Source organism: Theropithecus gelada, chromosome 12 (assembly GCF_003255815.1).
Source record: "Theropithecus gelada isolate Dixy chromosome 12, Tgel_1.0, whole genome shotgun sequence".
NCBI lineage: Eukaryota > Metazoa > Chordata > Mammalia > Primates > Cercopithecidae > Theropithecus > Theropithecus gelada.
In genome coordinates, this window is record NC_037680.1 from 34,463,224 (window position 1) to 34,535,312 (window position 72,089).

Below are 72,089 nucleotides of genomic sequence, written 5' to 3' on the forward strand. Positions count from 1 at the left end.
GTTGTTACTGACATTCTTCCTGCTTTTTTCATTATTTTTCCTTGTCCTTCAGATTTCTATTCTGAGTTGAATGTGTTTATTTTGAACTTAGACAAAAGCTTTTACATTTTATTCCCTACTGGTATTGATTTAAGATATGCTTTATTTCCAATGAAATAGCTTTTCTTGAATTTTTGTTAGACACGTGGTGCCTCATATTTTCTCAAACATCATTAAGAACAGAAACATCCTAAAAATTGAAGTCAAGTACATGCAGAAGTTAAGGGTCTTCAGTCTTAAGGCCCTCTGTTGACCAAGCCACTAGAGGCACTGATGACCTTTGCTGGCTTTTCAGTTTTCTGTTGACTCTGAGGCTCTGGTGTTGGCTTAAGGTCAGCTGTTAGAAAACAGTGCATTTATGCTTTGGTCACACTGTGGGAGTCAGGCTCCTGCTAAGAAAGACCTCCAGAAAAGCCAGGAAGTTGTAAGTAAAGTTCTTTTCATTTGGATGTTGCCAGAAAAAACAGGCTGAGAACAAAGACCATTATTATAAAATACTAAAATAAGTCATTGCTCATCTTCAAGCATTAACAAACTTAGCACATAGTAGGTGCTTAATAATCACTTACTGCATGATAAGTATGACACTTCTTATGTGGAGTCTCCATTTACCTGGAGACGGGCCCTTTCTGGAATGGTTGACGATAGTCAGTCCTCCCTACCAAAACCCCTACAAAAGCCTATAAATAAATGTTCACACAATTTGAAACTTGTCATTTTATTGACTTTAATCGTTGTCCAAAGAGAAATTCCTGGAGATATATATATGTGTGTATATCTACATATATTTATATATATATACACACACACACACACACTCTCTCTATATATATATACATACAGCATCTCTCTATATATGAGTTAAATCAACAACTCTCTATCTATATATACATAGAGAGAGAGAGAGAGTGTGTGTGTGTGCATGTGTGTGTGTGTATATATATATATATATATACACTCTAAATATTAGGAAGCATAATTCTGGTAAAAAATAAATTTTGTCAATCAAGAAATTTTCCTCAGGCAAATTTCAGCTTTATAAAGATTCCAGTCCTTTGCAAGGATTGGGGGATGCTGCAGTCCTCCCTAGCGCCTCAGCATGGGTCAGCCTCCGCTACACTAACCCTCGGAGGAAGGTATCTGTGCAAACATTCAGCTGCCACCCCTCTGCCTGACCCTGCCTAGAAGAGCAGTGCATTTTGACAGAATTGTGGAGGGAAACACCCTCCAAAAAAGAGCAAAACAAACACGGTAGGGTCATAGCATTTGTCCTCGGGATACAATTCTTTATTGTTTATAATTATAATCAATAGAGTACTGTGAAACCTAATACTAATCTCTTTTTTCTTTTCTGTATACATGGCCTTTTTCATAGTGCACACTCTCATCTATCTGCTGGGGGAATGGGAGGTAGAGTAGGAAATTAGGATTCTTTCTATAGCAATTTTGAGTCCCTAATAAAGCAATGTGAGGAAAGATAAAGATTTTAGATATGTTTATGCTGCCATTAACACAACAAAACCTAGGTCTGGACTTGAACATGGAGATTGCTAGAAACCAAAGAGAACTCAGGATAGAATATAAGGGGAATTCACATAAAACAGAGAGAAAAAGTACAAAGAGGATCTCCTCTTCTAGTTATGAGAGTGAGAGGGCAGGAGACATGGGGCAAGAGACAGGCCAAGGTCTGCAGTGACCGTCCACCCTTGGGGGTGAAAATAAAGGAGGAGGGCACTATTCCTATCCAACTAGGCATGGACCAGCCTGAGAACACTGGAGCCAGAGGCCTGTGTCCTTCGATGCAGCCTAAAAAGGGTTGCGATTCTCCAGGAGAATCTCCATAGTCAGCTCAGGCCCGCATCCAAGATGGTGATGGGGAGGGCCAGCATAATGCTCCCTTAGGGCCAGATGGGGCCAGCTGCATCTCAGTGAGCCCATTCAAGGACCCATAGACTATACCTAAGTAGCCACAGGTTCCTCATGAGGACACAGCGGACAATGCCTGAGCTACAACATCACATAGAGCCGAGCGATAATACAAGGCACTGAGCGCATGGATCCAAGAACCCTTCTTTTCCTCCTTGCTCCTCTCCACTATTCCATTTAGTATGTGTCACCTCAGATGGGAGCAGTGGGTACAAGGAAGAAATTGGATGAATACATATCTAAAAGAAAATAAATCACTTAAATGAGACTATTTAAACCAAAGATGCAATTAACAGAGATGCTAACTGGCAAGTTTAAAAACACTATCCTCTGCTCTGTCTCCCAGGAGGGTGGGTATAGTGAGAAAGACTGGATAGCTGATAGAAAATACTGGACGTTTTCTTTGCACATATGTGTAATAATGTTAAACTATAACATGTCTATACTACAAAACAATTGTATATTTTTAACAGCTCCCCTTTTATACAAAGGTTTTGAGGCAGCTATAATCTTTGTATTGGAAAATAAACACTCAAGGAAAGATCAAAAGACCTTTAATTAGTTTTAGTTATTTGTCATGAAGGAGCGAATGCTGAATTTACACTTAGTATATGTGTTTTAACATATAGAAGGTTAGTATGAGAAGTGTGGTAACTTGCATTTTCTTTATTCACGGAATGTCAATATTTTTGTGGAAGAAAAGAAGCAAGAACTGTCTTATTAATGCCTTTATTTTCAGCACTTCCTAGACTTCCTAGAGCATGGTGTATGCTCAGTTAATATTTATTGAATGAATAAATGAAAATACAAATTGCTTAGCCTCAGAATGGATAGCTTAGGACATTTTTGGAGCTCTCTCAAGCCATTACTGGTGCTATGGGCTGAATGGAAGAGCCAGGGGAATCTGATGTGGCAGGAGGAAAGGGCTCTTGGTTACCCCATCCCCACTCTGACAAAACCCGCCAAAGAAGATGTGAGGACTTTGCTGTGCCTGGACACCCCTGCTCCCATAGGCTGTAAGGCTAGTGTGAGTGTGTGTGTGTGCGTGCGTGCGTGTGCGTGTGCGTGTGTGTGTGTGCGTGCGTGTGCGTGTGTGCGTGCGTGTGCGTGTGCGTGTGTGTGTGCGTGTGCGTGCATGTGCAAGGGGCAGTGTTTTCTGGGTATGGGTGCTTACTGCAGCCCCAGGTGAACGAGTACAACCTTTGCTGATACCCCATGGAGAGGCATCTAAGAACTGAGACTCTGGTCCCAGGGCCAGTCTAGGAGGCAGGGAAAGAGCACAAAAACTTAGTCTCAGGGAGGCCTAAATGCTATCGAGTGGTACATCAAGACCATGCTTTTTTTTCCCCCCTCTAATATTAGAGGTTCAGGGACAAAATTAAGCCAGATAGAAAATTGTAATGGAATTGAGAATGTGATAGTGCCGGCATCATAAAGGAAGACGGTAGGAAGTGAAATGTTTTGTCTCAGGCCAGACACTGTGGAGCATGGATTTGGCAGATCTGATGCAAGACCCTCCTGATCACAAGGCTGGACTGAGTCATGGGCTGTGCCTGGCACATAGCCTTTGTTTGCAAATCACCCAGTGGCCGAGCCTGAGTTTGCCTTGGGCACTCTTGTGTGCATAATTTTTAAAAACCAAACCTTTTCCCATGCTCTTCAGGAGACTGGCCTTTTGCAATACAGTCAATCAAAAAACATTGCTGAGAAACAACCTACCATAAGAGCAGGACTGAGTCTTGAGAAGATTGAAAAGTGGGGAGAATAATTTAAGACTGCCCAGAAGGCATTAACTAGTATTCTACTTTCATAGATCAACTTTTATAGATTCCATAAGATTATTCTGTACTTCATCCAAAAGACAATCACTTGCCTTAATGTCTGGCCAAGTTGTTTCATGGGGTCCATAAATCTCAGATGGCATTACCTGGCACTGTTAGTGATCAAGATCACTGGTTGACTGAATCTGCACTGGAAACAGACGTGTTAATCCACCTAGTTAATTCACTGTGGTAATTAATTACTGAACACTTATCTAATTAGCTAACGCTTTTACCTCTCAAACCCAGAGGTAAATGCCAGATTGAAATTGGTGGTTCTCCTTATTATATCTTAAAAATAAAATTGAGAGGTATGGCATAGAATATCAAATAAAAGTGTGCTGGTGCCCGTGGTAGTGAGTGAGTATGGTGAGTCTCAAAATTGCCAGTGGTTCCTGGGAAGGAGCAGCAGGTAGACCAGCCTGAGATGAGTCAGGGGTAAGAGACAGATGTATTATTACAAGCTATCAACAATAACTACTGTCCTAAGTTTGACAGATGTATTATTACAAGCTATCAACAATAACTACTGTCCTAAGTTACAAAGGCAACACACATGTTAAAGACTATTTTGCCTCACAGTCATCATTACCTTTTCCAGGATAAGTGTCCTCAGGAATTTTTTGATATCTGGGCACAGTTGCAAATGTCTAGTTGGTGGTAACAATGGCAAGATTTAGGCTACATGGATTCCTCAATATAGAGTCCCCTATTCTTTTTCCTTCCTATTCTGTAAACTTTGCTGTCTGACCAAGATGGGCCAAAGGAGGCCAGTGTGACATTCAAAGAGTTTGCCAAGAATGACTGTCACCAGGAAGAGGAGCGTCTTCTAACATGGAGAACTCAGTTAGGATATGAGCACTTGATTCTTGACTGTGATGCACATTCTTAGAAATCCAAGCATTTTAGGAGGTGTCTTGTATTTGCTGCTGTTTGGCATTTGTAGACATTTTAGGTTCTGATTCGCCTGAAAGCCATGAGACTATGTTCTTGAAGCTCTCACCAGCATAGAACTTCAGTCGATTGCTCTGGGAGTGAAGGGAAAAAAGATCAGGATGAAGTTATCTAGTTTTCTAGATTTTTCCATCCCCAAAGTGAAAAGTGAGAAGCATTAGCAAAAGTAGTGAATTCATGCCTTTCTTGGCAGAGACTGCGTTTTCTGAAAATACTATGCTATATTATTCCATGTGGATTAACCCCTGATTCAATAAATTTTACCAACAGCCTACAGTTTAAAGAAAGAGGCCCTGGGAAATAAGTTTTTTTAAAAAAAAATTATCAGTCCTTCTGTGTGAACTGGAATGAGCAAAGTTCAGATAAAGGGACATTCTGAGGTCCTGACTTTGGATGCTTTCCTAACTTGTGATGACAAAGAATGAAAACAAGTTGGTGAGGGGTTGGATGGAGAGGGGAAACTGAAATGTTTGAGAACTGGACGTTCTCGTATGTATTGGACACAGTTTTGAGAAGACCTGGTAGGCCTGTTATAGAAACCAAAAGAGGACTTGTATCCGTATACAGTTTTCTCAACGCAAATAAGCCTGTTTACAACATCAAACCTGTGTTGGGATCAAGGACAAATGTAAGGGAAAGGTTCTCACCGATAGTTAACAAGCTAACCAACCTGGTCAAAGAGCTAGGATGGCACACCATCAAAGGGGACCTATCTTCTTGAGAAAGTTCTGCTCTGAGAGCTGGGCTGTGGTATAAAAGGCATGTCAGGGAGGGCATTTTTTATTTGATAGGAAAATTTAAAACGCTAAAGGAAAGTTTTTCTTAGCAATTTCACAGGAAAACCTAAGTTTTAAGAGAGGGTATCATTCTAACTTGGAATTGAACTATTATGACTAGATCTATAATAGCAAGTCACAATATTTCTCTTTCTTGACATCAATTTAAGAGTGACTATTCACATAGTAGAGAGAATGGCTTCGGTTATACCTGCCTCCAGTAGTTCCATGAGATCTGATAGGAATATATATGTTGGGTGAGTAATTTTGATTTTCTAAATTTGTTTTGATCAGATGGATGCTCCTTAGATTTTGTATTAAATGATTAGATAATGGGCCTCTACAGTTATCACTGGATACAGCTCATAAAACAATAAAAACAATGCAAAATGTCTTTTCAATGACATTTTTACTCCTTAATTTTGGGGGTTAGGGGTTGGCTCATCTAAGAAAATGGGGCAAAATAAGTCAAAAAAAAAGCAAAAATTTAGCCAACCTTCAGTAGTAAACAAATTCAAGGTTCAGCCTGGGACTCACTATAGCATTCAGCCCTTAATTCCAAGACCATGCGCTGCAATTGAGAAATAATTAAAAGGGTCTCTCAGTGCCTGAGGGAGGTTTAATTGTGTTGCAGGATATTGTGGAGTGATTTAATATGCTTCGTGATGGACCTTACAGAGAATTTACTTCTGAAATACCATTTATGTGATTAATCTCATGGGTAGATATAAAATTGCTGAGGCTGTCTACAAATTTAGCTCCAGTTCCTGCCCCAGGTTAACAGAACACAACAGAGCATTAATCATCATGAGGCATAAGGAGATTTTGATGGTTCCCTCTGATTTCCTGAGAGTTGTGTGAAATGTCTTGCTCAGAGCCTCCATTATATCAGCATTTCAGAAAACACTCCATTTGCCCACCCCAAACAGAGGTAGCCTCCTGCATGTTCCCTTCCTCAGGGAAGCCCAGGAGAAAGAGAAAAAGAAAAATTATGAAGACGAAGGTAATGGCAAATGGAAAGACTTCTTCCCAGCCAGCAATTTCTTTTGTTTGGCAATATTTAATACTCATCATGTAGTGTAATTTGTCATGATTTACTAAAAAGACTATTATCTGTATTAGGAAAGGAAAAAGAGTTTGAAGAGAAAACAACACGTACAAACTTATTTAGTAAAAAGTATATATTTTGGAGAAATCAAAGTATTGCAAAAACTACATTCATATTGGGTAGAAATTTGGTGTGAAATCCCAAACAAACTTTTTCTTTGGTACTGACAGAGTGATCATCTTAGAAGTGCTGCTTGATGAACCCAGTGAAACAAGACACTTCTATAGGCAGTCCCCCAAATTTTCTGACTGAGAAATCATTAGACAGTGGGCCAGGGCATCAAGGAAAAGTAATCCTAATGAATTAATTTGTTATAATACAAGTGAAAATAATTAATGGCTCTGGTGGTTGGAGAATTTCTCCCCGGAGATAGGAAGAGTGGTATAGATGAGTGATTTTAAAAACACCAAAGCCCAGGTCTCCTTGAGTAAGTCAATCCGAATTTCTAGAGATAGGGTCTAGGAATTAAAGTGCCCCTGGTGGTTCTGATATGTAGCTAGAGTTTGGAATCACTAGGGTAGAGGAATAAGACTCTTTTATAGAATAATGATTCATAGATTCAGCTGGGAATCCAAAGGAATATTTCCAGGTCGTGAAAGTAGTCTTGGCAGAGTGAAACAGAAAGAGTAATAGAATTTGGAAGAAAAAGTGGATGGCAGTGTTTGTCAAACTTTAATGTGTATGTGAATCACACAGAGTTTGTTAAAATGCAGATTTTGATTCAGCAGATGTGGGGTGGAATCTAAGATTTTGCATTCCTAAGGAGCTCCCCAGGTGTTGCTGATGCTGCTGGTTCACTGACCACACACTGTATAACAAGGGACTAGGGCTAAATTCTTGCCTCACAAGAGAAGAAAGGAAATGTCCCTTTGCTTTGAGATTTTGAAGCTTGTTCTGTAGTAGTAAAGTGCACTAACACCATGGAATACTTTATTTTGGAAACTAGGTATGTATGACCCAGTAACTAATTAAAAATCTATTACTCTAGATGTTTTTGAGAAGGAAATTAATAGTATTTTGTTCTACTTTCTGAACAGTTCAATTTAATTCAACAATAGAATTTGTTAAAACTTAGGGATTCAAGAAAGATATTTGAGATAGCTTGCCTCAGGGGATTCGCAGTCTTTCTAGGGGGATGGAAACTTAACTACATTACAATGTGAAATGCTATCTACCAGCACTAGCATGAAACAAATGCTTTGGGAACACAGTAAGAAAAAAAGTAATACTGACCAAGGAGAGAAGATGCTTGGAAAAGCCTTTATGGAAGACGTAATATTTGAATTGGACCATGAAGGAAAATTGGAATTTTGGTAGGTGAAAAGTAGAAGAAAGGAGGAAGGATGTTTGAAGGACAAAGGCCTGAAGCAGGGGTTCTCAACTTTGGCTGTACCAAAGATCATTTGAGAAGATTTTTAAAATACTTAAATTTTTTAGATTTAAAATACAGAGTGTCTAAATTAATTAGTGCCTGGTCAACGGTGTTTTTTTTTTTTTTTTTTTTTTTAAAGCTCCCTGGTAATTTTAATGCACAATCAAAGTGAGAATCAATAAAGATATAGAAAGACACAAGGCTTGGTAAAATGTTTTGAAGTGTATGGAATGAAAAGCATGTGGAAAGGCCAGGCATGGTGGCTCACACCTGTAATCCCAGCACTTTGGGAGACTAAGGTGGGTGGATCGCTTGAGGTCGGAAGTCTGAGACCATCCTGGCCAACATAGTGAAACCTCATCTCTACTAAAAATACAAAAAATAGCTGGGTATGGTGGTGGGCACCTGTAATTCCGGGTACTCAGGAGGCTGAGGCAGGAGAATCGCTTGAACTGGGAGGCTGAGGTTGTAGTGAGCTGAGATTGGGCCACTGCACTCCAGCCTGGGTGACAGAGCAAAATTCTGAAAGAGAACAGAAGAGAAAAGAGAAGAGGAGAGGAGAGGAGAGGAGAGAAAAGAGAGAACAGAGAAGAGAAGGCATGTGGAGAGAAATGGGAGGAACAAAGAACAAAGAAGTCCCAGACAGTTCTTGGCAAAGACGTCTTGACCCACTGTGGTGTGGGGGTAGATACCTTTTATCACTGATAACTCTAGTGGCATATGATTACTACCCAAATAACCAAAAGCTACAAATGATATCCTTCATAAATATGAACTGGATTGAATTAAGGTCATTCTTATAGCCGTCATCAGCTCACTGTCTTGCATTTCGTGGTATTTTACAAAGAAAAGAGAGGAAGGATTGGTGTTCTAGCTGTACTGCTGTGATGGGGGTTTGAGCCAGGGCCGTGGCCACTGGGTTGGAAAGAAAGTGGTGTATTCAGCTTGGTTGGTGGAGTCCTCAATGGCAGTGCTATTCAAAGTGTTGTCCACAGACCATCAGCGTCAGGACCAATGAGGAGTTTGCTACAAATGCAAATTCGGACACACATCAACAACCCGCTGAATCAGAATTTCCAGAAGAGGAGTCCACGAAGTGTCTGGCTGATTCTTATGCATGCTACACTTTGAGAAGATAAAATAAAATACAAATAATTTACTCAAGTTTGCACAATTAGGACATATATGGTTGAACTTGTACTGGAACCCAGGCAATCTGAGTCCACAGCCCAGTAGCTTATATTCCACAGCCTCCCATGCAAAGAAATCAGATGACCATTACAATCAGAACTGAATAGAAATGGCTGTTTTGTAATTTACTGGTTGTTAATCTTGCACAAGTTTCTCAACTTCTGTAAGCCTTGGCTTCTTTGTTTGTAAACTAAATTATTAATCTTACCCAGCTAATACAGCAGTTATGGCACAAATGATTTAATGAATTTGTTATATGCAGTTTTCATGCCATTTTCATGCTTAGTGCTATGCTTGGCACATAGTGAGAGCAAATATTCGCCATAATTATTGTTATACTGCATTGCTTCTCAATGAATAATTTAACCCTAAAGGAAGGTTTATGTTCAGACTTTCTTTCTTGTGAGCTTTCTCTCAAAATTCTTTTATATCTTCTTTGTGTAATTTTTTTTTCCAGAAAAAGGTTTGTTCATGTTAAAAATGCTTACTTGGATTCAATGGATGAAGACATTCTCTATCACTTGGATTTGGGAACAAAAACACACAATCTACCAGCAATGTTTGGAGATGTAAAGGTAAAAACATTTCTAATTTCAGGAAAAATGATTGAGTTTTTTCTACTAATTTTTCTTCTTACCTTGCCAAAATAATCTATACACCATTGGCTAGTGAAGTCCCAATAGGAACTAAAGTCACACTCATTCTCTGAAACAATTTGGAATGTGTATATCATGAACAATCATTTCCACCCCAACAAGACATAAAGGTTCCCAAACTAAATCTAATGCAAACATGTTATTTGACTACTCTGGTCCCTGGAGATAAATACAATTTTATTGACAATAATGCTGGGTGTTGAGAATTCATTATGTTTTAACAGATTCAGCTCACTATTTAAAATCTACATTTATAGCTTAATCTCACTAGTTCTCATTTTATTAAATCATAAAAATAACTCAACAAAACTAACAATATTATTTCACTTCTGGAAAATAATCATTATCTAATATTTCATATTAAGATTTTGTTTCATAAGAAATATTTCATAAAAATTATTTATTAACTACATAAAATTGTACTTCTGCATTATTTGTTTTATCTGACATGTATTTTAATTATATAAGCAATTTGTGTTCCTTATTTAAAACAGGGAATACAAAAAAGAATATGATTTTTAAAAAACACCCAGTAGTCCTACCACCTAAACATAGACACGATCAACTCATTTATTTCTTTCAATCATTTTTAATGAATAGACTTTAAAATAGTTGTAACTATATAGCTGCATTCTACACTTTATCATTTAGCATTACATCATTAACATTTCTCCATATTATTACATTCTTTTGAAACATATCATTTATGGGTGTCAAGTGGTGTACCACACATTACAGAGATTATTATTAACTTTTATGCTAAAATATTTTCCATTATAAACAGGACTCAAATGAATATTTTTGTACCTGAAGATTTTCTACATTTAGGTCAGTTTGCTTAGGGTGATTCACAGAAATGCTCAAAGAGACTGGATTTTTAAAGAACTTTGTTTTCCAAAAGACTATATATATTTACAGTTGCACTAATGGAGAATCGTGCAGTTTTCATCTGACTTTTTCATTTCTTTGGCAATTACAATAACAAAAATAAAAGCGTCACATGTACTATCTCACTAACATCTGCAGATTTAGCTCTTTTAGGTGGGTTTAGCAGATATTAACTCTCCATAAAACAAGAAAATTAAGTTCAGAGAGGTGGAAGAAGGTTACAGTTACACCACAGAGTGGTGGCGCTGAGACCTGGACCAAGTTCTTCCAAGTCCAATCTCTAGGGTCCTTGCTCATTGCACTAGGAGGACCCTTTGGGTCACAGTAACTCAGGATTGTCCATAATTATTTAATCCTAGCTCTTTCACTTACCCATTGGGTCAAGAGGCAGGTGAGAAAAGGGGAGGAAGAAGAGGGGGAGGTTAAGAAGAAGGAGGAGGAAGAGGTTGGAGGCAGAGGAAAAGGAAGGGAACAAGAAAGTAAGGAGGGAGAGAAAGAAAAAAAGTTGGAAAATGAGAAGAAATCGATCTACGATGGCTGTGGTCAGTAGGTGCTGAGTGGCCTTCTCCCACTCCCTCTCTCCTAGGCAGGAAAGTGTGAGGGTTTGGGTGGGTGTCCTCCCAGCGAGGTGACCCACCGTTTCTTCACTCCTCTCCAGGCTGCGCTGCTTGCCTTTGTGTCACCTCCCTCTATCTTGTGCTTCATCTTCTCAATGTAACCTCTTCCCCTGCTGCTGTTTTGGTTTACTTATGCTCCAGGAGTCATTGATCAAAGCGGTTTTTAATACTCAATAATCAGATTGTACCAGAATTCAAATGTTAGATTTGAGGTTCATGCCTCACAATAATATCCCAGGACCCTTGTCTAGAGATGACTCTGATTAATTGAAAGACTTTTCATAATTAATGAACTAAGACACATAGCTGGTTAATACATTTAAAAGACTTGAGACATGTATTTGAGGCAGAAAGTGATTTGCTATCTACATATCTGGGTTTCTGTCTCTCTTCTACCATTTATGGAGTGCTTTCTATATATCAGACTCTGTGTGGCACGTGCGAATGGTACAGTCAGTCCCCACAGCAACTAAAGTAGTTATTATCTCCACTTTACAGATGAGAAAACCCAGGCTCAAATATATACATAGTGTTATAACATATATATAATATATGTTTATCTGTAATAGGCACAACACAGCTGGCACGTGAAACAACTGAGATTAAAACTTAGATTTCTCTGATTAAAAAAAAGTAATGGCTCTTTCTCTGTTCAAACAAAACAAAACAACACAAAAACAAAAATAAAAGCACTATGTTTTAGTACTTTTTAGTACTCCAAGTATTAGTTTCTGGGAAATCATTGGGTTGGAAAGCTTTGTTTTAGAGATAAAAATAAAGGGACTCACATGTATGTGTCTCTCTCTCTCTCACACACGCGCGCGCACACACACACACATAGTTGTCCCATCTCGGTTATAATCCCAGGAACCAGACCTTCACATCTCTTCAGATTTTGTTCAGCACTTACTCTCACACACTGTTTATCATAACCACTATCCAACCTTATACATTCACCACCCACCTGGTTGTGAACCTTCAGTAAATTATCTTTTGGATACAAAGATATGCTCTGTTTCAAACCTGTTTATCCCATCAGAGAGCAACTCTACTGATTGAGCCACTTTGATGAATAGGAGGCAAAAGAGAGAGAGAGAGAGTGTGTGTGTGTGTGTGTATGTGTGTGTGTGTATAAATTGAGGAGCAGGTAACCTAGTTCCAAATGATCAGAACTGGCCATTTAACCTGAACTAGAATTTTTTCAAGGCAGCAGGTAAAGTCTGATTTATTTTCATAGATGGTTTCCTCAGAAACTTGCCTTCCTCCAGCCATGTTCTCCTCTTTGAACGAGAACATTCTACATTCAATTTCTTGAGTCCCTTAAATCTCAGGGCAGCCGTCCTGGCTCAGAAAAGAGGACATAATCCATCAGTACCTGAAAACTCAGCCTTGTCTTCACAGAGATGATAATAATTATTAATAGCATTATCTTCAAAGAAAGGAGAACTCTGGGTATATAAACTTGAAACTTCAGACTCCAGCAATCGCTCCCATTTCCTTCATATTCTTACCATATTTAAAAATTTTTGCTATGTGCTACTGCAAAATCTCAGTAGCTTAATACAAGTTAAGTTTACTTCTCACTCATATTAGGTACAAAGTGGGAGTTCTTGGTTGATGGATGGTTTCCCTACAACTGATGATTCAAGGACCCAGGCTCCTTCCATTATTGTGACTCTGTTTCCTTCAAGGCATAAATTGCTGTTTCCCAGTGTGTCAACATCTGTCCAGCAGATGAGAGTGACAATATGTAGGGTCACCAATACATCCTCCTTGTAGGATAGGAGATTTCTATGGGCTAGGACTGGAAATGGTACCCATTACTTCTGCTCAAATTCTAGTCACTGGAACTCAGACATATGACCTTGTCTAACTGGAAAGGAGGCTGAGATGTTAAGTTTAGCTGGGTGCCCAGAAAGAACGGCAAACTGTTTAGGTGAACAGCTAATCAATCTCTGCCACACTCACTAGAAAGATTCAGACAATTAATACATACGGTGGAGGATCCTTAGGAGTTATCTATTCGATATCAACATCCAAATATGTCTTTTATAAAATCACTAACTGATATCCTCTAATCTCTCACTAGAAATTTCTAGTAATATGTAAAATTATTACTTTATAGTACCATATAATATGCATTTTGAATGTATTTATATTCCCTTGTTAATGTAGAAAATGCATAAGATGCAATAGACCAGATTCATACAACATGGCATAGTTAAGACTTTTAAGATACTAGGGATATCTAAAGCTGAGCTTTCTTCTGGCAGTCATTAGCCAAAGTCCTTAACATATTTTTGTAATGCCTCTGACTCCTTCCCATTGTGTTTCTAACTTCTTTGATAAAACCAGGACAATTGATCGTTTTGTTTGAGACAAAAACACCGTAAATGTCACTTAAGGTCAATGTTGGTTGGTGGTCTTCAGCCATATTTTACTTCTCATTAAAGCAGCCAGACTGAAAACTGTGTCCAGAGATGATGTTTAGTGAGTCTGGTTTAGGAGTAAGGAAGGCTTTAAAAACCAAGCTGCTTCTGTCTGTGCATATGATCTTTATGTCTCCAGAAATATTCAGAAATTCCTGTTGATTATAGCAACATCTACAGTTCAAAGGAGAATTTAAACCACAAGCTATTCTAACATCTGTTTTGGTTTTATGGTCAATCTGAATAGTTGTAATTTACATTCGCTGGCACCACACAATGAGGTTATTTTCAAACTACTGTACTGTGTTTTAAAAATTTCCTCGGACTTAGATCGTGAGCCAAGTCTTAACTATCCACACCAACAAAGAAGAAAATTCCATGAATTATTAATAACAAGTTTAAAACTCACCCGAAACCATGGTCTTAACCTCTTTGTTACCAGTCTTTATGGCTGACTTCTATTGCAGTTCATTACTAGCTTAAGGCTTCATCAGAGAAACTCATAAGAAGGCAGAGAAACGACAATGTTAAGGGTAGAAGAGAAGCAGAGGGCCTGGATACAGGGCTAATAACACTGCTAATTGCGAAAGAGTGTAGCTCAGGAACTATTGCTAAATGGAAACAGGATGCATCATGTTATCAGACCACCCAATAGTTAGAGTAAATCATTTGTGAATGGGGCCACCTATTCTATAACCTCAGTTAGGTATTTCATTAGACAGATATTCTTTATCCCTGTGATGGACCTCGTCAGCCCTCCCAATCCTCTGTCCAATGCTGCCCACATCAGCTAGATACCACCAACTGCCTTTTCCTTACTAGAGGACTCAGACCAGCTTCATTTGTACTAAATTCTGCAATATAGGAATAGTAAGCAAGTTCAGAAGCAGGAATAGAAAATTGCTACATGATATATAAATTAATGGTTACCATTTGTCCATCACTGAGAACGTGTCTGGACTTGTGCAATGTCCTTTGCCATATGCAATCTCACGTTCTTCTTTCAAAACTCTCTGAGGGGTACTGTGTTTTTCCTGTATTGGAGATGGTCTGAAGCACATAGCTTATTTGTGTGACACTGAGCAAGCTTCTTACTCACTGATGGGGTTGGAGTTCAAAGCCAGCTTTACCTAACCTCAAAGGGTAGACCCTCGGCTATGTTGTCTTCCCTCTCTTTGCATTTTCCTCGCCACTTACTTCAGAATCCTAGAGGATTTGGCTCTTGCCACCTTGCTGTGGCCTGTGCTTCCTCCTGGGTGTGAGAGTCTGCCAGTGCTCACTCTCTTGTTGCCGACCCCTAGTGCTTCTCTGCTTCTCTCCCTGGCATCTACCTCTCCCATTCCTGGTCCCTGGGGCTAGTGTACCCCTAAACAGACTGTTGTATGAGTAACTGCCAGACAATTGTATTGCCATCTTCTATTAGACATCCCTGACTGCAACACCTATCCTAATTTCAGAGAAGGGAAAATGTGAATAAAGCAAAAACAAAAATAAATCACTGGAATTGATGAAATGCCACAGGGAGATCCCACATTTACAATAATAAGGTTTGTTCCATGAGAATTTCTTCTGAATAAGAAATTTAAAAGTCTTGAGGCCGGGCGCGGTGGCTCAAGCCTGTAATCCCAGCACTTTGGGAGGCCGAGACGGGCGGATCACGAGGTCAGGAGATCGAGACCATCCTGGCTAACACGGTGAAACCCCGTCTCTATTAAGAAATACAAAAAACTAGCCGGGTGAGGTGGCGGGCGCCTGTAGTCCCAGCTACCCGGGAGGCTGAGGCCGGAGAATGGCGTGAACCCGGGAGGCGGAGCTTGCAGTGAGCTGAGATCCGGCCACTGCAGTCCAGCCTGGGTGACAGAGCGAGACTCCGTCTCAAAAAAAAAATAAAATAAAATAAAAAAAATAAAAGTCTTGAAATGATTCCTTTAAAAGTTTAAGTTCACATAATCCATTTCACAATACAAATTTATGATGGGGGATGCGGAATCAGAAAACATACCTAAAACTGGTAGTTCTCCTTTTGCTCTTGTATCACTTACATGCTGTGGCCTCAGAACTTACATCCTAAGCATATGTCATGGTAATGCTCAACAATAGCTGTCTATGTCAATTTAAGATGCTGGTTGGTGTTCACTATAAACAAAAACACCAGGAAACACCTCCTTGAATAATATGAACATTTATTTTGATTTGTGATTTTTTTTTTTTTTTTTTTACTAATTTAGTGCATAAAACTTTCCATCTGTTGCCTTATTTACAGGTTGATGCAAAATAGCTAATTCATGGAACATAAACCATGACATCTACACACACTCTTAAGTAAATTAACTAAAAAGTAAAATAAAAAATTAGAGTTGAAACTGACCCGTGGTTCTTATCCCAGTTACTATGACAGGCCCTTGTTTATTTTTATTAACAGTTTGTCTGTGTTGGGAGCCTAACAGAATGAAAGCATTTGCACTGTTTATGCACAAGGAGCTTGGGTTGGAGGAAGCTGAAGAAGACATAAAAGACATCTGTGCTGGGACAGACAGATATTGTATGTACAAAACCGGGCCTGTGCTCACCATCAGTGTGAGTATCCATGGTTGCATTTCAGCTAGTCATTGCAGGCTAGACAAAAAAGTGGGAACTTTTACATGCAGGAGTTCTTTTTCCCTCCTGCTTTGCATTCTTACACAATTAAGCTAGGTGTCCAGGTATGAGTTTCTTATTGGAAAAAGCCTCCAGGGCAGAACATAGCATGCAGCATCATTTTTGTTTATTCGTTACCACTTAGATATTCAAATTAGGGGGAAAATACTCAAAGCACCCCTCCTTTCTCTTTACTTTGTAACTGGTTAACACCCCTCACTCCCCCCACCCAACGGCAATTTTCATTCCTCTATCCCTTACCCAGCTTTGGGAATGTTGAGCTTTTAGTACACATAGGCTAATTTTCAGGACTGCTAAAGTGCTGCTGTTTAACACCATAATACGCTCGCTGAAAAGCTGCTAATGCATTTCTACTGAGCTCTTGTGAATTACTGTCCTGCATTTAGAACATGTGAACAGTTACGGAAGCACACAGTGTCCTAAGACAAAATGAAAGGGGAATGATTTGCAGTTTTAGGGAACATGCAGACCATTTCCCCCTTGGACTCAGCTGGGCACACACTGATGAGGGCGTAGGTGCATAGGTGTCCAATTTGCCTTCCCATGTTTATCCCTCTGCACAGGGCTGTATTCCGAAGCAATAACTCTGAAGCCATCACATTTCTGGGCAGTGCAATCCTCATAAGAGGTACAGGCAGGCATGCCAGGGGACAGGGGAAGAATCTCCTGCACAGGGTGGCAATTCTAAGGAACTGAGCTATAAGTGGCTCCTACCAGAGGGAATAGGCATCATCCATGGATTGCCCTACAGTGTGGACGAGCATTGATGAAAACCTGGGGTAAAGAAGAGAAAATTATGCAACAACAATGAGGCAGCTAAATTGATCTCCTCTCTGGGCCAAGAGAGCCTGAAACCTGTTCAAATGGGAGAATCCATTCAATTATTCGCTTGTGCATTCAATAAACGATTACAGAATATCTACATTAGAAGGAAGCTGAATATCCACTGATCTTGGCAAATTTTTTCTTACCAACATTTGCTGGACTTTTAGACGATAACTGTTTTTTTGTACAGTAAATGGAGAAACACAAAAATGTTAAGTTTCTTAAAAATGTGGCACTGCCATAAATAAGCAGTAAAACTTCAGAGGAAGAAATGAAAACAGCAATAGACTGATCCTGCTGTCCTGTCGGGAAAAAGACCTGAAATATGTGTCATGCCAAGGTTACCAATTAGAAATGGGCCTTACTAGGCAGGCAGGGGACTGACAAGTGTGATTCCTTCTTTGAAAACTCTTTCTCTCCAGTAGCGGTTGAATGGGGTGCATGTGTGTGAAAGAGAGCACAAGTCCATTTGTCCTTTCATCAACGCGTCACATAATAAGTGACAATCATTAACTTACTAAATGTCTGAACTGAAAGGACTCTGAGAGATCATATAATAATTCATCTTAATTATAGTAAGAAAATTAGGTAAGAAAAAATAATACTGAGAGAGTTTATTCATTAGTCACAGAGGCAGTTCCAAAGTCCCAGACTTGTTAATTTTGGATATACAAATCAATACAAGTTTGATTCCTGGCTCCAGGATGCTTACTAAGCATTTGAAAGTCAGGGCATATTCAGTGGGAACCAGAAAGGGGGAACGCAGAGGTTCGAAATTTCCATAGCTCAACATTCTTGATAGAAGGAGGAAGTTCAGGTGAAAACATCATGGTCACGGCCAGTGGTTTTCCAAAATCTTTGTATCCAAGAGTAGGACACATTGAGGAGCACATTTGACTCTCTGCTGTCATGTCAGGAATGAAGTTACTACCAGTTTTAAATTCAGTTCCAGTTTCTACAAAATTACAGAATGCAAGATCTTTCTGGAGGGTTATTAGGACATCATGTGGCCACGAGGAGTTGCTAAATCCTCCAGCCTGTGTTGATCCCTTTCCTGTTGACATTGATTCCACTGTCCTGAATACTGAATAAAACAGGGTTATGGTCATGATCTATAGTAATTTAAACTCACTTCCATGTTCAGTATAAGTTTAAAATTGTGAAGTGGGGAATCTAGCCCACGTTTCTACCCTAGTACCTTTCAAAGCACACAAAATTAAAAGCAAATGAAATGGATTCACTATTTCATTTAGTATGGTTGAAAAGGACTCTTGATTTGGCGGCCGAAATTATATTTCCTCAAAATCAAGTCAATCGTGCAAAAAGCTCTTTTTCAAAGGCTCATCATGAAGAGCCCAGTGGGAAGATGGGAAATGGCTCTGCCCTGACACACCTGTATACCATACCATCCCCACGTTCTGCTCTTGCTGATGAGGGCCAAAGTCAACAGAACTGGCAGCAAGACGCCTCCCTCTGATCTTCACAGATGGACACATCTGTCAGCATGTCATGTAGGCGCCAGTTAGGGAGGACTTACGTTTTCCTCAGCATTGGCAAAGTCTTAATGATTATGTAAATTTATCTGAGGCCTGTTAACTTGTAATGAAGGAAGAAGATATGTCCTGTTCATGTATCACTTTGCAAGATGTATGAAGACTTTCTCTTTCTTTCAACAGCACGTCATGGTCATCCCCTCCATTTCTATTATGCTTCATGAACTCATCACATTACTCCACCATGCACGGTGCTGCGATGTCACCATTATTAGAATTGGCACATCAGGGGGAATAGGTGAGACGGATTGATTTCTATTAGAATTGAGTGATCCTTACACACGTGGTAGCTGCCAAAATATACCATCCTATTCAGAGCCCAGCAGAAGCCCAGATGGGCTAAAATGTGTCAGAAGGCTGGACTTGAGGAAATTCAAGGAAATCTGCCCACATTGCGTTTTTCTTTTCTTCCTTTTTTCTTTATTGAAACCCACAGGGAGAGATCTCACTGCCTATTGCAGGATGGTCTTAGGTGTTTATAAAGGGAAGAGTAGAAAAGTTGCTAGAAGATGTGTTTTGAGGGTAGGGGTAAATTTCAAGTCTTAGGAATTTTTTTGTTGTTGTTTTTGTTTTTGAGACAGAGTCTTGCTCTGCCGCCCAGGCTAGAGTGCAGTGGTGCAATCTCGGCTCACTGCAAGCTCCGCCTCCTGGGTTCAGGCCATTCTCCTGCCTCAGCCTCCTGAGTAGCTGGGACTACAGGCACCCGCCACCATGCCCGGCTAATTTTTTGTATTTTTAGTAGAGACAGGGTTTCACTGTGTTAGCCAGGATGGTCTCGATCTCCTGACCTCGTGATCTGCCCCCCTTGGCCTCCCAAAGTGCTGGGATTACTGGCGTGAGCCACCGCGCCCAGCCAGGAATTTTTTAAAGTAACAGAAATAAGTGTGTTCAAGTAAAAAAAAAAAATCACAAAAATTTCCCAGTTTCATCAGCTAAGTGAGCAAACTGCAAAGCTCTTAGAAAAACATTGCTTTTTGCCCACATCAGTTACTACATCACCTCTACTGGCTGTATCTTTTCCTCATCAGTACACCAGAAAGAACCCAGGCCAGGCTTTCAGGGAAGGCTTAAGTGATGCTTCCTAAAGTTTTCACAGAGCCTCCTGACCTTCCTTCTTCTTTGGCTTCTCAGGCAGCTGTAAAGAGGCCTTGTTTTTGCTTCCAGAATGTGTTGTGATGAAGTTTTGAGGAAACGTCTTCTTCTTCAGCTTTTTCTTAAGGAGCACATCTTGTCAGGGTATGATTTTACCATGTCACCAAAATGCAAATACAGACTGCACATGGTAAATGGAGAAGTTTGGTTGACAGGGCGATAGAACTGAATGGGCATTATAAAAAGGGCTGAGATTTGGGAATAGAAATGGTTGTAGAATTAGACATTTAAGGAGCAAAAAGGGATGTGAGAAATCCTCACACAAATAGCTGGAGAAGTGTTGTGTTCAACATCACAAAGCCACCATGGCTGAGCCATGCGTCACTAGAAACCATACACACTGGAAAAGATGGTGGCCTTTCCACAGCCGTGGTCCAGGAATCAAGTCCAGCCAAGGCCCTTACATCTGGGAGAAAGTAAGACCTTTGTGGATATCCATCCAGAGAGAGAAGTAGAGTGTTAGCAATAAGTGTTAGATCAGGCATCCTTCTAGATTGTAGTTTATCCAATACCCCAAATAATCAGTAGTAGGGAACTACTCATTTGGGCATGAATTTCAGATAACATAGCTATTAAAGTTGCTCATAATTCTTGGGTTGTGGGTTACAAGGATCTGCCTTCAGAGCCCACATTCATGCATTGTAAAGTCCTGACTGCTACGATTACCACTTGATATTAATGAACACCAGCATGGGCAAGGTGCTCCGATGACCATCCAGCTCTTGATAATGGTCTTTTATTTCATGGCAACATGATACATACAGCACACAATGAAGGCCCATGGATGGTGGCAAATTAACCCACTGTGCTGGTATAGACACCTTCATTTTGAAGTTTTATCCTTATTAAGAACTCTTAGCTTATCAAAAAGTTGTATTTGCTTATTTTGTTTTAAGCAGTTTTGCATTTGGAGATGAAAGATGTACACAGTATTATGTTGCTCACATGATCCCTTCCTACATGAGCCAACACACCTTGATAAGCATAAAGTACTCAGTTAAATAGTACGTTGACCTTTGAGAAACCTTAACCATGACACAATACACAAACATTTAAATATCAGGATGGCATATAAATAACATTATTTTTATGTATATGCTTTCAACTTCCCTCTCAATCACTTTCTTAGGACATTGTAAACAATTCAAGGAGCCACTTACTTGGATTGTTTAAAAAGTATCTGGCAGGGCACGATGACTCACACCTATAATCCCAGCACTTTGGGAGGCCGAGGCAGTGGATCACTTGAGGCCAGGAGTTTGACAGCAGCCTGGCCAACATGGTGAAATCTCTACTAAAAATATAAAAAATTAGTTAGGTGTGGTGGTGTGTGCCTGTAGTCCTAGCTACTCTGGAGGCTGAGGCAAGAGGATTGCTTGAACCCGAGAGGCGGAGACTGTAGTGAGCTGAGATCACCCCACTACATTACAGCCTGGGTGACAGAGCAAGACCCCATCTCAAAAAAATAAAAATAAAAATAAAATAAAAAAATAAAAAGTATTTCACCCAACAAGGACCTATTATCAGTGGCCACCTTGGGTCTGTAGTTGGATCCTCTAAAACATTTTGTAATTAAGTCTACTTTGATCAATACCAAAATTTATGCCACCCTGAAGGATAAGGCTATACTCTATAGCACGGATTGTCAAGCTTTTTCTGTAAAGGACAAGATAGTAAATATTTTAGGATTTGCTGACTGTGTGATTTCTATTGCAACTTCTCAACTCTGCCACTAGAGCTTGAAAGCAGCTATAGACAATATGTAAATAAATGGGTGTGGCTGTGTGATAATAAAACTTTATTTACAAAGACAGGATTTGGTTTATGAACCATAGGCTTGCAGAGCTATAATCTATGGCATCTTTGTGAAAACATTCACTCATTCGACAAATTGTTATTGAGTACCTATAATGTGGCAGGCACAGAGCTAGACCAGGAGAGAGCAGTGAACAGACACAGTTCTTGTCTTTATAGAGTTTACGTTCTATCAGAGAAAAAGATAAACAAATGGGTAATTATAAAAACTGTTAGGACAGAGAGAGTCTAGGGCATCTATGAAGATAGATCTTCTTATTCAGGCTCTAAATAGAAATGAGACTGGGTCAGAAGCTGGGTCAAAACTGGGCCTGGGGAAATTTAGTGTAACCTGTCTGTGTTGCCTTTTAATTTTTTCATTTGTTTGCTTCCCTTCTGTGGATTCAGACCTTTTTCAGGAAGTAAATTAAGCTGACACCTGAAGAGTGACTTGGTGTGTGATGAAAAGGTGGGGGGAGGATGAGAGGGCATGCCAGGCAGGGAGACTAACAGTTGGCAGAAAACAGTTTCTTAAGTAAGCCCAAGTCCCTTGAGCACCCCAGACTTTGTAGCCATGGAAGGTCAGCCAAGAGGCCTGATTTACATGGAGTCGGGGAGGGAACAAATGTGACAAGAATCAGAAGAAAAAGAGGATAGAGATGCAAAGAAATTACAGTAATCAAGAAGTCACGAGAAGATTAAATATTAAGAAGTCACATCACTTTATGAAAGCTACTTGCTGGCAGGCTTATTTATTTTTTTCCTGACCTAATTTATTCAGATTTGAGCCCAAAGGCTGGCACTAGTTTGCATGTCCAAGAGTCATGTTTGTCTTGAAATCTAAACCCCATCACATTGTAAATGTGCATTTGGAAAGACAACAAATGTAAATGCCTCTTCTGAATGTTACTTAATTGCATTGGGAAAAGAAAAAAATTTTAAAGTTGAAAACAGGGAGACTCATTAGCAGCTAGCATTAATGTTCGCAGAATTGGTTACATATGCTATGTGTCAAAAGTAAACTCTAAATGATATTCTTCTGTAATCATTTATTATCACATTGCAGGGATTGCACCAGGGACTGTTGTAATAACGGATATAGCTGTAGACTCCTTCTTTAAGCCCCGGTTTGAACAGGTCATTTTGGACAACATCGTCACCCGAAGTACTGAACTTGACAAGGAACTATCTGAAGAACTGCTCAACTGTAGCAAAGAAATCCCCAACTTCCCAACCCTCATTGGACATACAATGTGTACCTATGATTTTTATGAAGGTGAGAACAGTTTATAAACTGGGAAGGCAACAGAAAAATGCCAGCAACTCTTTGTTATTCAAACCCATAATTTATATTAAAAGCTCTCCTTTAGAAAATTAATATTTGTGGATTAAAAAGGAACTGAAACAGCCTTTTTTTACTTACTAAAGCATAAAGACACAAGGACATAACGAGCAGCAGAGAAACACCCAGAATGAATTTATATTGAGGGTGAATTTAATCCTCCAAGAACAAATTGAACACTAAAATGTAATTAGTGATGTTCACAAAATCTTATCTCTGTTGATGCCTTTAACTTAGATTAGCAGCTCTAAGAGAAGGGAAGTATACTGATTCTGTGTTTCTGCCATTCGTCTGTACCTTAAAAGGGATTCTGTCCCCAGGAAAGAGTGGGCCAGAAAATGGGGAGAAATGCTTGGGGAGGAGGTATAAATCCCACTGGATGGTGGGATCTGAGTGGGGTTTTGTCTCTCAGCCATGAGTAAGGGGTCCCCAGACCAAGTTTAGAGACAAATGGAAGGTGACTGCTATGTAGCGGGCTTGCTACTAGAGATGAAAGGCCCAGGGGAAGAAACCTTCAAAGACAGACCCCCGACTTTTCTCGTCCCAGAAGAAAGAATCTACATAGAGTTGGTACCGTGCCTTGAAGGGCATTCTGAAAATCTGGCAGTATAGTTATATTCTTTTCAAAAGCCATACTATTTCATTATAAATTATTTTTATTTTCCCTTTGGATCAAACTTAAAATACGATATTGAATTTTGAGAAATTATGTTTGGAGACAGGCCATATTATCTATACATTTGACTTCCAGTTAGTAAAGGTGGTTTTACCACATACTTGTAAAATAGCAGGGCTGTTGGGGTCTGAAAGGGCTGAGACCTTCTGTTCAAGCCCACTGACTCACAGTCCCTCCATCTCGAGGGTCACTCACTGATATGTTAAGCAGAGTTTGCAAATGGCAGCTTGTTCAAGTCAATGTTTCCTTTGGCCTGCACAGCATTTTTTAAAATGTGAATTATTTTGCCAACATTTACAATATCTGGAGATGTTATATGAACATCCACATTTCTGGCTTTTTGAAAGAACTAACATTTAAAAATGTAGAATATATGCATGGCAGCCTTGGCAAGCCCTGACCCACATCTGGGGCTACGTTTGCTGAGGCGGGGGTGAGGCTGCTCCCCTCCGACCAGACACTTGCGTCGGCATTACCTGCGTGGCTTCTGCGAGGTCTTGTTTGAATCAGCTTAAATCGCACTCTGTCAGAGGTGTCGGCAGGCAGCTCTAATGAGAAGAGAAGGAACAAGGGGAAGCAGACTGCTGGTGTGAAAGTAGTATGAAAGAGTTAGAGGAAAGGGAGAAAAAGAGAGGAAAGAGTACCAAAAAGGGGATTGTGAAAATAATGGATGGCAACCGCGTGCTATTAGGCCATTTGCTTGAATCCAGGCCTTTTCAGGAGTGGGGAGGCATTAGAAGGTCTATTTCTGGGTGTGCACAGCGTACAGGAGGAGTAATGACATCAGACTTTCCTTTTCTTGCTTCTGCCTGCACGGGAGGATACAGGTGAAATTCAGTGACGAATGAACACTGGGAGCAGCCTGGAAAGGAAAACATGATCACAAGGGGTGGCATGCAGCCTGAGAGGTGTGCGGAAAGGGGGAAGGCGGACAGTGTCGCAAAGGGCATAAGGAGAGGCGCAATGTGCAAACACTGTCCTGATCCTCAAGTAGCTTAGTGTCTGGAAGCCTCTTTTTTTCTCCCAGCACCGGTCCCTGGGCCATTCCCCAGTCATTCGAGCAACCTGAGATTTTCCTCAAAGGGCAGCTCTCACAGCAACCCGCCGCTTCCTGATTTGCCTGGGCACAGTGCCGGCTACCGTAGCCACTCAGCAGTGACTGACGCCAGAATTGAGGCCCTCGGCCATGGACGCTCCTTTCTACGTATGAGACTCCTGAGCCAGGGACAGCCTCGTTCCATGGTCCTCCGGTAGGAAGGGTCACACAGCTCAGTTTATCCTACATGGGAAGCACACTGCAGAGTTAGAGACAGCTGCGGAGGGCTCCAGCCAACAGCAAGCCTCTTGTGATGCCACTGACAGTGGGGTGGGACATCAAGTCACTAAATGTTCTCCCCTCTCTTTCAGGCCAAGGCCGACTAGATGGAGCACTGTGCTCCTTTTCCAGAGAAAAAAAGTTAGATTACTTGAAGAGAGCATAAAAAGCTAGCGTCAGGAATATTGAAATGGAATCTACAGTGTTTGCAGCCATGTGTGGACTCTGTGGTCTAAAAGGTAAGCTTTTCATGAATGCTTAGGCTCAAATTCTTCTCTTTCATGCAGCTACTTTTACACTTTAGGAGAAGTAAAAGGGGTCCAGCTATATACTACCTTGGGCTGAATGCATGACTTGTAATTGTATATAATATACATTATCTCATAATATCTTGTGAGTGGCCAGGATGTTATTCCTATTATGCAAATAAGGAAACTAAACCTCAAAGGTCAAAATCAAGTTGCCCAAGGTCAACAGCTAGTTGGTGACGTGTTCAGGCCTCGACAGCAAGTTCAGTTTCCTTCATCCTGGTAGTGGTTGGTAGTTTCTATTACAACTGAATTTATCGAGACAAGATACAAAAAAAAAAATTCCTAAAATAGTCCATCAGTCATAATTTTAAATAGCACGGTCAGGGAAGGATGGGAGGAGAATGTGCCACATGGCTATCTGGGGGAAGAGCATTCTGATCAATGCAAATCCAAGGCCACAGGCAGGAGGAGCACTCAGGGAGAACTGGAGGAAGAGGGAAGAGATCAGGAGGGGAGAGGCAGTGGTGGAGAATGGTAGGAGAGAGGGAAGGTACACAGATTGTATAGGACACTGTGAGAACTCTGGGTGAAATGGAGAGCTTTGAATAAAGAGGTGGCTGGATCTGACCTGTGTGTTAACAGAATCACGGTGGCTGCTGAGCTGGGAAGACCCGAATAGGGTGAAGGGCAGAAGCAGGGAGAAGAACGAGAGGGCGAATGCAGTAGTCTAGTGAGAGTTGATGGACAAAGTGATAGCAGCGGAGGTAGTGAGAAGTAGTCAGATTGTAGAAACATTTTGAAGACAAACCCAGCAACATTTGCTGATGACTTGATGTAAATTTGGGGAGAAAGGCAGGAGTTAAAAGCGACATGTTTATGGCCTAAACTACTGGAAGCGTGAGGTTGTATTACTGGGATAGAAAAAATTGGGGTGAAGATGTTGGGGTAGTAGACATCAAAATGGAGGCCAAGCAAGCAGGTGAATTTATGAATCTGGAGTTTAGGTGGGTCGTTTGGACTGGAGACATAAAATTCTAAGTTGAGAGCATATAGATGGCATTTAAAGCTATGCAATGGATAAGATAATGAACAATGAGTCTAGACACAGATGACAAGAGCTCCTTGCTTAAACATCAAAAGTTAAGGGAGATGGGAGAGACCAAGGAGGAGTGGCTCATGAAGTTGGCAATATACCAGGGAAGTGTCGCATCCTGATATGCAGAGAGGAAGGCTTCAAAGAAGTAAAGAATTCTAGCACAATAAAGCTTCATTTTTATCATAAGTGGAATTTGCCTTGCAATACTTGTCCTTATAGTCAATCAATTTTAATCTATACATTACAAACAGAATATATGTGGTCATATTTCTAAGAATGCGTTTTACAAAAAAGCTAAGGAGATTAATTGTCGAAGTACTATCCTTAACTACTTGCATCTGTCAGAATATATGCACATGTAAATTATTGGTAAAAATGTGGGAGGAACACACAATGCATTTTTGTACTTTTTTTTTTTTTTTTTTTTGAGACAGAGTCTCCCTCTGTTGCCCAGGCTGAGTATAGTGGTGTGATCTCAGCTCACTGCAACCTTTGCCTCCTGGGTTCAAGCGATTCTCCTGCCTTAGCCTCCCGAATAGCTGGAATTACAAGCTTGTGCCACCATGCCCAGCTAACTTTTATATTTTTGGTAGAGATGGGGTTTCACCATGTTAGCCAGGCTGGTCTTGAAATCTTGATGTTAAGTGATCCGCCTGCCTCGGCCTCCCAAAGTACTGGGATTACAGGAGTGAGCTATCACGCCCAGCCCATCTTTGTACTCTTTTGAAGGTCATTGCTAATACCCTCTTTTAGAGAACAAGAGCATCTGCTTTTCTCTCTACAAGTTAGTGACAGTGGGAAAGCAGCACCCCACACAGCCCACAGGGACAACTGGATTCAGATGTTTCTGCTCTAGGAAATGCCTCCTCACGTTTATTTATTATATAAACAAGTGATCACTTGAGTCATGTCTCCACCTAATATGTAAGTGTAACATAATCTGTTAACCACTTTATTAATAGTTAAATATAAAATGCCGAGATATCAACATGTTGCCTTTGTGAAAACTGGGTGATGACCAGCAGTTCTTCCTTAAGAGGCACCAATTGGCAGCCAAGAAGAGTTCTAGGCTTGTGGACCCTGGACTCTGAGTCTTTCTTTCTCTCTTTAGAATGTTGCAGAAACCTAAGTGAAGTTATTCTAAGAGCCTTTCTGTCCTTGCTGCAAATCTTTGTGACCTTGGTCTCTCTGCTACCTGCAGGTTTCCCTCCTGGATACTTTCTTCTCTACATTTCTGTAGTTACCGGCCCCCACTGCATTTTCTTTCTTATGCTGCTGCTGGACCTGCTGGTAGCTGATTTTCACCTGCAAATAGCTCTCTCCCAGGCCACTGCTGCAGCCTTTCATGGAGTAGACCCCTTCTAGACTGCCAACATTCACACTAAAGGCTGCATCTGCAGCTCTGTAGTTCTTGGGAGTATTTCTATCTGAATGTCTTCATGGTGCCAGGGGCTCTTTATCTCCCTCAGATATTACTGTTTTAAAAGGTGGATTCCTGGTATGCTGCCCCTTGGAAGATCAGCCACCAAGTATAGAGACGAAAACCCCATACATAGGATGCTATCATATTCTCTTCTTTCATTACTACTTCATAACATCCTGTTCCTGTAACACTGAAACTTGGAAGCTGGCACCTGGCACCTTCTGATTTTAACCCATTTATAACACACTGTGTGTGAGCCAGAAAAGCTTGCTTGGGGAAGGGCTGAGAATGCATTAATGGACAGCTGCTGAAACAGAGAAAGTTAGAGAGGGCATCCAATGGTAAGCAACATGGAAAAAAAGATTTCACCTGGCACTAAGAGCCCAGGGTCCATAGGCATGTCTCCGCAACCCCCTCCCCGCCACTGTTAGTTATGGCCCACCCTAGCCTGTTTCACCAGACAGCCTTCTGAGACCTCTTCTGTTCCTTTAGTACTACCAGATGACTGGATAACCAATCTGAATTCATACTAAGGTGATGGCTTATAAATAACAATTTTTTACATAAACAAGGGTCTTCTAGAGAACCATTGTACTAATTTAGATGAATTACTCAGAGTTTGGACCATTGCAGAAACAGATCTTTCTATATCTACTTAGCACAAGGAAGCCTTGGGTCCATGTGGATTACCACTTATTATTTTTGCAGTTAGTATTACACATCTCACCCTAAATCTCACCTCCTCAAAAAAGTCTTGCATGACTACCTATACTCACTCACTCACAATGGTGTCATTCTATTTCATTTATCTGCATCACATTTACCACTACTGACTATATTTCCAGTCTGTTTGTAAATTAACTTATATATTATTTCATGCATATTAATGTGTGAAGGCCTATATTGATTATTTCTCTCCATTAGAATATAAGTGCCATAAGAACAGGGACCTTGTTTGTCATTGCTGTATCCCCAGTACTTAGAATATTGCCTGCCATACAGGCTTTCAATATTTACTGAATGAGTGAATGAATGAAAAAAAAAGGGCCACTAGACTCTTTTTCACCATGGAAAATGGCCATTGCAAACTTTAACCTTCATTCCCCAGCCATATAAGTGGCTTAGAATTGTCTAAAAGACTTAAGAGTATCTCCTAACTGTCCACAAAAGAGGAAGTAAAGCCTTAAAGTCAAGCCTCCCTTTGCTCTAAGGTCTGTACAAATATTTATTTTGCTAGATCTACAACCTCTGGGTTTTTCAATATTTGATAGGTGGACAAACTACCTGTAATAAGGCCACTGACACCCATAAGTCACTGCTGCTATCCGGATCTCATTATCTTAGAAAAGAGAGTTGGAAATCCAATGCTGTTTTAACAAAGATTCAGGTGAAGGGAAATAGTGGAATTCACTCAATTATTCCAAGGCTAAATTGTCAGCATAAGGTAAACCTGTACAATGGAAGCACTGTGTAATGCTCAATAAATGCATTCTCCTGTCACTTTATAATATGCACATATCTGTGTCTCTCTTAAAGCAAAATCTACTTTAATTAAGCCCCAAACATTCTGGTTAAAGATGATAATCCTCTTGTACTGTGAACTTGTGATAAGTATGTTTAACTTGCATTCATGTTTTAAAGACAGTGCTGCCTTTTGACACAGGCTTGCATGACAATATATGAAGCCTAATATTTGTCTAAGCTTAGGTTCTGCTTAAATCCTCTTCTATGTCTAGTTGTTTGCAGCACTCACAGTGGCTTTTCTTTAAAGAATTCAGTGTTATTTCCTTGGACAGACACTGGTAACTTAGGGAAATATTTAGTCTTTATAATATTATCTTAATGCAGTTCAATGAGAGGGAGCAGAATCTTGACTTTAATTCCATGTTTATATTCTTCTGCTGTTCCCAACAATGAAGGATATTGGACTCTGAGAACTACATGAGGATCATTGATAAAGGTAAAAAGATACCACAAGGATTAAAGGTTGTAATCAGTTTGGAGCTAGAGTATTTCTTAACCCTAAAATGGACATAAATCCAGATTTTGAAAAATCCTTAGGCCGGGGTACAAGGCGACCAATTGCTGTGCTCTTCACCTTTACAAGAGAAAAATAGACTGTAGCTCAGGAAGGTTAAATAACCTTCCCACCTTCTCAGAGCTGGGAAACAGGTGAGCTGGACTTTGAACCCAGCTCTGCTGACTCAGGCCCCTTTGCACCCTGCCTGCCATTTCTTGCCAGCAGCCTCCCCATGGAGACAACACGGTCATAGTCTCTGGACAGAAGAGCCAAAATGTGCACCACTAAAAGTCAATGCAGACTTTTCCATTTTAAGTGTCGTGAGCAGATAGTTGCACCACTGCTACAAGCAAACCCTAAGGACTGAGCACATACCAATTGACTTAGTGATGGGATCAAACAAAACATTAAGCAGATACTTATTTACTAGTATGCAGAGCCCTTATTTTGCCAAGAAAATCAGTCACTGTAGCTGGAAAATCAGGTATAAATGGTACATAATTCACTTATTACTTTTAGAGGGACAAGATTTTTAAAAAATGTTTCTTTTTGCTTTGTTTTCACATATTTTAATCAAAGTCAGTGTCTATAGCTTTGTTTCATTCATTTTAATTCCACCCTCCTAGCCTCTATTCCACTCTTCCCTCCCCACTGCCAACAACTCACACATTAGAGATTATTTAGGGCCATTGATTCCACCCTGTCTGTGACTGTCATTATCTGTGGCCCTCTTTTCCCCTGCTCTGGCCCCAGGGAGGCCATCTGGATTCCCCTGGTGAGCCTCCCACCCCCCACCTCCAGTAAGTGCGCAAGGCTCCATCCTCTGCCTATCCTGCCACATCTCTGGTTAAGGGTCCCACATCTGGCAGAAGCCCCAGTCCTCGAGGTTACCTCTGGACCTGCTGGAGAAGACAGCAGTTTTTTGAACTAACCAAATCATGTGAAGCAGGTAAGTTGAGGATGTAGACTTGCAAGAAGCCTCTGAGATCTAACCTGCTCCTTGCTCAGAGGATGAAATGAGGTCTAGAGAGTGTAATTGACCTGCCTGAGGAAACAGATAGACTGAAACAGAGATGAACTAGAATAGAGATCTCCTGTCTCCTGATCACCACTCTCTTCACTATTCCATAAGGTGCAAAAAAGTACTGTATTCATCTATTGAAAGATGACCTGTACTGCCTGTGTTTGAAAAAGCATTTGTGGCAGCTTTCAATGAAAGAGGAATGCATAATAATATAATTTAAACAGAAGTAAAAAAAAAAATAGGAGGCATTTATTTAAGGGAATAGATAGGAAGGTATCCTTTTTTTATTTTTATTTTTTGAGACAAGGTCTCTCTCTGTAACTCAGGTTGGAGCACAGTGGTATGACCACAGCTCATGCAGCCTCCACCTCTTGGGCTAAAGCTATCTTCCCACCTCAGCCTGCAGAGTAGCTGGGACCACAGGTTCAAACCACCAGTAATTTGTGTGTGGGGGGTGTGGGTTTGTTGTTGTGGTTGTTGTTGTTTTTGCAAAGTTGAGGTCTCACTTTGTTGCTAAGGCTGTCTTGAACTCCTAGGGTTCAATCAATTCTCATGCCTCAGTCTCCCAAGATGCTGGAATTGCAGGCATGAGCCACTATGTCTGGCTAGAAGTTATCAGTATTAAAGAGGCCACCCAGGAGTACAATACTTAATTTAAACACTTAGATTGAGCTCCAAGTTTCCTGGAAACCAAGCTGTAAATGAAAACACTACATTTGGGAGGCTGAGACGGGCGGATCACTAGGTCAGGAGATCGAGACCATCCTGGCTAACATGGTGAAACCCCTTCTCTACTAAAAATACAAAAAAAATTAGCTGGGCGTGGTGGTGGGCGTCTGTAGTCCCAGCTACTCGGGAGGCTGAGGCAGGAGAATGGCGTGAACTCAGGAGGCGGAGCTTACAGTGAGTCAAGATTGCGCCTCTGCACTCCAGCCTGGGCGACAGAGCAAGACTCCGTCTCAAAATTTAGCTACTAAACAAAAACATTTGCAGTTTGTCACAAAATCTTGATCCAAATGTTAAACTTAAATGAAATTATCAGCTATATTATAACGTGCAGTGTCTCTGATAGCACCTTTATAAAAGGTATGGGGCAATTCTTCATAGGTATAATGAATTGGTTCTAATTCCGCATTGTTTGGGCACCCAAAGAACTGGGGTCCAGGTATGTACATTTGTGGTAATGATGATTCAGAGATAGAGTTTCAAGTCTTTAAAGCAGTCATTTTCAAATATTAATGTACAAATAATTTAACTGGGAAGATTTTTTCATGCAGATTCACTGCCCTTTCCCAACCCCCATCCCCAATTCTGATTTGGTATGTCTGAAATAAAGCCTAAGTATCTCTGATTCTGTTGCAAGAGACTAGTGGAGCACATTTTGAGAAACACCAATCTAGAAGAACAAATTGTTTCTATGTCTCTTACCGTTGACCAGCCCCTTTGAATATAAATTTTCCCCACCTTGTTTTTAATAAGTAGCCAACAGCCTGAGATTAATGTTTCAGCGGAGATACAGGAAGTGCAAAGGCTCTGGGTTGTTGATTAAAAAACATTTTCAGTGCTTTACATACCAGGCATATAGGGAGCAAAGGTAGTGTTTGCTTAATAAACTCAAACCCTTGAGGAGCAGTGGGGGAGGGTATGAACACAACCAGGAAGAGGTAGAAGAAAGGCCAGGCTGGGAACTCCAAAGCTAATCTTTTCTGCTTTGCCATTTTCCAAAGACCAGCCCTGTTTGGCTTCTACTGTGCACATGGGCATTTGTGCCCAGCCCTGCTATTTTTGCCCATTGTTCATGGGAAATCCTTGTTGGAAGTTCATTGTGAATCAGAGAGGTGGGGTTAAAGTGGTGATCCATAGCAGTGTATGGATTCCTAAGGATTCATGAGTGAATTTTCAGGGACCCTGGGACCCCTGAAGTTATACACAAATATTTTGTGTGTATAGGCAGAAGTGTATTTTTGTGTGAAAAGAGGTTCCAATTAAGACTTTCATCAGATTTTCAAAGGGGTCATAAATGTTCCCAAGGGGTTGACAATCACTGGGCAGTCCTAGTTCAGTTCAGGGTGCATCAAGCTCCATGTTCCGGTCTGTGTGTTCCCAGAACATTCTAGCCTCAGGTCAGTTCATTGACAATCTCCTTGGTGGCAGCTGGGTCACTAAGTATCTCTTCCTCCCCAGCAGCCAGCCTCCCTGCCTAATCTGAGGATTATGCTAGCAAAGCTGTCAGGCTTAATTTCAGCAAATTGTTTTGGGTAATTAGTCCCTTTTAATTGCTCATGGAAATAGTAATTTTAGGTGACAAGATTATTATATGCTGCTCGTTAGTGGATTCTCAAGGGTCAAGAAAACACCACTGAGATTGCTATAACCTGTTCTTTTCTATCTTTGGCATTCCCCTTGAAATCCAGAAAAGACATTTAGTAAAGTCGGTTCCCACTCTGTAAAAAGTATAGAGCACTGGTTTCCTTTTATCCTTCTGCCAAAGTGAAGGATTAGAGCAGGACTTTCAACTTTTCTGTGTGACTGCCAGCCCATGTTAGGCTTCACAGGTTTGCTGATCATTAACTTGAAAAGCTGTGGGAAGTTTCCAGCTCTTCCATTTGCTTGTTTACCTGTACAGCCAAGTTGCTTTACAACTGACTGAGTTTTGAATAAATAGGGTCCTAGGTGATGAAATATTTGACGCAGCTCAAGTTGAATATTTTCATTGCTTTTCACATCACTGAACAAGAGGGTCAGTCTGACCAATGGGTCAGTCTAACCGATAGGGCAGGATTGCCTAATGGTTCACCATGTGCTAGCTCAGGGGAGGAATGGATGGAAGGTAGAGAACTCTTCTCATCAGTTTAGGAAGCTAGGAGTTGATTGGCTCTGACTAGCTGTGTAATACTGGGTCATTTGGTTGATTTTTCTAAGCCCTCATTTAATCATCTGTCAAAAGGGGACAAAAATAATACCTAGCTCAAGGAACAGCTGTAAAGGATTAAGTGATATCATAAATACTTGGCATGTAGCAATAACATATCAAACAAAAAAGATATATATGGATTGGAGAAAGGTGGAGAAACACATGGAGAAAATATTTCTAAACTGATACATCTGATAAAAGGTGATATAAAGAATATGCAAGGAACTCAATAGCAAGAAAACAAATTGAGAAATGGGCAAAGGATCTGAATAGTCTCTAAAAGAAGACATACAAAAGGCCAACAGATATATTAAAAAAACAAAAACAAAAACAAAACCGCTCAACCTCACTAGTCATCAGGGAAATGCAAATTGAAACCATGGTGAGGTGTCTCTTCACACCTGCTAGAATGGCCATAATCAAAAAAGACGAAAGATTAAAAGTGTTGGCAGGATGTGGAGAAAAGAGAACCCTTGAATACTGTCGATGGGAATGTAAATTAGTACATCAATTATGAAAAACAGTATGATGGTTCTTCAAAAAACTAAGAATTCCCATATGAGCTAGCAATCCCACCTCTGAGTATATAGCTGAAGGAACTGGTATCAGTGTGCTGTAAAGAGACACCTGCTTTCCCATGTTTGTTGCAGCATTATTCGCAATAGCCAAGATACGGAATCAACCAAGTGTCCGTCAACAGATGAATAGATTTTTTAAATGTGGTATATATACATGATGGAATACTATTTCGCCTTTAAAAAGAAGGAAACTCCCTCATTTGCAACAACATGGATGAATTTGGAGGTCATTTTGTTAAGTGAAATAAGCCAGGCACAGATAGACAAATACTATATGATTTTACTTAGATGTGGAATCTAGAAAAATCAAATTCATAGAAATAGAGAGTAGAATGGTGGTTACCAGAGTATAGGGGGATGGGGAATGGGGAGAAACTGGTCAAAGGGTGCAAAATTTCAGTTACAAGGAGGATTAAGCTTGAGAGCTCCATTGCATAGCATAGTGATGAGAGTTCGTAATAATGTATATTGAAAAATCTCTAAGAGAGTAGATTTTAATTGTTTTCACCACAAAAATGCAAGTATAAGAGATGATAGATATGTGAATTAGGTTAATTTAACCATTTCACAATGTACACGTATATCGAATCATCACATTGTACCTCATAATTATATACAGTTACTATTTGTCATTTAAAAATAAAGATAGCATGTACTATTATAATTACAGTATACTACTTCTTCCCAAATCTAGATCTTATAAAGAAGTCTGAAGTAGCAGAGAGGTCAACGAAATAAACATTATCCTCATGCCCAACTCTCTCCATGCCTTCCAAGTTTGTTAATATAGACACATCTAATCAAATCACATATGCACCGAAATCCTTTTTAAAATGATGCAGATTCAGATGGAGATTATCACACTGTTAGCAATTCAAAGTGGCTAACACTGATTTCGATGTGAGTAACCACATTCCTTGAAATCAAAGATTTGATGTGAAACTGACAATAAAGAATTCATATGGAACTCAATTTTTCTCGCTGATGAAACCAAAGACATTGCCCTTGTGACAACTTTTAAAAAATGAGAATTTCAATTTTTAAAAAAGACCTTTGTTCTTTTTTCTCCAGTTTCTTATCATAAGATTTCATTCTCATTCTTTAGAAATCAAATGCTAATATATTTGCTCTTTCATGGTGCTGCTTCTTACATTTTAGCATTTCATATCATGTTTTTTTCCTCTCAAATTTCATGAGGACCAGTATTCACCTTTATTGGTATTTCCTGAGGTCAGCATTCTATATCTCTTCTGTATTTACTTTTCTCTTCAGCTAGGGCTGCAATGCAGCAGGCAAACTCAACCATTGCACCAAGGAGTAAAATGTCACCTTGGGAATAATGGCTAGTTCTCTAGTTATATCCTCCAGTAAGAAGACCCTCCTCTAAGAACTGAAAATAGGATAGAAAACTGGAGATGGCATGTCTCAGATTGCAAAGCTTTCTCCTTTATCTTGAATATGATGCTTTCCTGAGCCTTAATTGTCAAGTCAATTGTGGAGGAAAAGAGGAAGGAGGAGTGTTTGCAACAATTTCAGTTAACTTATTTAAATAAAGTGTTTGGTGGGATTCCACAAAAATATGAGTTATATTGAAGACCAGAAGTTTCAGTAGGTCGTGTCTACATTACAAAAAAGGAATACACAAAGTACATGTGCTATGGATGCTGGCGTGTTTGACTAATGCTTCTATAGAGAAGATGAACCCATTGATTCCAGCAGTTGTGTTAATTGTTCTTCTAGCTGCTGTGGTCTGTGTGACACTTCTCGACAGACTTGGCTGTGATCAGATCAACTTGCCTCATGATGTCCTTGTGGAGTACCAGCAACGGCCCCAGCTCCTAATCTCCAACTTCATCAGACGGCGGCTTGGACTTTGTGACTAGACGTCCTAACGGGGCAGCCCAACCCTCCCCTGCAAGTTGGTAGCTCAAGTTGTAACATGAAAGTCATATTTTATTTGTGGCATTTTTATATAGTTCTCATCCACATGCTAAAATCATAATGGAAAGACTTTATGAAATCCTTCTCTCTTAAAAAGGAATTTATTGTAAAAGAATTTAATACTCACACTAAATTAAATTCAAATTTCATTTTATAATAAGTTAACTAAATCTGTCTAATAATTAAAATTTTAAAACTCCTGGATTCTGACATTTGGAGTTTCATATGCAGCATTAATTAAGCTCACATCAAAATAGACCAGCCATTTGCAGATACAGTTACCAGTCACTCTGTTTCTGAAACCAATCCAGAAATTCATGTTAGAACATTGTCAGGCACTTCTAGGTATTGGACAAGTGACAGAAACTGATTATCCACATTAAAAATATTTACAGAAAAAAGTGTCAATGAAATGTAGGTCTATATGGAAAAGTTATCATTAGGAAAATATGGCCATACTTCTTTTTTACCCCTACACAATTTCAGTGCACCACAGAATAGGATTCAAGATTTACATATGCCTGTTTGTGTTTTGTCTTGGAATATAACAACTCTGGATTACATTTCCCTTTCAACTGAAAACTCTCAGTAATGCAAAGAAAGGCCTTCCTTTTTCTTCAGAATCACAAGTGACTAAATTGCCTTCTAGCCACTATTTTCTTGTAAAAAATGTGTTTTGAGGAGGCTGTATTTTTTATTCCATTTCAATGTTAACCAAATAGGCTGAGAAATTCATAGCAATTGAATTAAGACTTGAGTTCAAGATGTTAAAGGAATCCTTTTGTGTGACTTGTCCAGACCAGCCTATTGCCCTACCCGTTTGATCCTCTGGGAGGCATGGTGCTCCTCCCGGCTGCACATGCTCTCTGTGAACTGATTGCATCTTGGGTTCTTCTCAATTTGACATACTTGGGAGTTGGAATGACTGGATGGGGGATGGTGGAGGATGACTGGCACACTTGTATAGTATGTAATGTGGTGTACATATATTTATATGGTTGCGGCTCAAATAAAGTTTAATTCCAACATAGTACAGATTATTTGGGTCCTGGAGCCATTGTCACATGTGAGCAAATGGAGGCTTGGAGCAGGAAAGAGGTCCTGGCTGGTTGAGTCTGAACTGGCCTGCTCCTGTGTGGGCAATGGCTTTCTCTTTTAAGCAACAACAATAAACAAGAGGTGTTTATCGTCACCAATAAACAACCCACCCAGAGGTACATTGGTTTGTGAACTTCTTTTTGGCACTAGAGACATTTTAAGTGCTGTTTTTAGGGTATCCCAGTAATTGACCATCAAATTCAAAGATCAGAGCTGAAGGCAAGCTAGAATAGTATCGCCATCGTTTTCTGATGGGATTTTTACTTTGTTTCATATTTTTTTAGACCATGTAGTGGAAGCCACCTCAGAGAGCCTTCAGTTTGAACTTTTATCTGTCTGCTCCTGGACAATCCTTTTTTTTTTTTTTTTTTTTTTACAGGAAGGAGGAGAGGCTATGAGAGGGAGAAGAATGAAATAATTACAGTCAATCTTCTCAACTCCTGCGAGGTGTGTGTGTGCACAGGTGTGCGCATGCGTGCATTTGTGTCTGTGTCTTCCTCACTGGTATTTCCTAGCTCAGTAAACCATATCACTTGCACAAGCCAGAAACCCGGGAAATCCCTGTGATGATTCTTTCTCCTTAATTCTCACAGCCAGTCGATCACTAAGTCGTATTAATTGATCCTCCTAAATATTTCCCCAGTCTGTTCATTTCCTTCCATCTTTTTGGCACCCATCCTAGTCCAGGTCACCATGATCTCTCCTCCAGATCACTGAGGAAGCCTTGCTCCTGATCAGCCTGCCTCCATTCTTGAAGTTTGATTGGGTTATTTTCCTGCTTCAAGGCCTTCACATTGGTCTTAGAATGAAGACCAAAGCCCTCTGCACAGCTTAGGCATTCCCGACTGGACCCAGCTTGGTAGCCCAGCTCACCTTGCCCACTTCTTCCCCTTGTGTCTGCCCTCCAAGCACATCATCCTTGGTTCTTTAGTCTTACCCAGGGCACAAATTCACAAAGGCACAGTCCCTTGGGAAGGACTGCCTACAGATCCATCCAATGGGAGTGCTTGGCTGTGGGGACAAGTGGGACTGAAATCCACCCTGTCCAGCTAGCTGTGTGACCTGGACAGGGTGAATCTCAGAACACCCTGAGCCACATCGACTGAGAGGGGCCTTTTCCCAATTTATACAATGGTGTTATATGGGATAATGGGAACTCTCAGTGCCAATGTCCCTTCCCATTTCAGAGCCTTTTGCTGTCTACTCTCACTTAACTCATGCTCATGGTTTAAATCTCAACTCAGAGATCCCTTCCTTTAGGAAGTCTTTCTAATCCTCAAACCAGATTCCTCCCATGGTCACCCGTAGGCCCCCTCCACAGCCTCCTCGACTCTTTCTTCAAAGTACACAGCTTGCAACTATGTCATGATTGGGGTCATTATTTAACTAATGCCTACTGTCTAGACTATAAGGTTCTGGAGAACAAAGACTGTACATATTTTATTTGTGTCTATCGCTCCAAGCATCTAAAACAATACAAGACACACACTAGGCACTCAATAAATACTTGTCAAGTGAAGAATGAATCTTTTTCATAGCATTTCCCTTGTAAACTCTCACTATAATTTCACAGTCTTTGCAAGACTCATACTTTCCTTATTCAGTCCTGGTCAGTACAGCTCTCCCTGGCTGTTCCTCCCCTTACATCTCACACGGTGGGGAGGAAAATCCTCTGTACCATCAGCGTACATCTGTGGCAGTGTCTAGAACCTCTTGTTTCCTCATATGCACATGGCTTTCCCCTCTGTCAAAACCAAGCCCCAAATTCACCTCCTTTGGGGAGGTCTCCAAGTTCAATTTTCCCTCAAGTCATCACTTCTTCCCTCCTTCCTTTAGAACTAGATTTGCACTGGGAAGACAGGAATTCGTTCTCATGCAGATGCTGTGTTGAGAACATTTATCCTTTTTTCATGTTCCTGAGCTGTCTTCATTTCCTTTGTATTCTTAGCGTGTTTTGTCCTCTACAGGTATCTTCTATCTGCTTACCTATGCATATTCTCGGTCTGGGCACCGGCTTTTTACTTCACCTGCAACACGCTTCTCTACTCATTCACTCTTACCCTCTTTGAACACCCTTCAAGAAGCAGATTGGCCTGCAAAAACCCTCCTCTGGTCATTTCTATGTATGTTTGTGTGCATTTTTTGTATTTTTTTTTCCTTTTTTCATTCATTCATTATAAACATATAGTCCTCCTTCTTCCCCAGTAGAATCTGAGACAGCTTATAAGGTTGAATAATAGCACATCAAGATAGTATAAGTTAGAACTAAGTGGGCAAGAAAAGGAAAAGCAAAGGGAAGGGGCATCAACTGGTACAAGTCTGAAGCTTGTGCTCCTGTGCATTCCAGATAGTCTGTGCCTCAGCAGAACTTGGACCCTGAATTGGCTTGGGGCCAGCTAGCAGTTGCCTCATAAAGAGAACACATTTATAGCATCTCTAAAATAAAAATGCAAAGTAATGATCAGGAGAAGAACAACTAATCCTAAGAGGCCACAGTGTGCAGAGATGAGTGTGGATCTCAGACTGCCTGGGTGTGGAGTTGGGGGATGAGCCCAAGTTGGGCATCAGTGTGTTCACTCCAGGACACCGCCCTGAGGTTCTCAACACGGGTCCATACTAGGATCACCAGGGAAGCCTTTTGAAAACACTGTTCAGAGGTCCACCTCAGACCAATTCAACAAGAATCTCTGGGAGTGGGACTGGGAAGCTCTATTTTTTATTTTGCAGCCTAAGTTGAGATTTACCAATTTAGAAGAGTGGACAGTCTGTGACTCTGGCCCGTGCTCTTCCAGCTGAACTTCTAAAACTCTTTAGGCCTTGTCTCCTAAAGATCTTTATATTATATAAAGATCAAGTTCTTTTACTTGACTCACTCCTCGATGCTAGCAACAGTATCTTATTCATTTTATATCCCAGCAACTTGCACAGTGCCTGGCACATAGTAACACTGAAAGAATTTTACACACACACACACACACACACACACACGTTTACAATTTATATAACAGGTGATATATTAAAAATTACATATAATTATGACATAATTGTATACTATACATTATATATTAATAAAATAATATATACCTCATTCAGTCTTACTATGCATGTATATATGTTTTTGTTTTGTTTTGTTTTGTTGAGATGGAGGCTCACTCTGTCACCCAAGCTGGAGTGCAGTGGCGCAATCTCGGCTCACTGCAAGCTCCACCTCCCAGGTTCATGCCATTCTCCTGCCTCAGCCTCCTGAGTAGCTGGGACTACAGGTGCCCGCCACCAGACCCGGCTAATTTTTTGTATTTTTGGTAGAGATGGGGTTTCACCATGTTAGCCAGGATGGTCTCGATATCCTGACCTAGTGATTCACCCACCTTGGCCTCCCAAAGTGCTGGGATTACAGGCATGAGCCACCGCACCTGGCCACATGTGTATATAAATACATTCATACATATACACAGGTACACACACATATTTGTTGGTGTGTATAAAATTATATACAAAAACATACAAAAAACTAAACCCCAGTAAAAGATGAAACAAAAATGAACAAAATCACGAAAATAAATAACAAAAAATAGCTGACTATCTCTCAGGGTAATTTTATCCAAATGTTATCACCTGAACAAGTCTTCAGATCGACATGTATATATTAGTCAATATAATTTGCTTTTGTATTCCATTTTCATTCCCAAACATCAGCACAGGAAACAATTAAGTTTAATCATTGCTTAGAAAAACTCAATCTGTAATCCAAAGTACACAAAATAACGTTTTTGACTTATTTTTATCAGCTATAGAATGTTATCTAGTGGTTTGCATCCTGTAGAGGCTTCATAAGGGATGTAAACTATCAACTTCAGGAATATAACAGTTTGAATTTTATTTATTCCTTTTACAAACACAGGTCTGAACATTTGGGATTCATTTTGGAGACCCTTGATAAAATCTATGAACCCGATCTTCCGGAAAACACACATTCATACATATGCTCCCAAATCTGCATATAATTTCATGGGTTTGTGCACCTTCCTCAGGCCAGGTTGTGGCAGGACACCTGTGTCCTCTACCAAAGGCCACAACTCATGTGGGTGGCTCTTGCCACACTGCTGTCCTCCCTGGGTTCTGGTAATTGCCCCGCTTCAGCCCTCTCAGATCAGGGCTGGTAACAGTTGTTTCCAGCTGCATCATCCCTTGTTGCTCCCTAAATCCTGCCCACCCCTTGTAAACAGTCCCTTCAGTAAGTTCTCTCAGTTCCCTGTTTAATTATGCCATCTGGTTCCTGCTGAGACTCAGTAATACAACCTCCAAAATACATCTGGGGACCTAAACCATTTTGAAAATCACTGACTTAAGGAACTGAAGTCATTCTATATGAAGATCTTTCAATTATACATTTTTTTTTTTAAATTGCAAAACAGAAGCTAATTCTTTTTTTAACTGGTAAAATACTTTTAAAAATATAATCTTCTGTACAAGAATGCATTCTTTTATTTAGAGATTCTCACGAACTCTCCAGGGCCTGCAGCTTGAGAAACATGGTGCTCAACTTATTTTCCTGGCTGGCTGCTGGGCATCACATGTATGATAGAATTGAAAACTTGAGTAAAAGACAGATTAATGGCCTCTATTGTTTGCCTCCAAGCTACAAGTCCTGTCATCCCGTCATGGAAGGAAATTAAAATTGTCTGATACATACTGAGTTTCATAAAGCCGCACTGTTCCTCTCCAGGATCCTGTGTGCCTCTAGATGTCTATACCATAAATAGATTTTTTTTTTTTGAGGATTTGATCAACAATCTTCACCTCAGGGTTGGAGCTATGTAAATTAATCTTTAATTGTTAAGATCTCCCTTTGTTCCTTTTAAAAATACATGAATTATACATGTTTTTTCTTTCCCAATCCTCCAGGACTTTCTCCATCTTTTAATGATCCTAAAACTATAGCCAGTGACTCTGCAAACCACTGTCTCCTAAAATGAATAACTGGAAAAACTTACCATTTGCAATCTGCTTCATTACTCACTTCTCAATGATTTTCTCAATTTCTGATTTGTTTTTTCACTCCTCCCAAACAGAAGTCATTTAATCTAGAATCAATTTAACATTCGTTTTTCTAAAAAACTGAGCATAGCAGTTTTCACTTGAGAACAAAAGCTTTTAAACCACTTTTTCCCCTTGAAGCATTAAGCTTGATTTAAATATTATTTTTATTAGTATAAAGTAGTTTAGAAATTCATTAGGCAAACAACCTAGACCAGTATATTTTGCACAGGACTGGCCTAGAATTACCCTAACAAAAAATAGTAATTTAAGGTTGTGTCTATTTTTCTAAATTTCTAATATTTCTTAGAAAAGCTGTACCATCTATTGTAGCTTAATTGTTAACACTGTGAAGCACTGTGGATGTTCCAGGGTTACAGACATTATCTGGGTCATTGGATTTTGCCCATTCCTTGTTAAAACAGGAAGATGGATCTTTAAAAATCTAGATGCTTTTCATATCCAAATCAACTTTTTTCATTTGAGATCAAGTTTGTACATTTCCTACCAGCATTCCAACCAACAAAAACCAATGAGAAGATGAAATAAAATGTCACCCAGGTTCCACTTCCTCTAGGTAAATGATCAGCAGTGACCATGAGTCCTCTACTCAGATCTGTGTTCTACACTTCATGGTCCTACCTTCAGCGCTATCTTCTTCCTTCCCCTAGGACCTCAGAGGACTCACCTCTTAAAGAGCCAGTCCCACTGTTGGTTTAAGGCTGCAATGCTATGAACTCACTCCAAGTAAACAAGCAAATGACAGAACAAATATATTTATAAAGAATCTACTTTCTGTAAGTCACAAGACTAGGTGTTATGAGAGAACAAGATGCAGCCAGCTCTGTTAAGCAATTTGCAACCTAATAAGTTCAAGGCACTAAGACAAATGTGTGAATGACTAGGACTCGAAGGATAATCTGATAGACTCCAAAAAAGAGGTAGAAATACAAGTGTTTTGAGAGGTTAAACCAAGAAAATGATACTACAGAGCTGAGAGGGTTTGAAAGGGTTTTTGGCTAGGGTGGATATTCGAAATGAGCTTTACTTAAGGGTATTTTGATAGAGGTTCTAGGGGAGGTGTTGCCACTAAAAGGAAAAGCATTAAGAAAAATGAGGAAAATACAGGATTTATGACTAGAATGGTGAAGATTCCTGGTTGGCTGAATCTGGAAATGTATTTTGGGAGTCTATTAGGGAGGGTCCTAAAAGTCAGCTTAAGAAGATTGGACTGCATTGGCCAGGCAATGGGAAGTTGTTAAAAAGTGTAAAAGCACTGGTTCTTTTTCAGATAAAGATCACTAACAAGAACACCTGGATGTAGATGACCACTACTTGACCGGCTACATTTCACAATTTCCAAGGTGGTGGTGGGTGATCGGGGGAGATAGATTAAAGATAAGATGAGGCCTCCAAAGACACTATTTGCTTGTCAGATTAGTCAGTTCCCTTACTTGTGAAGGTCAGTGGCTTCAGATTTTTACCTAAAAAGTCAAGCCGCTTACATATTTCAGAATAAAAATTGCCTTTTCATGTGAAAGATCATGTGCTTCCAAAATCTTCTTATGTTAAAAGGCTAAGGAGAGTTCAAATATGACAGAGCCTGAGCAGAGGCTGTGGAAGACAGTGGCACTGAAATGACTGATGAGTGAGAGATGTCAGTGATGATCTCAGCATCTATGCAGATAAAACCTTTTATGGTTTTGCGGCTAATAAAAAATTAGCTTTTCAAAAAAAATGTATAAAATTTGATTCATTAAAAAGTAAAGTCTCAGTGAAATTCTGATACATGCTGTAACGTGGATAAACCTCAGGATATTATGCTAAATGAAATACTACACACATACAGATAAATACTGTGCGATTTTACTTGTATGAGGTACTTAGACAAATTCACAGAGAAAGAAAGTAGGATACTGGTTACCAGGGGCTGAGAAAAAGAGGAAGTGGGATTCATTGTTTTATGAGCACAGAGTTTCAGTTTGGGATGATGAAAAAGTTCTGAAGATGGATAATGGTGATAGTTGCACAGTAACGTGAATGTACTTAATGCTACTGAATTGTACATGCAAAAGGGTTAAAATGATAAATGTTATGTAAGTTTCACTATTATAAAAATGTAAAGGCTCAGTGAGGTCTATTTTGTGTTTTTTTATACCAAATTCTAATTTACTAATTTTATTAGTTTACTCATTGCTGATACTCATGCCTGCAGGTTGCTATTTCTATGTGGGCTTCTCTGATCTACAGGACTAGTTAAATGGCTTTAAGAAGGTTCTGTGGTGAGTGATGAGTCACAGCAAAGGAGTTGAGTGTCGTAATTGCTACCAGCAGGGAGACTGTGTAGCCCAGTGTTCTTATCTCCAATATAAGACTGTATCTGCCAAGAAGTCCTAAATCTTTGAATCAGGCAGTTCAGGCATTCTTGCTCCAGATAGCATAGCTGACTGAAGTTATTTTTTAAAACAATTTATCAGACTCAGGAATGCAGTGAGAAGATATGACTGACACATCAATAGCTATCAGACAGAATGATTAAATCTAAAATACTAGAGAGAAGAGAAGAAGGTAGACACACCAGGGAATATTTCTACAGGATCAAAGTCTGTGAGTTTAAAATGGAATTTTCCTGCATCAATCCAATAGGCATTACCCTGGGTATAAATACTCTGGTGTCTCATTAACAGAAGAACAACTAATAAGGTAATTTATCTTTTCAGGTTGTCATAGCATACATAGGACCCTGTGGGATCAAAATATGTTGTTAGAGAAAGAAATGAATTATCATGAAGTGGAGGGAAATAATAAGAAAAAATGAAAGGAAATATTGAGAGGGAAGGGAGACTAGTAAGCAAGGAGGACAGTTGTGGAAGGATATTATGAGAAGAAGTTTACTGGGGGTTCTGCAAGAGGGAGAGCTATTATACCCCAAAGCATCGAGAACATCTACAAAGCCTGCATGAAATATTTTGGGAAGAGAATCAAAACATGCTAGAAAAAAAGAGAAAACTTAAAGCCAGGTTTGTGACCTGAGCTTACAGCTGATACCAAACATGAAGGTTAAGGTTTAAAGCTTCATGTAGACATGAAGCCTTATGTCAGGTGAGGTGGATATTGGAACTAAGACCCAGCTGAAGAAATCTTCCCGCCTACACAGGAGATTCTAGTAATCTAGTTTGTCTCTGTTTAACAAGGCAATGGGAAAAAACATACAATTCCCTAAGAAAGTCAAACTCCATGCCTGAGTCTGGCTTAAAATTTGAATTTATGTTTCAGGAACTCCCATTTTAAAAGATATACAGAAAATTGGGTCATGGAACAGAGATGCCCCTGGTACTTCTAGCATAATAAATGCAAAACCACCTGGGGAAGCAGACGCACCCAGGTGACACATGATTCTCACAAAATAGCCAGCCTTGTTGAAGATAAGCTTGTGATAGAAAGTCACAGAATAAGTGAGTAACAATATTTGTGTGAGGCACAGTCAACAGGAGGATTAGACCCAAGAATGTGACTAGAATTGGGCCTTAGAAAGCAACTGCCATAGAATAGCTTTAAAATCTCAAAGCCATACCAGAAGTAATTAAAACATAAGAATAAGAAATGTGAAAAGACATGTGAGGATCATGGCGGACGGGAGGCAGGACTAGATTGCAACTCCATCTCGGACAGAACTGTGTGTGGAGGCTTGCATCGTGAATTTTTGCTCCACAACGGCTGCGGGAATAAATCAGGAAACTTGAGAGGACCCACAGACCCCCTGAAGAAAGCAGATTGCTCCTGCAGGGTCTGGGGGACAACCCAAATACTCTGAGTGCCCAAACGGAAGTGGGAAAGGGAGACTGTCTGCCCCAAAACACACCTCCCTCGAAGGCCTAGGTTATGGGAGAAGATTTTGACCTTACCTGGAGCTGAGTCAATTTAGAAAGCCGAGTGAAATACAGGGGTAGAGGAAGCAGTGGGAAAAGCCCTGGGAGCTCGCTGGGTCCCCTGGCAAGCTGTTTTTGCCTGGCCTCACAGGGGTGCTTTGAAAGGATAGCCAAAGGTGCTGGGAAAAGGCCACAGGGAGAAGGAAATCTCCAGCTGAATTTTGTAACAATTTGAACTGATGGAGAAGCCTCCTGGCCAGAACTTGGGGGAGGGCGTCAATCCGATGTGCTGACTCCACAGGTGGGGGAAGAAGGAAAGCCATATTTGCTTTTGCAGCTGGGAGGCAGGTAGCCTGGGGCAAGTTCTCAGCCCAGGTAGCTGAAGACAAAAGTGTATACTCTTGGAGTTCTGAGGCCCTGCCCACCACCTGTTCCTCCCCATACTATCAGAGCTGATGCTCTCTGGAAAGCACTACCTCCCGGCCAGAGGCCAAACAGCACAAAAATAGTGCATTTAACCACTGAAGCTAAGAACCCTCACAGAGTCCATTTCACCACTCTGCCACCTCCACTGACACAGGTTGTTACATATGAGTTCTAAATTTCTTTTCAAAGAATCAATATGTCAGTATGTTCAATTCTTTACCGTCTACTTTTAAACTTCCTCATAAAGCAAACTTTTTTGATTACCTGCTCCACCCTGACTCATTTCAATCACCTGCTCCACCCTGACTCATTCTGATTACCTGCTCTGTCATAACCATTTTTCCCACCAAATCACTCACCACCCCCCCCCCCCCCCCCACCGTTACTCTCTTTAAATTAGCAAATCGGAATTTAGTTTAGCCTGTGCAGTCTAACCCTAGCCAGTAGGGGAATGACACAGCAGCATGGGCCACCTGCATCAGGGATACGAACCCTTTCCCCTCCCTTGTCCAAGTGTGTGCTCACCATTGCTTCATCTGTAAGGGCACACCCTTCTATAGAAGTACCTTGCCTTGCTGAGAATTGAAAAGAAAATTTTATATTCGAGTGCTATTTCTTTTGCAGCACCAAAACTTTATACATAACAAGGTGCTGGTATCCATGGCTGAGAGACCCAGGCAGTTCACATCACAGGACTCAGCAGACAACCCCCAGTACCAGCCAGGTAGTGGTAGACTCACTAGGTGGCTAGATCCAAAAGAGAGATAACAATCACTACAGCTTGGTGCTCAGGAAGCCACATCAATAGGAAAAAGGGGAGAGTACTACATCAAGGCAACACCCCATGGGACAAAATAATCTGAACAACAGCCTTTAGCCCTAGGCCTTCCCTCTGACAGAACCTACTCAAATGAGAAAGAACCAGAAAACCAACTCTGGTAATATGACAAAATAAGACTCTTTACCACTTGCCAAAAAATCATACTAGCTCACCAGCAATGGGCCCAAACCAAGAAGAAATCCCTGATTTACCTGAAGAATAATTCAGGAGGTTAGTTATTAAGCTAATCAGAAAGGCACCAGAGAAAGATAAAGCCCAATGTAAGGAAATCCAAAAAGTGATCCAAGAAGTGAAGGAACAAATATTCAAGGAAATATATAGTATAAATAAAAAACAATCAAAACTTCAGGAAACAATGGACACACAGAAATGCAAAACGCTCTGGCAAGTCTCAGCAATAGAACTGAACAAGTAGAAGAAAGAACTTCAGAGCTCAAAGACAAGGTCTTCGAATTAACCCAATCCAACAAAGACAAAGAAAAAAGAATAAGAAAATATGAACAAAGCCTCCAAGAAGTCTGGGATTATGTTAAATGACCAAACTTAAGAATAGTTGGTGCTCCCAAGGAAGAAGAGAATTCTAAAAGTATGGAAAACATATTTGGGAGAATCATCAAGGAAAATTTCCCTGGCCTTGTGGGAGACCTAGACAACCAAATACAAGAAGTACAAAGAACACCTGGGAAATTCATCGCAAAAAGATCACCTAGGCATAGTCATCAGGTTATCTAAAGTTAAGGTGAAGGAAAGAATCTTAAGAGTTGTGAAACAGAAGCACCAAGTAACCTGTAAAGGAAAACCTATCAGATTAACAGCAGATGTCTTGCACAAACCCTACAAGCTAGAAGGGATTGGGGCCCTATCTTCAGCTTCTTCAAAACAATTATCAGCCAAGAATTTTGTATCCAGCAAAACTAAGCTTCATATAAGAAGGAAAGATAGTCTTTTTCACACAAAGAAATGCTGAGAGAATTTGCCACTACCAAGCCATCACTACAAGAATTGCTAAAAGGAGCTCTAAATCTTGAAACAAATCCTGAAAACACATCAAAACAGAACCTCTTTAAAGTATGAATCTCACAGGACCTATAAAACAAAAATATAATTTAAAAAACAAAAACAAAAAACCAAGTTATACAGGCAACAAATAACATGATGAATGGAACTGAATACTAACCTTGAATGTAAATAGCCTAAGTGCTCCCCTTAAAAGATACAGAATCGCAGAATGGATAAGAATTCATCAACCAACTATCTGTTGCCTTCAAGAGACTCACCTAAAACATTAAGGACTTGCACAAACTTAAGGTGAAGGTGTGGGAAAATGCATTTCATGCAAATGAACACCAAAACAAGCAGGAGTAGCTACTCTTATATCAGACAAAACAAACTTTAAAGCAACAGCATTCAGAGAGACAAAGAGGGACATTATATAATGATAAAAGGCCTTGTCCAACAGGAAAATATCACAATCCTAAACATATATGCACCTAACACTGGAGCTCCCAAATTTATAAAACAAGTGATAATGACCTAAGAAATGAGATACACAGCAACACAATAATAGTGGGGGACTCCAATACTCCATGGAGAGCACTAGATAGCTCATCAAGACAGAAAGTCAACAAAGAAACAATGGATTTAAACTATACCCTGAAACAAATGGACTTAACAGATGTATACAGAACATTCCATCCAACAACCACAGAATATACTTTCTACTCAACAGTATATGAAACTTTCTCCAAGATAGACCATATGATAGGCCACAAGACAAGCCTCAATAAATTCAAGAAAATTGAAATTACATCAAGCACTCTCTCAGACCACAGTGGAATGAAACTAGAAATCAACTCCAAAAGGAACCTTCAAAACCATGCAAATACATGGAAATTAAATAACCTGCTCTTGAATGATCATGGGGTCAACAATGAAATCAAGATGGAAATTAAAAAATTCTTTATACTGAACAACAATATCAACACAACCTATCAAAACCTCTGGGACACAGCAAAGGCGGTGCTAACAGGAAAGTTCATAGCCCTAAACACCTACATCAAAAAGGAGGGAAGAGCACAAACAGACAATCAAAGGTCACACCTCAAGGAACTAGAGAAACAAGAACAAACCAAACCCAAACTCAGCAGTAGAAAGGAAATAACCAAGATCAGAGCAGAACTAAATGACATTGAAAAAAAAAAATACAAAAGATAAATGAAACAAAAAGCTGGTTCTTTGAAAAGGTAAATAAAATTGATAGACCACTAGCAAGATTAACCAAGAAAAGAAGACAGAAAATCCAAATAAACTCAATAAGAAATGAAATGGGAGATATTACAACTGACACCACAGAAATACAAAAGATTAGTCAAGGCTACTATGAAGACCTTTATGTGCATAAACTAGAAAACCTAGAAGAGATGGATAAATTACTGGAAAGATACCACCCTCTCAGCTTAAATCAGGAAGAATTAGATACCCTGAACAGAGCAATAACAAGCAGCGAGATTGAAATGATAATTTAAAAAATTACCAACAAAAAAGAGTCCAGGACCAGACGGATTCACAGCAAAATTCTACCAGACATTTAAAGAAGAATTGGTATGAAGCCTATTGACACTACTCCATAAGACAGAGAAAGAGGGAACCTACCCTTAATCATTCCATGAAGCAAGTATCACCTAAATACCAAAACCAGGAAAAAACATAACCAAAAAAGAAAACTACAGTCCAATATCTCTGATGAAAATAGATGCTAAAATCCTTAACAAAATATAGCTAACCAAATCCAACAGCATATCAAAAAGATAATCCACCATGATCAAGTGGGTTTCATACCAGGGATGCAGGGATGGTTTAACATATGCAAATCAATAAATGTGATACACCACATAAACAGAATTAAAAACAAAAATCACATGATCATCTCAATTGATGCAGAAAAAGCACTTGACAAAATCCAGCATCTCTTTATAATTAAAACTCTCAGCAAAGTCAATACACAAAGGACATACCTCAATATAATAAAAGCCATCTATGATAAACCCACAGCGAACATAGTACTGAAAGGGGAAAAGTTGAAAGCATTCCCCCTGAGAACTGGAACAAGACAAGGATGTCCACTCTTACCACTCCTCTTCAACGTAGTACTGGAAGTCCTAGCCAGAGCAATCAGACAAGAGAAAAAAATAAAGGGCATCCAAATCAGTAAAGAGAGAGTCAAACTGCTGCTGTTTGCTGATGATATGATTTTTTACCTAGAAAACCCTAAAGACTCCTCCAGAAAGCTCCTAGAACTGCTAAGAAAAATTCAGCAAAGTTTCCAGATGCAAAATTAATGTACACAAATCAGTTGCTCTTCTGTACACCAACAGTGACCAAGCTGAGAATCAAATCAAGAACTCAACCCCTCTTACAATAGTTGCAAGAAAAAAATTACTTAGGAATATACCTAACCAAGGAGGTGAAAGACCTCTACAAGGAAAACTACAAAACATTGCTGAAAGAAATCGTAGACAACACAAACAAATGCAAACACATTCCATGCTCATGGATGAGAAGAATCAATATTGTGAAAATGACCATACTACCAAAAGCAATCTACAAATTCAATGCAATCCCCATCAAAATACCATCATTTCTTCACAGAATTAGAAAAACAATTCTAAAATTCATATGGAACCAACAAAGAGCCCACATAGCCAAAGGAAGACTAAGCAAAAAGAACAAATCTGGAGGCATCACACTACCTGATTTCAAACTGTATTATAAGGCCATAGTCACCAAAACAGCATGGTACTGGTATAAAAATAGGCACGTAGATCAATGGAACAGAATAGAGAACCCAAAAATAAACCCAATACTTACAGCCAACTGATCTTTGACAAAGCAAACAAAAACATAAAATGGGGAAAGGACACCCTTTTCAAAACAAATGGTGCGGAAATAATTGACTATCCACATGTAGGAGAATGAAACTGGATCCTCACCTCTCATCTTATACAAAAATAAACTCAAGATGGATTAAGGACTTACATATATGATCTGAAACTATAAAAATTCTAGAAGATAACATTGGAAAAGCCCTTCTAGACATTGGCTTAGGCAAGGATTTCATGACCAACAGCTCAAAAGCAAATGCAATAAAAACAAAGATAAATTTTTGGGACTTAATTAAACTAAAGAGCTTTTGCACAGCAAAGAAACAGTTGACAGAGTAAACAGACAACCCACAGAGTGGGAAAAATCTTCACAATCTATACATCTGACAAAAGACTAATCCAGAATCTACAACAAACTCAAACAAATTAGTGAGGAAAAAAACAAACAATCCCATCAAAAAGTGGGCTAAGGACATGAATAGACAGTTCTAAAAAGAAGATATACAAATGGCCAACAAACATATAAAAATGCTCAGCATCACTAATGATCAGGGAAATGCAAATCAAAACCACAATGGGATACCACCTTACTCCTGCAAGAAGGGCCATAATCAAAAAGTCAAAAAATAGTAGATGTTGGCATGGATGTGGTGAACAGGGAACACTTCTACACTGCTGGTGGAAATGTAAACTAGTACAACCACTATGGAAAACAGTGTGGAGATTCCTTAAGGAACTAAAAGTAGAACTACCATTTGATCCAGCATTCCCACTACTGGGTATCTACCCAGAGGAAAATAAGTCATTATATGAGAAAGATACTTGCACACGCATGTGTATTGCAGCACAATTCACAATTGCAAAAATGTGGAACCAACCTAAATGCCCACCAATCAACAAGTGGATAAACGGTTATATATATATATATATTTATATATATATATAAAATCAAAGATAGATGTATAGTAGTATCCATATATACGTATGAATACTACTCAGCCATAAAAAGGAATGAATTAATGGCATTCGCAGCAACCTGGATGGAATTGGAGACCATTATTTTAAGTGAAGTAACTCAGGAATGGAAAACCAAACACCATATGTTCTCAGCCATGAGTGGGAGGTAAGCTGAGGATGCAAAGGCCTAAGAATGACCCAATGGACTTTGGGGATTCAGGGAAAGGGTGGGAAGTGGGTGAGGGATAAAAGACTACAAATAGGGTGCAGTGTATACTGCTCGGGTGATGGGTGGACCAAAATCTCACAGATTACCACTAAATAACTTACTGATGTAATCAAACACCGCCTGTTCCCCCAATAACCTATAGAAATAAAAAAAAAATTTAAACTTTTTAAAAGAAATACAAAAAGACAAGTTTGCTTCGAATGATGTTAATGATGATGATGATGATAGCATAGCACTGACCACATACTACACACTCTATTTTTGCAAATATTAACTCATTTAATTCTCACAACATTATAGTATTATTATTGTGTTATGAGGCATTATTATTTTCCCATTTTATAGTTGAGGAAACTAAAGGACAGTGAAGTTAAGTAACTTGCCCTGGGTCATAGATCTAATAAGTGACAAGAGTTGACATTTGCACAAGCGCATTCTTTATTTGGAGTACAGGGCCTTAGGCACTATACTAAATTAAGAACTAAATCTATTTCCAAATGAAATTTCAAAAGAACTTCAGGATTTGAGAATTACGAAAGTTAAAATGTTGGTAATTGTAGAGAAAATTCAGCAGGTGAGTTAAAGAGCTAGTTAGGCATAGTTGAAGAAAAAAGGCACGTATAATAATGTATAATGGAACTGAAAAAATCTAAGAATGTAGTATAAAAAGGAAGAAATGGCAAATATATAAGCAAAAGTAAGAAATCAAGAGAAGTAAGACGATCCAATATATTTCTGAAAGTTTCAGAAGGAAAGAATACAGAGAACAATAAAGAGGCAAAATTCAAAATATAATGACTAAGAAATTTCCAAAGTTGGTAAAAGACATGAATATTCAAGAAGCACAGTATAAAGATACATCACAAATGAATATATGTAATAAGGTTGTCTAAGAAAACTAAGAGAAACTGTTAAAAGGAAGCAAAAAAGGAAAGAGATTTCTTACGAAGGAACAGTTAGATGGATAGCACATATCTCAACAGCAACTGCAGACACTAAAAAATTCTAGATTATCTAGGTGATAATATCTGCAGAGTCCTGAGGAAAAATATTTTCAACTTAGAATTCTATAAGCAAGTAGAAGACCAATCAAGTATGAGGACAAACTGAAAACATTTTTAAGCAAATAAAAATGGAGAGACTCCCCTACACTTAGGTTATTGATGAAAGAATAGCTAATTGAAGGATACACTTCAGGTAAAAAAATAATTGACTCAGATAGGAAAATAGGATGCAAGAAGAAATGGTGAGCAAAGGAATACAAAAATAATAACTGAAAAAAAATCTGAGGGATTAAAAGTAAGTACTAAATAATATTAAAATGGAAATCTGAAATATAGAGTTGAAGGGTCCTAAGAGCCCACCATCACTGGAGAGGACAGGAGAGGTTTGAAATAACATTAGACTTTATTAGTTGTGTATACTAAAATACAAGGTTGGAGGAGGGGGCAGAGCAAGATGGCCGAATAGAAGCCTCTAGCACTTATCCCCCCACCACCACAGGAACACTAAACTGAGCAACTATCCATACACAAAAGCACCTTCATAAGAACTAAAAGCCGGGTAAGTGACCACAGCACCTAGTTTTAACATCATAAGAGGCACTAAAGAGGGCATGAAAGGCAGTCTTGAATTACCTACACCATTCCTTCCTCATCCCTTGGCAGTGGCTACATGATGCAGAGAGAGAATCTGGGCATCTGGGAGAGGAAAAGTGCAGAAATCATGGAAATTTACATTGGAACTCAGAGCTGGCCTGTCATAGTGGAAAACGACTTGGGGTAGAACTCAGTCGGTGCCCACAGAGGGAGCATTTAGACCAACCCTAGCCAGAAGTGAATTGTCCATCCCAGTTGTCAGAACCTGAGTTCTGACAAGTCTCACCACGATGGGCTAAAGTTCTCTAGAGTTCTAGATAAACTTGAAAGGCAGTCTAGGCCACAAAGACTGCAATTCTTGGGCAAGTCCTGGTGCTGTGCTGGGCTGAGAACCAGTGGACTTAAAGGGCATGTGACCTAGTGAGACACTAACTTGGACAGCCAAAGGAGTGCTTGCATCGCCCCTCCGCCAGCTCCAGGCAGCACAGCTCACAGCTCCAGGAGAAACTCCTTCACTCTGCTTGAGGAGATGAGAGAAGAGTAAAGAGGACTTTGTTTTGCAACTTGGATACTAGCTCAGCCACAGTATAATAGGGACCAAGCAAAGTTCTGAGGCCCCCATTCAGGACCTAGGTCCCAGAGACATTTCTAGACACCATAGGCCCGAAGGGAACCTGTTGCCTTTAAGAGAAAGATGCAGCTGCTGCAGGATTTATTACCTGCCGGCTAAGGGGTCCTTGGGCCTTGAATTATCAGCAGCAGTAGCCAGGCAATACTCACCACAGGCCATGGTTGAGACTCAGAGATGTGCTGGTTTTAGGTGTGACCAAGCACATTCCCAGCTGTGGCGGCTATGGGGAGAGATTCCTTCTGCTTTAGAAAAGAAGAGGGAAGAGTAAAGGAAACTTTGTCTTGCAGCTTGGTTGCCAGCACAGCTACAGTGGGATAGAGCACCAAGTGGGCTCCTGGAGTCCCCGATTCCAGGTCTAGGTTCCTAGAGGGCATTTTTGGACCTGCCCTGGGCCACAGGGAAGCCCACTTCTCTGAATGGAGACTCAGGACTGGCAGCATTCACCACAAGCTGACAGAAGAGCCCTTGGGCCTTGAATGAACATCAGCAGTAGCCAGGCAATACTCACCGTAGATCTAGGGCACTGGTGGCTACAAGGAATATTCTGCTTAAGAAAAGAGGAGGGAAGGCTGGGCACAGTGGCTCACACCTGTTATCCCAGCACTTTGGGAGGCCGAAGCAGGTGGATCAGCTGAGGTCAGGAGTTCGAGACTAGCCTGAAAAACAAGGTGAAACCCCATCTGTACTAAAAATGCAAAAATTAGCCGAGTGTGTTGGCAGATGCCGGTAGTCCCAGCTACTCAGGAGGCTGAGATAGGAGAATTGCTTGAGCCCAGGAACGAAGGTGGCAGTGAGCTGAGGTCGCATCATTGCATTCCAGCCTGGGCGATGGAGCAAGACTCCCAAAAAAAAAAAAAAAAAAAAAAAGAAAGGAAGAAAGGAAGAAAGAAAAGGGGAGGAAAGAGTGAGAAGAATTTTGTTTTGCAGCTTGGGTGCCAGTTCAGCCATAGTAGAATACAGCACTGGGTATACATGTAAGGTTCTGAACTCTAGGCCTTGGCTCCCAGATGGTACTTCTGGACCTACCTTGGGCCCAGAAAAATTCACTGCTCTGAAGGGAATGACACAAGCTTGGCTGGATTTGCCACGTCTTGATTGTAGAACCCTTGGCCATTGAGTAAACCTAGGTGGTAGGCAAGCAGTGGCCATCCTGGTCCCTGAGCAAGACCCAGTGCTATGCTGGTTTCAGGATGACCCAGCACAGTCCCAGTGGTGGTGGCCATAGGGGTGCTTGTGTCACCCTCCTGCATCTTCAGGTTGCTCAGCACAAAGAGAGGCATCATTCGTTTGGAGGACAGTAAGGGAAGAGAACAAGAATCTCTGCCTGGAAATCCAGGCAATTTTCCGGATCTTACCCAAGACCACCAAGGCAGTATCTTTACAAGTCTGCAAGAGTCACAGCCTTACTGGCTTGGGGTGCCACTTAATGCAGATATAGCTTCAGTGACCAAAATCTTAGATCACAACATTCAAGTCTCTTCAAACACCTGGAAAGCCTTCCCAAGAAGGACAGGTACAAAGAAGCACAGACTGCAAAGACTACAATAAATACCTAACTTTTCAATAGTCAGAAACTGATGAATATTCACAAGCATCAAGACCATCCAGGAAAACATGGCCTCACCAAACAAACTAAGTAAGGCACCAGAAACCAATCCCAAAGAGACAGAGGTATGTGACCTTTCAGACAGAGAACTCCAAATACCTGTTTTGAGGGAGTTCGATGAAATTCAAGATAACACAGAGAAGGAATTGAGAATTCTATCAGATAAATTTAACAAAGAGATTGAAATAATTGAAAAGAATCAAGCAGAAATTCTGGGAGTGAAAAATGCAATACATACACTAAAGAATTCATCAGAGTCTCTTAATAGCAGAATTGATCAAGCAGAATAATTAGTGAGCTTGAAGACAGGCTATTTAAAAATGCATAGAGGAGACGAAAGAAAAAAGAATAACAAACAATGAAGCACACCCACAAGATGTAGAAAATAGCCTCAAAAGGGCAAATCTAAAAGGTACTGCCTTAAAGAGGAGGTAGAAAAAAGAGACAAGGGTAGAAAGTTTATTCAAAAATAAAAGTAACAGAGAACTTCCCAAACCTAGAGAAATATATCAATATCCAGGTACAAGAAGGTTATACATCACCAAGCAGATTTGACCCAAAGAAGATTACCTCAAGGTATTTAATAATCCAACTTCCAAAGGTCAAGTATAAAGAAAAGGTCCTAAAAGCAGCAAGAGGGAAAAAACAAATAACATACAAAGGAGCGCCAATACATCTAGCAGCCGACTTCTCAGTGGAAACATTTTGGGGGTCCAGGGGACTTTCCCAGCACTTCTTAAATTATACCATTATGATACATGTGATTCCATATCCTGGTAAAAACCCAAAGAAGAGTCATCACTTTATCTGATTCGTGGATATGTCCTATAATGTTCTATAGATACCCAATGTAATTCTTGATACTTGTGATAGTAGAAGATGGTCAATTTGACAAATGCTGAGATCAGGAGACAATAGAGTTGAGGGCTTAGAAGCCAGATTACCTGGCTTTAAATTCAGATTCTTATCCATTCTGTAATCTTGGGCAAGGTAAGTCACCTTTCTAAGCCTTGGTTTCCCCCATTGTAAAATGCAGGGTAGTAACAGTGTACATCTCATAGTGTTGTTGTTGCAGATCAAATTACCTCATACATGCAAAGCACCTGAAACAATTCCTAGAATTTAGTCTTCCATAAATGTTGGCTGTTACTCTTAGCAGTTCTGACAAAAAACCTGTCAGTCAAGAATCTGTTGTTCAGGAGTTTGATTTCGATATTTGCATCTGCATAACATATCACTGTAAAACAATAATGTATTACTGTTCTTTATAATTTCATAAGTTGACTGTGATCAGATGGGTGGTTTTCCTGCTGGTCTTACTTGGGGTCTCTCATGTGGTTGCAGTCATATGACGGCAGGGGCTGGAGTCATTTGGAGGCTTGACTGTACTGGGATGTCCCAGATGAGCTCTTTCCTCACTTGTCTTGTGCCTCAGTGCTCCACCACATGGCTTCGCTCTCCACAGAGCTCATCCTCCAAGGCTCTCCATGGGGCCTATCCTTCAGCGGCATACTTGGACTTCTCACATGGTAACTAGCTTCTAAGAACACAGGAGCAGAAGTTGCTAGTCCTTTTTAATGCTTAGGTTCAGAACTGTCAGCATCACTTCTGCCCCATTCTACTGGCAAGTCACAAGGTCATCCAGCTACAATATGGGAGAGAGGGCACTAGAGAAGAGCATTAGGAGAGGGAGGCAGGGCTCACTGGGGGTGGTTTTCAGTGACAACAGCTACAGCTGGCATGTGGGAGTGTGAAGAATGTGTTACACCCAAAATGAAGAAAGGACAGGTAAGGTGTGAGAACCATAAATGAAGTGAACAGAAACCAAGACTTGTGGTATAAATAGATCCAAGCAGGGGTAGGCCTGGCAGATGGTTGGCAGAACTCCATGCCAGTGGTTGGTAACAGAAGATGGTTAAGGTAGCTACCAGAGGAACTGGAGATCTTGATCACAGAAGGCAACCTCTGAGTCCTAGAGTACCACAGACAGAAAAACCATTACCAAGGAACCACAAAAAAGTGTCCATGGACAGGATAGGGTGTAACCAACCAGGCCCTGGGCAGTGGAGTGACATGCTGGCAACAGGAGGAGCAGACTCAAGGTCTTGATGCTGAGTGAAGGCAGCCTTCTTATCACACTGTGCTTCGAATCAGGATTGTTCAGAGATTCTGTAAGAGCATTAAGTGTACTGTTTGGGATTTGGACAAGAGAGAAGCAGCAGCTAGAGCCAGGCCAGTCATCACACCTTTGGTCTCTGCAGAGTTATGAATATTTCCATTTGCATATCCACTTGCCCAAGGCTTACTGTGCAGACAGACCTGCTCTGCTACCCCTCTAAAGGAACTTTCCAAGAGAGAAAACAATGAATACATTTGCTCTTCCTCTTGAAGTGATAAGGATTGGATCCCACTGACCTCCGCTTTCACATCACCTCACACCTGATCTATTCTGATTAATCATAAACGGTTCCCCCACTCCCAGTGTTCTCCCTGCTTCCATCTGACTGTACCCTGCTCTCCTATCAACGTTCTGGAAGCATTGTCTTTGTTTTTGTGTTCCACAAAGATTGAAATATTTTGTACTCTCTACATAATGAAGTTCAAACACCTTGGGCTGCCATTCATGAAACCCTAGGCCTGTGTCTGTGAAGAACGGATGGAGTTGGAGGATGGCAGAAGTAAAACTCACAGATACCAGTAGGTATTGCATTCTGGCTTTATAAAGCCTCAAAAGGGATAAAGACAGCATAGACCAGTAAACATTTGAATGTTGTTCTTTCAGAAAGAACATGGAAAGAGACCAATGGGGTCTGTTTCATCATGGAACAGACCAAGGGGGTGACAACTCGTCAGCAGCCTGTAAGGGTGAAACATCTGCTAGGTCTGAACCAAAGGGATCCCAGAAATTTGTTATCTTCCCTATTGGAAGAGTCCATTGTCACCCAAAAACAATTGCTGCTTCTTGTAAAGCCACTCAACAAGCCACAGGCGTAGGCATGGCAGGTTATTGGCTGAACTCCATGCTAGTGGTTCACTTAGAACAGCCACCCATGCATAGTGTCTGGGTTCGCAGTCCCAATATTTTCAATCCATCATATTCTGCAAGTTTTTCTCTGTGCCTGCACCACAGATGATGCAATTTCCTTTATCTACACCTGTGTAGAGATGAGGAGGTTTTTCCATTTCTCCATGTTGGAGGTTTGTTGAATTGAATTAACCTGTTACAGATTTGGACTCAAAAAGAGGAAAAAAAGGAAATTGTCTAGAAACATTAAACTCTGAGGCTTCCACTGATCTCTCAAGCCAGTTTTAAGTAACTACGTTATATTGATATAATCATATCAGTGGATAACAAAATATTCTCTTCATATTATCTGGACCTTTCCTTCTAGATACCAGGGTCCCAATCTATGTAGATAGAAGTTCATGTTGTGCTGTGCTGGATTTCCTTTAGCAAGGCATTTATTTTCACTACCAAGTAAAGTTTGATTTTATTTTAGTAGGTTTAAAAATATTATTTTTAATAATCTTCCCAAAGTAAATGAATGCATATTTCAATAGTAACAGGGCATTTGTGGCATCATTTTGTTTGTAATATACTGTGAAGATAAACATTTCAGATGAATACCATATTTATAAAATGTCTAAAGAAATGTAAGCAAATTGTTTTTGAAATTGTTTATAAATATTAGGAGTTTTAAGCATATGTGGTGCTAAGTAATATTGACATGTCTGGGAAAATGTGCAAAATAGAAGGCAAATAAGGCAACTACTCATTCCCCAAATTCACTTACCCATAAGCAAAATAAATTCTTTGAGAAAAAAAATGTGATGAAATTAGTGAGGCCAACAGTGACATTTAAAACATGTATTTAAATACAAATCTGTATCAAGTTAAGCGGTGAAAAAAACCTTGACCCCTATACTATTAAAGGCAGGAAAGAAAAGGAACACAGGCGTTTGTTAGTACAAGAATTACTGTTGAGGGTGGAAATTCTTTCTGGAGATTATAAAAATACGGTAGTAACAGATTTGATGTCATATTTTTCCCTAAGGACTGAGGGGTACAGTTGATTCCATAAGTGGTCGGGCAGCTTGTGGATTCTATTGTTATAATTCAGTCCTGTATTGAGTTTCAAATATCTACTGTTCCTAAATGTTCAGTGTCTAAGTTCCTCAGACTTTCCTCTCAGGATCTCTCCAGTATTTAGCAGTAATATATCAAGTGTTCATCTTCAAGTGTATCAGCAGCCATTCAATCATTTTTCCAAAGAAATTGGTCAAATGTCAGAAACAGTAGAATTCCCAGATTGTTTTTTCTTCCTGGGTCAAACTTCATCATTTCTGGGATTTGTCTGAAGTTTTCAAAAATTTTATAACTTAGATTTTCCTCGTGACTTCTCCTGGCAAAGTATTGGTTTTAACAAGTTTCTATTTTCTCCCCCATATCTTTTACTTTCAAAATGGCTTCATATTTTATCTTTGAGTCCTGAACACAGAACACAGAGGTAAAATATAACTATGTTAGATTTTAAGAGATGACGAAGCTGTTTTAATGAGGGCAAAATAAAACCTATGGAAGTACAAGCTCCATAAAAAATAACTGAATACACATCAAACGTAGAAAGCCCCACCCTTTCTATGATTTTTACAATTAATAGGACCATATAAATCATAGGAATTCGGGTGTGGAAAAGTGGGCTGAGCTCTTTGGAGGGAAAGAAAGTCATTTTATAGTTAGCTTTTCTGTAGTGCGGAAGTCTTTGCTGTGAAAAACAGTACTCAGCAATTAAAGTGAGGTTAAAAAGAAACTGAAATGTTCTCTTCTTCCTATTTTCAGAAAAGAGTGGAAATGGTAGTTGAGAGGACAGTTGCAGAGATGGAGGGATTGTCTTCAGAGGGTATGAGGCTGTGGTGGGCGCATCAGAGGAACTGAAAAAAGAGCAGTGGTATGTCATTGCATCCATAGTAGCAAATATTGAAACCCTCTCGAGCTAATATAAGTAGGAAAGCAATATTTTATGGGTGTTAGGTAGTTCTTAGAATTTCTGGAAAGGCCGGAAAGTGATTGTTTGAGGCTATCCAACTAGAGAAGATGCTCAACTCTAACCAGGAAATGGCCCCACTGAAGACCCACTGCTGCTGTGTCCCCTGCACCTTCGCTCACATCAGTTACCCTAAGAACTAAGAACCAGATACTTTAAATTATGCAACTATTGTTCCTTGAAGCTGAAACCTTCCACTGCTACTCTTGTCAGAAGTGGATTCTTGCCTTATCACATAGCTGTTTTATGAACTGCAGTCTCAAATGGGTGCATCTGATAGGAAGATAATATATCACAAGATATTGGGGAAACTGAATCTCTAGCTTCTACTCTGGAAGATAGAGGCATAATGCGGGACATTGCCCAAATGTGAGAATGGCAAATATATTCCATCAGCAAATGTCCTTCAACAGCAGTATGGTTCCAGTGTAGGAGATAGGAAGTCAAGAAGTTTGACAGATTAAATGTTACAAATGAGAAAAAATGGGGCATCATGAATGACTCCCAGATGTCAGGTTTTCATACTGTGGTAGATGGTGGTGGCATGACTGAGATGAAGTGGGCTTGAGGAAGGAGCATGTTTAGTACAGGAAAGGCAGTCAGAATCAAGAGTTCGTTTTTGGTGAATTCTAGGAAGATGACAGCAGAAGTGGCATAATATTTTGAATATCCTTAAATCAGCCTATAAAGAGAAACAGAGCAAATAGGATAACAAAGCCAAATACCCATGGAGATCATCCTTAAAAATAGGTGACAGTGTTTTTTAGTAGAGACGGGGTTTCACTGGGTTAGCCAGGATGGTCTCGATCTGCTGACCTCGTGATCCGCCCGTCTCGGCCTCCCAAAGCGCTGGGATTACAGGCTTGAGCCACCATGCCCGGCAAAAAAAAAAATAATAATAATAATAATAAAAAAAAATAAGGTGACAGTGGCTGGGTGTGGTGGCTCGTGCCTATAATCCCAGCACTTTGGGAGGCGGGCATATCACGAGGTCAGGAGATCGAGACCATCCTGGCCAAGGTGGTGAAACCTCATCACTATTAAAATACAAAAAATCAGCCCAGCATCATGGCACACAACTGTAATCCCAGCTACTCAAGAGGCTAAGGCAGGGGAATCGCTTGAACCCAGGAGGCAGAGGTTGCAGTGAGCTGAGATCACACCACTTCTCTCCGGCCTGGCAACAGAGCAAGATTCCGTCTCAAACAAACAAAAACAATAGTTGACAGCATATTTCCATAGACTGTAAAATATGAGTGGATGAGGAGTAACCGCTGACACCAATAAGAACTGCACTTTATCAGTACCTTTGCAGGAGGAACCAGAGAAAAACAAGCGGCATCAGATGAATTTGAGAATGCTAAAATATCCAAAAAGTACTCACTGGAAATTTTATCTGAAACTGAGAGGAGTTTTACACCCTCTAATAATGAGTGAGTTAAAGGAGTTTGCAGTAAAGTCTGACAGGACCAGAGAAGTCTGGGCTCTATGAACTCCCAAACTAACTCATCAAAACTTACTTTGAGGGCAAAGAGTTCAAATGAAGAGAAACTGTAGCGTCTCCAGCAAGGAGACGCCCATCTGAGCAGCACAGAGACAAGAGCACTAAAGGAAAGGGAAGGTCCAGATAAAAGTAAGGGAAAATGTATTTCCAGAAAATAAGCTTCCAAATTTTTTGAATATTGCACAAATTAAACAAAAGAGAGAGCTCTAGAGCCATGAGGTTAGAGAAACTATCTTGAATAACAACTATTTTTAAAAATCAAGGAAAACTAATTTCAAGTGTAAATGAGGAAAGGAAGGATCAGATCTTAAGTCAACATCAGATAACAGATCAAGAAGCCAAGTAATATCCCTAAAATAATTAATGCACATTAGAAAAACATTACCACAAAATAGATTAAAATTATAACCTAAAAAAATAAAGTAACTAAAAAGCTAAACAACTATGAAAATGATATATGAAATAACATTAATCAGAATTAGAAACACTCAAAAATTAGGTAATATATCTCTGGAAATATTATAAATAAAAGAAAAATATTTTAGAAATGAAGAGTACACTAGAAGGAGCAAATGAATTAAAATGCAACAGATAATACCTTAAAAATAGGAAGTAAGAAATATAAAAATTTAAAAAGCAAAGACCAAATGGAAAACATTCCATTTTGTTTAAAATGACACTGTGTTCTTCAAAAATGTCAGTTTCATCTTCAATAAAATACTAGCAAACTGAATTCAGCAGCATATTAAAATGATTATATGCCATGAACAAAAGATATTTATTCCTGGAATTCAAGGATCATTCAACATACAAAAATCTATCAATGTAATACTCCACATTAACAGAACAAAGTAAATAAAATCACACAATCATCTCAATTGATGCAGAAAAGGCATTTGACAAAATTCAACACTGTTTTGTGATTTAAAAAGAATATTTGACAAATCAGAAATTAAAGGAAATTTTCCAACATGATAAAGGCCATATATGAAAAACCCACTGATAACATCAAAACAGTTTTTCAGAGCAATTAGGCAAGAGAAAGAAATAAAAACATCCAAATTGGAAAGAAATAAGTAAAATGATCATTTGCATGTTCTATGTAGAAAACCTTAAAGATTACACACTTATACAAACTGTTAGAACCAATAAGCAAATTTAGCAAAGTTGCAAGATACAAAGTCAACGTACAAAAGTCAGTTGTGTTTCTGTACACTAACAATGAAAAATTCAGAAGGGGAAACAACTCCATTTACAATAACATCAAATAGAATAAAACACGAATTAACTTAACCAAAGAGATGGAAGACTTGTACAATGAAACATACAAAATATTGCTGAAAGAAATAAAGACGACATAAATAAACAGGAGGATATCCTATGCTCATGGATTGAAAGACTTAATATTTTTAAGATATCTATATTACCCAAAGCAATCCAAAGATGTAATGCACTCCCCATTAAAAACCAATGGCATTGTTTTATAGAAATATTTTTTAAATTCTAAAATTTGTATGGAATTCAATGAACTCTGACTAGCCAAAAAAATCTTGAAAAAATAAGAACAAAACAATCGTGAAAAAGAACAAAGTTGAAGGACTTCCTGATTTCAAAACGTACCACAAAGTTACAGTGATCAGACTAATGTCTTTAGGTTAGCGTGGTACTAGCCTAAAGACAGACAGACCAATGGAATAGAAATAAGCCCTCGCATATATGGTCAACTGATTTTCAACAAGGGTGACAAGACCATTCAATTAAAAGGACAGTCTTTTAAACAAACAGTGCTGAGAAAACAATATCCACATGCAAAAGGATGAAAGTGGATTCTTACCGTATACAAAAAATAAAGTGGATGAAAGTTCTAAATGTAGGTACTAAAACTATAAAACTCTTATTAGAAAACATGGAGGAAAAGCTCCACGACATTGGGTTTGGCAATGAATTTTTGGATATGACAATAAAAACACAGCAACAAAAGAAAAAATAAATTGGACATTAATATTAAAAATTTTTGTATATCAGAGGATACTATCAGCAGGATAAAAAGGGAACCTACAGAATAGGAGAAAATATTTGGAAATTATATATATCTGATAAGGCATTAATTTCTGGAATATATGGAGCTCCCCTACAACAGAACAACAGCAAAACAATCCAATTCAAAAATGGGCAAAGGACTTGAATAGACATTCCTCCAAAGAAGATATATGCAAATGACCAAAAAGCATCTAAAAAATTCTCACCAGCATTAGGAAAATGCAAATCAAAATCACAAGGAGATACTAATTCACACCCATTGAAATGGCTATGATAGAAAACAAACAAACAAACAAACAAAACCAGAAAATAACAAGTACCAGCAAGGATGTAGATAAATTGGAACTCTTGTGCACTGCTAATGGGAATGTAAAATGACAAAGCCACTGTGGAAAACAGCATGGCAGTTCCTCAAAATCCTAAACATAAAACTACCATATCATTTACCAATTTCACTTCTGAGTATATTCGCAAAAGAATTAAATGTAGTGGTTTGAACAGGTATTTGTACATCAATGTTTATAGCACTGTTATTATAGCCAAAAGGTGAAAACAATCCAAATGTCCTTTGACAGATGAATAAACGAAATTTGCTTGTTGGTTCTAACAGTTTGTATAAGTGTGTAATCTTTAAGGTTTTCTACATAGAAGATGTTGTCAGCCTTAAAAAGGAATGAAATTCTGATACATTCCACAACATGGATGAACCTTGAAAACATTATGGTAAGTGAAATAAGTCACACAAAAAAGGACAAGTATTATATGAAGTACCTAGAATAGAAAAATTAATAGAGAAAAAAATTAGAATAGTAGTTAACACAGGCTGAGGGGAGGAGGTGGGTAGTTTTGTTTAATGGGTTCAGAGTTTCAGGTTGAGATGATGAAAAAGTTCTGAAGATGTAGAGGTGTGATGGTTGCACAATAATGTGAAAATACTTAATGCCACTTAATTGTATGTTTAAAAATGGTTAAAATAGTAAATTTTATATCGTGTATATTTATCACAATAAAAAGTCAATGTCTTGAAAGACAAAAAAGGCTGTAGAAATGAATCAAATTAAAGAAGAATACAAAAGCAATTTAAAAGTTGAATAAAATGTTAACAATAGGAGAATCTGGGTTAAAGTTACAACAGTTTTATTCTTGCAGCTATTCTATAAAGTTATTTCCAAATAAAAAAGTTTTTAAAAATGAAGAAAGAGATTAAAAGAATTCAAAACAAAGTGACAAATAAAGACTATAGGCAAAGAAGATCCAACATAGCAAAATAGCATAATAAGGGTCCCGGGGAAAAAATATAACAAACACTAAAAATTATAATTTTAAAAAATTCCTGAAATAAAATTGAATTTACATTGTGAAAGGGAATATAATTTACTAAGTATATTAACCCAGAATGACAAACACAAAGATAAAGTCCAGTAAAACTGCTGTATTATAAAGAAAGTGAAAAAAACTCTAATCAGGCAAAAAGATCAAGTGATTCTTAGGGAAAGAAAACTATATTATAACCAGCCCTTTGACACTTTATGCTAAGAAAAGAAAATGTGAATAAAGTATCTTAGACCCAGGAAAAATTTATTTTCAACTATAAAGATGACCATCAATCTGTTATTAACATTCAAGGACCCAGAAAATATTGTTTGATGACCAATTCCTGAATAATCTTCTGGAAAACAGGCTTCACACAACCTAAATGACAAGAGAGAAACTGACATAATAACTGACGGTATCAGTAAATATATATTTACTTAAAGAATAAGATTCCATCACGGATAAAAGAGAATATGTATAATATCTACATAATCCCTCACAATATAGACAACAAAAGGAAAAAGAATAGGAAAGGCGTAATAACCCCAAATTTTATTATTTTTGTTTTTATTATATTGGTATTTTATTCTAAGACTTTTGTGGGTAAAATGTGGGATAATGTAAATTAGTAGTTATGTCATACTCTAACATTTGTGTGTAATTGGGCACCAGAATTGTCAGTAAGGAAAAAAGAAAATACAAAAGTAAAATACAAGATTATCAAGTGAAAATCTATGGAATTTGAAGTAACAGAATAAATAAATAAAATATTTTATCTTTAGATAATATATGCATATATCTGGATTTGTTGTTGTTTTTTGTTTCTTTTCTTTTCTTTTCTTTTCTTTTTTTTTGAGACCGAGCCTTTTTCTGTCACCTAGGCTGGAGTGCAGGGGTGTGATCTCGGCTCACTGCACCCTCCACCTCCTGGGTTCAAGTGATTCTCATGCCTCAGCCTACTGAATAGCTGGGCTTGCATGTGCTCTCAACCACACCTTACTAATTTTCATATTTTTAATAGAGACAGGGTTTCACCATGTTGGCCATGCTGGTCCTGAACTCCTAGCCTCAAGCGATCCACCTGTCTCGACTCCCAAAGTGCTGGGGTTACAGGCATGAGCCACCGCACTTGGCCTGTTTTGTATATATGTATGTGTATATATATGTATATGTATATGTATGGGAGTGTGTGTGTGTATTTTCTAACCATGCTCATTGAAAAGGTCTAGAATAGAAGACCAACCTAGTAGCAATGTGTATTTTTGCATCCAAATTTTGGTTTTGAATTACCATTTTCCAATAAACAGAACCAAGGCTTCTCAGAGAAAATGTTAGTTCCAGGTCAGAGCAAGAAATATTCAAAATGAGCTTAACCCCATCAAAAAGTGGGCAAAGGATATGAACAGACGTTTCTCAAAAGAAGACATTTATGCGGCCAACAGACACATGAAAAAATGCTCATCATCACTCGCCATCAGAGAAATGCAAATCAAACCACAATGAGATACCATCTCACACCAGTTAGAATAGCAATCATTAAAAGTCAGGAAACAACAGGTGCTGGAGAGGATGTGGAGAAATAGGAAGACTTTTATACTGTTGGTGGGACTGTAAACTAGTTCAACCATTGTGGAAGACAGTGTGGCGATTCCTCAAGGATCTAGGACAAGAAATACCATTTGACCCAGCCATCCCATTAATGGGGATATACCCAAAGGATTATAAATCATGCTGCTATACAGACACATGCACATGTATGTTTATTATGGCACTAGTCAGAATAGCAAAGACTTGGAACCAACCCAAATGTCCATCAATGACAGACTGGATTAAGAAAATGTGGCACATATATACCATGGAATACTATGCAGCCATAAAAAAGGATGAGTTCATGTACTTTGTAGGGACATGGATGCAGCTGGAAACCAGCATTCTCAGCAAACTATTGCAAGAACAGAAGACCAAACACCACATGTTCTCACTCATAGGTGGGAATTGAACAATGAGAACACTTGGGCACATGAAGGGGAACATCACACACTGGGGCCTGTCGTGGGGTGGGGGGAGGGGGGAGGGATAGCATAAGGAGATATGCCTAATGTAAATGACTAGTTAATGGGTGCAGCACACCAACATGGCACATGTATACATATGTAACAAACCTGCACATTGTGCACATGTACCCTAGAACTTAAAGTATAATAAAAAAATTTAAAAAATAACAACAATGAAAAGACACTTTGATATGATATGGTTCTTTTTACTCACATGTGCTTGGCACATAGTAAGTGTTCAATAAACTTTTGCTAAGTGAAAAAAAGAAAATGAGCTTTAAACATCTTGTTATGCCCAATAGCAAACATGACAGATTTCAAAAAGTGGCTGCAAAAATATTTCCTATTTCACATACTTTTATCCAATGTGACCTTGCTACCAATAAGTGGACCTTTTTCTCAACTCCTTTTAATCTGGGGGAGTTCTATGACTGCTTTGATGAAAAAAGTATGGAGGAAGAGACTCTATCCCAGTTCCAGCAGTAGATCTTAACTGGTCTAGAAGCTTGCATTTTATACCTCTCAGAATGTTTGCTCTTGGAAAATTCTATCTTGGAACCCAGCTACCATTCTATGAAAAGCCAAGCCATCTTAAGAGGTCATGTGTAGGTGGTCAGTCCCATTGATAACCTCAGATGAGCTCCCAGCCAACAACCAGCATCAACTGCCAGTCAGGTAAGTGAGTCCTCTTGGTCATTCAGCCAAGTTGAACTTTTGGATGACTACACCCTCAACTAGCAATTGACTACAAATTTATAATATACCCCGTGGTAGGCAGAAAACGTCTCCCAAAGATGTCAATTTCCTAATCTCCATAATCTGTTAATGTTATGTTACATGGCAAAGGGCATTCTGATCGCTAATCACCTGACCTTAAAACAGGGAGGTTATTCTGAATTATCAGAGTGGGCTTAATGTGATCACAAGAGTTCTGAACAGTGGAAGAGGGAGGCAGAAGAGGAGTGTGGCGTGCTGGGGTGTGAGAAGGATTAGGCATGCCATTGCTAGTTTTGAAGATAAAAGAAAGACAGCATAAGCTAAGGACTATAGGCAGCTTCTAGAAGCTGGAGCAGGCAAAGAAACCGATTATCTCCTAGAGCCCTGAGAAACGAATACAGCCCTGTCAACACTGTGATTTTAGCCCAGTGAGATTCAATTCTGATTTCTGACCTCCCAAAACTATAAGATAGATTTACATTGTTTAAACCATTAAATTTGTGGTAATTTGTTACAGCAGTAATAGGAAATTAATATAGGCCCCAAGTGAGAACTACCCAGTAGAGCCCAGTCGACTCATAGAAACATGAGAAATAATTTTTTAAAATGAAGTTTGAACCACTAAGTTTTATTGCATAGCAATAGATAACTGGAATAGCAAGGGAGTTACCAAGTCTATTAGGCTATCTTAATAGAATTCATGAGCCAAACTGAAAAGGTTTCCTTTGGGCAAAGGGGGAATAAATGGAGCATCAGTAAGGATAACACTTTAATAGATTAAATGATCAAATACATTTAAATTCATAACTTCATAAAGATACAACAAAATTGATCAACTTTGTAGGATGTGAAAGAATAAACTCACTATTTGTAAAACTGTTAAGTAAAAAACAAACAAACAAACAAAAAACAAAATGTAAACACTTACTTAGCCTACTCCTCTTATACTATCAAATACCAGAAGAGGAAAATTTTTTCTTTATATAATTTTTCTAGGTAATAAAGGAAAGAGTGATTGAATTTGAATATATCTCTACCATGCAATCTGTAATTAATTAATGGACTTAGGCGTTGAGAATTAGTGGCAGCAAAAATTGCAAAAAGAGGTTCCATCAGACAATATGTATATCCTGCTGGGGGAACACACCACCACAATAAAGCAGCCTTGGAAAAAAGAAAAAAAGAGAACGACCTGAATCTTATGTCTGATAAAGCCTCTGGGTCAACTACCAATTTATGGGACACACAAAGAACACAGGAGAGAGGAATATATTAAACTATTAATACACTAAAAAGATAAAGTCAACAAAATCCAGCAAAGGTAATTCTGCATATAAATTTCTTTGTTTCTTCAAAAAATAAAATGCAAAAGGGGAAAATGGATGGAGGGGGAAAACCTGTAAATTAAAAAACACTCAAAAGACATAATTTAAAGCTAGAAGTATAGCATTGAAGGATGTTCCCTTTGATAATACAATTAAAAAGATAGAGTTAAAGGGTCTAATCCTGGAGCACTTCAACATCTAGAGATGGATAGAGATGGAAGAGTCAGAAAAGGAATTGAGGAATGACCAGAGAAGCAAGAGGTAAAGCAGGCTGGTATCATAGAAGCCAAGAGAAAAGCATGCTCTGAGATGGGGAAGTTGTCAACTGAATCAAATATCATGAAGTCAGTAAGACGAAAATTGAGAAGTGGTCATCAGATTTGCCAACACACAGTTCATTGGTGACCTTGCTGAAAGCAGTGTCAGAGGAGTTGAAGGCAAAGCTAAATCAAATGAGTGACAGTAACTGGAAGATGAAAAGAGACATTTAATGGCTATTGACAACTCTTTAAAAATGTTTACTTGAGAAGAGGAGCAGAGATACAGCCTGGTAGCTAGGGGACAACATAGAGTTAATGGAGATTTCTTTTTAAAGTGGAGTTTATTCTAGCATATGTGTATGCTGAGAGAGAGCTTGAAGATATAGGAGAGAAAAAGAATAAACAGAAAAGAAAAGTTCTTGCGGAGTTGAGATGGGATGAAACCCAAAACACACATGAAAACATTGATGTCTGATAGAGGGAGGGTTGCTCCATCTGCCAGAGGATGCAAAAGGTAAATGCCCATTTGGGTATACTTGCAGATTTGGCGGTAGGAAGGTAAGGGAATTTCTACCAGATGGATTACATTCTTTCCTTTCAGTTTGAAACAAGCCCATCATCTTCAAAGATGTGGAGCTGTATCAGGATATCCCATTTGTTAACCATGGGATTGAGGTTAGTGGTTTTTAAATTTTTTTGGACCATTACCCACTAATAAATGTATTTTTCTTAGGACCCACTATACACAAACACAGGTAATTGAAATAAAATTTCATGGCCCAGTGCTTACTCCTATCAGGTATGTTCTCTGTTCTTTCTTTTTCAAGCCTACTAGTCTAACTAGACTGGCAAGAGTCATGAAGCAGAGCACATGGGTTGGGGAGGACGAAAATAAAGGGGATCCTATCCCATGTCAGGGTAAATATGACTCCTGAGTAGGGACTGGCCTCCCTGTCTCAGAAATACATGTAAATTAAGGATATTAAATCAGAAATTGGCTAAAAAGATTATTTCCAATGCACTTATATACTAAAATATTGTTTTTCATAATTTTCTAATTTTTAAAATTTTATTGGGAATTTATAGTATTACCTATTATAGTATATAAATAAAACACTTATGTAAACATTAAAGGACAATCAGACAGATCCTATACTCACTACCCTGGTTAAGCAATAAAACGTTTTCAGTAACATGGAAGCCCCCACTCCCAACTGTCTCTCCATCTCTGAGAGGTCATCATTACCTTGATTTTACTTTTAACCATTCCATTTTTCTCTATTATTTTGCCACTTATGCATATATCCCTAAATAATATA

At 39.3% G+C, this 72,089-nt stretch overlaps 1 protein-coding gene and 1 long non-coding RNA gene across 2 annotated transcripts in view; both read left to right on the forward strand.

Annotated features, from left to right (window-relative positions):
- The first annotated feature begins 5,543 nt into the window (after nt 1-5,543).
- UPP2 (uridine phosphorylase 2) lies at nt 5,544-36,280 on the forward strand. The gene is given in 8 exon segments (XM_025404386.1): nt 5,544-5,772; nt 9,644-9,761; nt 16,199-16,211; nt 16,214-16,353; nt 18,936-19,050; nt 22,825-23,034; nt 25,184-25,330; nt 36,138-36,280. Coding segments are annotated over 8 exon segments (948 nt in total). The 5' UTR covers nt 5,544-5,710.
- Nucleotides 36,281-69,069: 32,789 nt separating this feature from the next.
- The window catches only part of LOC112636178, a 68,146-nt gene continuing 65,126 nt past the window's right edge, over nt 69,070-72,089 (forward strand). Inside the window, exon 1 of the long non-coding RNA XR_003122141.1 lies at nt 69,070-69,143. This is a non-coding gene — a long non-coding RNA (uncharacterized LOC112636178). The remainder of the gene's footprint in view (nt 69,144-72,089) is intronic.